This window comes from Pinus tabuliformis, chromosome J (genome assembly GCF_031772625.1).
Source record: "Pinus tabuliformis cultivar Carrire ecotype Pingquan chromosome J, CPIR1, whole genome shotgun sequence".
Lineage (NCBI taxonomy): Eukaryota > Viridiplantae > Streptophyta > Pinopsida > Pinales > Pinaceae > Pinus > Pinus tabuliformis.
Window position 1 is genome coordinate 324,731,849 of NC_142295.1, and position 72,089 is coordinate 324,803,937.

The 72,089-nt window shown below is 37.8% G+C and overlaps 3 protein-coding genes across 3 annotated transcripts; all 3 read left to right on the forward strand.

Annotated features, from left to right (window-relative positions):
* The first annotated feature begins 13,109 nt into the window (after positions 1–13,109).
* LOC149227064 (uncharacterized) lies at positions 13,110–13,991 on the forward strand. Its single transcript, XM_089380391.1, has 2 exons — positions 13,110–13,559; positions 13,694–13,991. Exons 1-2 carry the CDS (start codon positions 13,110–13,112, stop codon positions 13,727–13,729), a joined length of 486 nt encoding a protein of 161 aa, XP_089236517.1. The 3' UTR covers positions 13,730–13,991.
* A 7,937-nt stretch (positions 13,992–21,928) lies between these two features.
* On the forward strand, positions 21,929–22,810 carry LOC149227065 (uncharacterized). Its single transcript, XM_089380392.1, has 2 exons — positions 21,929–22,378; positions 22,513–22,810. Exons 1-2 carry the CDS (start codon positions 21,929–21,931, stop codon positions 22,546–22,548), a joined length of 486 nt encoding a protein of 161 aa, XP_089236518.1. The 3' UTR covers positions 22,549–22,810.
* Positions 22,811–30,765: 7,955 nt separating this feature from the next.
* On the forward strand, positions 30,766–31,605 carry LOC149227066 (uncharacterized). The gene is made up of 2 exons (XM_089375409.1): positions 30,766–31,201; positions 31,336–31,605. The coding sequence occupies exons 1-2, from the start codon at positions 30,815–30,817 to the stop codon at positions 31,369–31,371; spliced, it is 423 nt and encodes a 140-aa protein (XP_089231535.1). The 5' UTR covers positions 30,766–30,814; the 3' UTR covers positions 31,372–31,605.
* The last annotated feature ends 40,484 nt before the right edge of the window (positions 31,606–72,089 follow it).

The window sequence follows — 72,089 nt, forward strand, 5'->3', positions numbered from 1 at the left end:
TATACTTGGCCTCTAGAAAAGGATGTTAATGCCCTCACAAGGTTTTGAGGATTAGGTATGGGTCTCAAGTCCTTGATATAGTCAAGTGAGGGATTCAAAGGCTTAGCCAATATAAAAAGCATATGGAAATCCAAGGCCAAACATGACACCTCAAACCACCACACATGACCACTTAACGTTTTAGGTAGATTCTAGGCATGGAATATTGACTTAGTGAACATGTGGCATAATGCATTTGTTCATGGGACAATAAATATTTCCTCTAATTTCAATAGATATTAATAAATGAATCCATTTTTTTTTAACCCATCTTCCATTACATATTTCCAATAAAAAATCCCTATTTTTTACTAGATATTCCTTTTTATACCCCGTAATACATATAAATCTCACCTTACCCCACATCCCACACCCACCAATACCTACAATATATTGAATATTTTTTTTTTTTTAAAACACCCTATATGAATTAATGTGATAAGATATTGGTGAATAAGATGAAGCCCCTATGCTTCTAGGTCTTAGGGGTTATGAATGACACCTCAAGCCACCATATATGATCTATTGAGGAGATGCTTAGCCTTCAAGTAGGAATATTGTCATCATGAGGATATTTGAGCATTGACTATGTGATCCAAGTGGATATTGATGGCCACCCACCTATTCCACTTTGACTCCCACCACTATTTCTTTCAATTTCCTTAATTGTAGCATATTTGATTATTTTTGGCAGTTTTTCGGGTCCTGAACTTCTAGAGCTCTTTTGAGGTTCTAAATGATGTTTTTTGGAAAATGAGAAAACTAACTTACAATTTGGGTTTGTAGTCAAAAGTTTTATTCCTCATATGGATCTTTTTAACGAGGTATCGTACACATCAAATGAAGATCGTATGCCAAAGTTACGACCATGGGAATTTGATGTACCAATTTACCCCAACAGGGCCACAAAATTTTGGCTCTTCATTTCCTAAGGTTAGTTTTTTTGGATGTTTATGGTTTTCCATTGTTTCTTAATAATAAATAGGCCTTTGAGCATCATTTTAACATAGTTCAGAAGGCATGTATCCTCCACAACTCTTCTCAGAGATAAGTTACGATCACCTGAACTAGTTTATTTTCATTGTACATGTAACGATTTTTAGTACTTTGTTATTAATGAATTAAAGTTATGTTTACGCTGTAGCTCTGTATTTATGTTTATATATGTATTTCGTTTCATTCCTGCATAAATCCAGATCAGTGGTATTATAGTGGTCTACTCTTTCTTTGTTTTTCATTGCATGTCCCCAATGAGGTCAGGGCATAAGGAGTTGGGACTTGAATTGGTTGAAGCCTTGCAAGACTGTCCTACCTACACCGAAGATCGCCCATGGGGGATGAAAACAAAGATGAGGGAGTAGTAGATCCTATCAAATTGCTACTCAAAGAAGCCCTCGAGCGACAAAGGAACGTTATGATGGATAAATTTTCCCAGATCCTTCGACAGATGCTAATAGGCAATATATCTTCATCCAACAGTCACTCAGGAGGCGCCACCCCCATCAAGGTACAAGTTAACTTTGACATCCCTATATTTGAAGGTCAAATAGATAAAAATGTTGTAGATAAATGGTTGAATCTTATAGAAGGATATTTTTCGGTTTTGATAGGGAAAATATTACTTTTTCTCTCCTCAAATTTCCCCCCACGTCAAGGATTAGTGGGAAACCTACTATGAGCAGAAGGATGAGAGGGAACCCTCACTATTTTCATCCACACCCACTTGGAATTCATTCCGAGATGTTGTCAAGGAACAATATTACCTTGTCAGGAGCTATGGATATAAGTACATAAAATGGACCACACTGTGATAAGGAAAGGACCAAGACATGTCGAAGCTCACAAATATTTTTCATACCCTTCGTACAAAGTTGGCTATCAAGGATTTTGAACGACATCTAGTACTCAAGTACTGTGAGTGTCTACATAAATACATCCACGATGATATGGAGTTCCTTAAAATCTCCTCGCTTGACACAACATATAGATACACTGTCAATATTGAACATATATTTAAACAGAAGAAGTGAGACTTTAGATATGCAAATCCAAAGCAAGGGAAAGGTACCCTCAAACCACAAAACAAAGGACAAATCCAAGGTAGAGTGACCCGAGACAACCTGTTGAAGCCACAAGAAAAGAACAACACCACGAACATAAAGGACACAGGAAAGTGGTTTCATGAGTTCCATAAGAGCTCCACTCACAACACAAGTGAGTGTCGAGCCAAGTAGTTACTCATGGATGAGCTTAAGGCTTAAGAGTTAGATGCATGTTCCAACTCTGAGTCAAAACTCAACAAGGGGAATGAAAAGGGACACATATTATTGGTGCAGAGCCCAGTGCCATCATTGCCACCACCAAGGTCCAGAAGATTGAGCCCGAAGATCCAGAGGAGGAGGAGCATCTCTTCCACTCATAGATGAGTGTGAAGGGTTCTTCATTGTAGTTCATTGTCAACAGCGGGTGCCAAAATAACCTCATTTAAGTAGAGGTCATGAAGCGGTTGGGCCTACCGACCACACCACACCTGCAACCATACACCATTTGGTGGCTTCAACAAGGATGAGATCTCCACATTAGCCAATAGTGCCACCTTCCCTACAACATCAACGCCTTCACGGATGAGGTATTGTGTGATGTTGCTCCTCTTGAAGTTTATGATGTATTATTACAACAACCATACTTATGGAAGCATCATGCTACGTATGAGTCTATGCCTCACACTGTTATTATTAATTTAAGCAATAAGTTATACATGATACTGGAGGTATCCCCGCCTACTATCATCTCTTTGATCTATGCTAAGAAATGCAGTAAGATCATCTCCCAGACCGGGAAATTTGTTTTCTTTCTAATTCAAATTAAGGGGAAGATCATGGCCAAATCCATGGCCCTTGGGAAGGGTTCCTAAACACAAAAGGTGGATAAGTTCGTGGAAGAATACAGGGACATATTCTCCTCACCCATAGGGGAATACTTGCACTGTCAGGTCAAGAATTCGATTGAACTGACCCTTAGAGCACCTCTACCCAATGAGCTGATATACTACTGCTCCATTCTTGAAAATGAAGATATCAAGTGGTAGATCTAGGATTTGCTGCAAAAAGGGCACATCCGATCAAGTTCCTCACCTTATGGGAGCCCGATTACACTTGTAATGGGACTTGGAGCCTTTGCATTGATTATTAGGCACTAAATAAAATCACTGTTAGGAATAGGTATCCAATCCCACAGATTGATGAGCTTTTGGACTAGCTCAAGGGGGCTAAGTATTTCAGCAAGATCGATTTGGAGTCTGGTCATCACCAGGTTCCAATAGAGCCCACAAATGTATGGAATAATGCCTTTAAATCCAAGGAAGACAATTTTTAATGGATGGTCATGCTCTTTGGGTTGGCAAATTCCCATACTACTTTTATGAGATTGATGGATGACATCTTGTGTCCCTTCACTAACTCATTCGTGGTTGTTTATCTGGACAACATCCTCATATTCAAAAATAGTTAGGAGGAGCACTTGCAACATATTCGGCAGGTCCTTCAAACCCTACAACAACATAAGCTGTGTGCCAACTTGGAGAAATGCACCTTTGGCATAGGCCAGGTCTAGTATTTGGGTTACATCATAGATGAGCAAAGCGAGCATGTGGATCCGACTAAGATCCAATTCATTCGAGATTGGGCGGCCTCGACAAATCTAATAGAGCCTCGTAGCTTTTTGGGCCTTGCAAAGTTTTATCAGAGGTTCATGTTAGGATTCTCCCATATCACTTAGCCTTTGAGTTAGAGTACCAAGGGTGACACGAAAGTAAATTTTCCCTGGTCCAAGTCCGAATAGAAGGCATTCGTTGAACTAAAGCACTGCATCTTCTCTGTACCTATACTCACATTTCCAAACTTGCATCAACCATTTGAAATTGAGATAGATGCCTCCAACTATGTTATTGGTGCAATACTCACCCAAGATGCGCATGCAGTGGCCAATCATAATGAGACACTTTCTGTTACAATTCAGAAGTACCCCACCTATGATAAAGAGATGTATCCTATCGTGCAAGCATGGTGACAATGGAAACGTTACATTATGGGGAAGGAGATGGTCATCCACATCAATCACCAACCTATTTAGTTTATACAGACACAAGGGAAGTTGTAGAATGATCACCATTAGAAGTGGTCTACATATATGCAATAATTACACTTGAAAATTAAATACAAAAAGGATAACATCAATCATGTTGTCGATTTCCTGGCGACTCCCAATCGCAACACTGACCACTGTTCTCAACTCTTTTGGCCACGAGACCTTTGGATGGCAGCAACTATAAAAAATGATCTAGAATTCACCACCACATACTAGATGCTAGTGGATGGCATGCAAGTTCCTGATTTCCACCTCCAGGACCCATTATTATGCTACTTGAGCCACCTTCGTGTTCCTTCAAGTGAGCATGCCATGATGATTAGGGAGGCACACTATAGTCAAGTATTATGACACTTTGGTGTGGTGAAAGCTGTGGCCATACTCCAAAAGTACTTTTATTGGCCAAAAACCTGATAAGATTTTGGAAAATATACCAAATCCTACACTTCCTGTGCCATCGCCAAGCCAACCATTAAGAAACAAGGACTATACACTCCTCTTCCTACTCACATCGAGCCCTAGGAATCCATCTCCATGGAATATCTGTCTGGAATCCCTTCTAACAAGAATGGTAATGACTATGTATTTGTGGTCATGGATAAACTGCCTAAGATGGCTATATTGGTGGCATGCAAGAAGAGTATCACATCATAGGACACTTCCAAAATCTTCTTTGAATGAGTGCGGATACATTTTGGGATCCTACAAACCATTATATTAGATCAGGGTAACAGGTTCCTAAGCACATTCTGGTCGAGCCTCTAGACATTATGGATACCAAGCTCACCAAGTCAATTGCATTCCATCCCTAGACTGATGGTTAGACATAAGTCATCAACAAGATGATAGTGCACATTCTGTGCATGTACAACTCCAAGCATCCACGAATCTAGGATGAGATCCTTTTCTATGTTCAACACAACTATAATAGAGCTCTCCACAACTCGATTGGTCATTGTCCCTTTTAAGTGGGTTTGATATTTCAACCATTGTGTCCAATTGATGTTGCCATGCCTCATGCGACTACACAGACATAATCTACACATGTACATACTGAGGATGATAAAGAAACTAGGTTTATTAAACACATCAAACACATCTTCAAGCGGGTTCATGACATCTTAGAGAAGTCCAATGCCCAGTAAAAGTAATGATATGATCAACACGGGTGCCACACAAGTTTCAGGTGGGCGACAAAGTTTGGTTGAATTTGTAGAAATAATGCAATTTGCAGAAATAATGCCTTATCAGAGCCCATTGGAAGCTCAGATCAATCCAATATGGGCCTTACACCATCACCAAGGCTATGTGAGATAATGCTTTTGAGATTAACATTCCCCCATTCCTTGGTCTGCACCCAATGTTTAATATGGACCGCCTTCGACCATACTTTCCACCATTATGGACACATCGGATATTTAAAAATAGCTCACACCAATAGATCTAAACCCATACTGCATGGAATGGGCCACAACTGATTGGATCATTAACATATAGATCAATAACACTCACTAACAGAAGATCCAACTTTATCGGGTAGTCAAAGCTGACCAACTCCTACACCAAGGCAAGTGGCTCGCTAGGGACCAAATTTAGCATAAGTTTCCCCATATCATGGAGGCACTCAATGCAATAGGGACCATTGCTTCTTAAGGGGGGAGGAATAATCCAAGTGGATATTGGTGGCCACCCACCTATTCCAGTTAGACCTCCACCACAATTTCTTTAAGTTTCCTTAATTGTAGCACAATTTACTATTTTTGACATTTTTTCAGGTCCTGAACTTTCGGAGCTATTTTAAGGCCCTAAATGACATTTTTTTGGAATACAATTAAACCCATGGCTTGCAGTAGGGATTTGTAGTACTCAAATAGATCTTTCTAATGAGGTATCATATGCCAAAATTACGACCCTGGGAAGTTGATGTACCAATTTGGCCCAACAGGGCCCACAAACTTTTGGTGCTTCATTCATTAGGTTTAGGGTTTTGGATGTTTAGTGTTTTCTATTATTTCTAAATAATAAATAGGCCCACGAGCCTCATTGTAACATAGTTCATAAATGTAGCCACCATATCTCTTCTCAAAGATAAGCTACCATTGCCCGAACTAGTTTATTTACATTCTGCATGTAACAATTTTTAGTACTTTGTTATTAATGAATTAAAGTTCTGTTTACACTGTAGCTTTATGTTTCTATTTATGTCTATATTTCATTTCATTCCTACATAAATCCAAATCATTATGGGTCTTGGGTCCTTACACATGGTTGAGAGAGGAAACATAAGGCTCATATCCTAAAGGAAGCTTCTAGGCATTTAGGGTCAACTATAACATATTGAGCCACTACAAAGTTCTTTTCAAGGCTGTCCATGGTCTATGAATGGTGATATTCAACTTTATGTCACTTTTAATATTAATTATGAGTCTTTAGACCCTAGATACTGTTAGGGGATCAAACCTACGAACTAGTTCCTAAAGGAAGCTTCTACACTTATGTGGCTAAGAAATTATATTTGGAACCACCACAAATGATATTTCAAGTGCATCTTTGCCTCTAACTAGGTATATAAGAACTATTATAACTTTTAAGCACTAGGCACGGGTCTTGGTGCCATAAATATTATTAAAGGAACATGCACATGCTTTAGAATGTGTTTATGTTCCTACTTAGGAACCCATGTACATTTTAAATTCCATGTGCACTCCTACTCATGAACACACATTTGCATTCCTAGAAAATTTGAGTTGGCAAGCATGTGTGGTGGTTTAGGGAGTACCAAGGCTACAGGTTAGGAAGATACATGAATTTCCAAGATTGTGTGTGCATTCCTATACACTCCATTGCCATTTTTTAAGCCACCAACTTTGTGCAAGTGCCCATGTGTTCTCCATGGTTTTCTTATATTAATATTTTCCTTTCAGTTAATGGATAAATAGATTCATCTTCATAGGTGTCAGGTTGAGGAATAATTCAAAAATCCTTCTCCTTGTCATATTATATTTCTAAGTCTGACCTACCTACTCTAATATCTTGCTATACATGTTTCCAAAATTCACCCCACCAAACCTACCATCCACTTTTAACCTACATAACTTACAATGCATGCACACTTAACCTACTCCACTAACCTATCTAACTAACTTAATTAACCTTCCAAAACGATATAATGCACTAACCTAGCTAACCCACCTAACACCTAGCATACCTCACTAACCTACTGATGCAGGAGGATCCGAGCCAGAGGATGATGAGTTGTCAGATAACACGTGACTATAGATTTACTAGCAGAGGTGCAGCAGCTGCTAGCAAAGTTTTCTGACCTATGCCAGAGGATATCCCTCCTGGGTTACCACCTATGAGAGATATTCAACATCAGATAGACCTTATCCCAGGGGCGAGTCTACCTAATCAACCGGCATGCCGCCTCAGTCCTAAGGAATCTGAAGAGTTGCAACAACTGGTGGAAGAGTTGTTGGAGAGGGGCTACATTCATGGGAGTATGAACCCATGTGCAGTTCCTGCCTTATTAGTGCCAAAGAACGATGGCTTCTAGTGTATGTGTGTAGACAGTAGAGCCATCAACAAAATTACAGTGAAGTATAGGTTTCCAATTCCCCGCCCGGATGATATGTTAGACCAGTTGTCCGGTTCTAAGGTCTTCTCAAAAAATGACCTTAAGAGAAGATACCACCAAATCAGAATCAGACCTGGAGATGAGTGGAAGACAGCGTTCAAAATGCAGCATGGGTTGTACGAGTGGATGGTCATGCCTTTTGGACTGTCCAGTGTGCCCAGTACTTTTCTGAGGTTTATGTATTAGGTTATACGGCCTTTCAAGGGGAAATTCGTGGTTGTATTCTTCGACGACATCCTCATTTATAGCCAGACATGGGCGTCACACTTTGACCACCTCCGTGTAGTTTTTGATATGCTGAGGATGGAGCGCTTGTTTGTTAATTAGAAGAAGAGTTCCTTTTTCACTACTTCTGTCACTTTCCTTGGTTTTGTGGTGTCTACTGATGGTGTTCAGGCAGATCAATCGAAGATAGATGAGGTCTTGGAATGGCCCAAGCCAAAGACCTTGCATGATGTCAGAAGTTTCCATGGATTGGCATCCTTCTACCACAGGTTCATCAGAAATTTTAGCACTCTCATTGCTCCTATCACAGAGTGCCTCAAGGGTTGTGATTTCCAGTGGTATGAGGAGGTAGATGCTAGTTTTCAACTGGTCAAGTAGAAGATGACAGAGGCACCAGTTTTGGCACTTCCAAATTTTGAGAAGGTGTTTGAGGTAAACTGTGATGCATCTGGAATTGGTATTAGTGGTGTTCTGAGTCAAGAAGGGCGTCCCATAGCTTTATTCAGTGAAAAGCTATCTGGATCAAAGAAGAATTACTCCACCTATGATCTGGAGTTCTATGCCATAGTTCAGTCCCTGAAGCATTGGCGTCACTATCTAGTACAGAGGGAGTTCATTCTTATCACAGATCATGAGGCCCTGAAGTACATCAATGACCAACACAAGCTGAGTAGGCGGCATGCCAAGTGAGTGGCGTACTTACAGGAGTTCACATTTGCACTGAGACACCAAGTCAGGAGCCTGAACTGAGTCGCAAATGCCCTGAGCTGTCGCATGTTACTCCTCACCACCATGAGCACCAGAGTTGTAGGGTTTGAGACATTCACTGATATGTATGTAGCGGATCCTTCCTTTGAGAGGTTATTTTAGGAGGTAACATATGGTAAACGACAAGATTTTGTTGTGCATAATGGTTATCTGTTTTGAGGATTACAGTTATGCATTCCAGATTGCTCACTCAGGAAGCAGATTATCAGAGAACTTCATAGCGAGGGTCACTTTGGGTGAGATAAGACTTTGGCCTTGATATCTTCTAATTATTATTGGCCCAAGTTGACCAGTGATGTGGCCCATTATGTGGAGCGTTGTTATGTGTGTCAGCGGTCCAAGGGAGTTCTCACTAATGCGGGCCTGTACACTCCTTTACCTGTTCCTGAAGGCCCTTAGTTTGATGTCAGTATGGACTTTGTGCTGGGTTTTCCCCGTACATAATGGGCCTCAGATTCCATTTTGGTTTTGGTTGATAGGTTTTCCAAGATGGCCCATTTTGTAGCTTGCAGGAAGACAATGGATGCTGCCCAGATCACCCATGTTTACTTCAGGGAAATTGTGCGATTACATGGTGTTCCTTGATCAGTCACTTCAGATCATGACACCAAGTTTATTAGTCATTTCTAGAGGAGTTTATGGGGGAAGCTGGGGACACAGCTGAATTTCAGCAGTGCCTACCACCCCCAGATGGATGGTCAAACCGAGGTGGTGAACTGGAGTTTGGACAACCTTTTGAGGTGTTTGGCAGGAACTAAGCCCAAGAAATGGAATTTGGCATTACCTCAGGTAGAGTTCGCATATAACCGGTCAAAGAACAGAACCATGGGACTGAGCCCATTTGAGATTGTTTATGGTCAGAATCCATCCGGGGTGCTAGACTTAGCTCCTATTCCACGAGTAGATCGTCTGAACCCTAAGGCATATGAGATGGCTGAAAATCTTAGGAGCATACATGAGCAGGTGAAACTGGCCATTCACGAGAGCAATGCCAAGTACAAGGCTCGAGTAGACAATCATCGTCGTCAGGTACTTTTTGATGTTGGTGATTTTTTTTGGGTAGTATTAACTCGTGATCGATTTCCTATTGGGGAGTATAATAAGCTTAAGTAGCAGAAGATTGGACCCTGTGAGATACTGCAGAAGATCAATGATAATGACTACAGGTTTCACCTACCTAGTCATTTGAGGACTTTTGATGTATTTAATGTGAAGCACCTGAGTCCTTGTTTTGGGGATCCCGATGACACTGTTGTGAACTCGAGGATGAGTTCTTTCCAACTCGGGGTGACTGATGTAGGAGGATCTGAGTCATAGGATGATGAGCTGTCAAATAGCACGTTGATGGCCCTGAGACACCTTGAGCTGGCAGATCAGCGCAAATATGGAATTAAATGTTGATTTTTCCCTAATTGGGGGAATTTTGAGTGTGCTTCGGTATTTTGGCCATAACTTTGGCTACAAGTATCGGAATCGCGCATATGACCCCAATCCAGAAAGCTCTTTTCAGTGCGCATGTCATGGCCACCCAGCTACGCTCGGTGAGCATCATTTTCGACCTCAAATTCCACCGCTTTCCTTTCCAAATCCTCAATTTTAGTTTCTTTTCCTTTTATGGTAATTTTTCATTTATCGTTTAGGAAGTGATTTTTACCCGATTTGGGCCAGGTTTTTGGCATAGTATTTCTTTTGGTGTGTATTTAATTTTTGGTGTGATTATTGGGATTTTGCCAATTTTGGTTGGACGAATTTTAGCTATATAGCTCGGCTTGTGGGCTAGGGTTTACGCAATGCGAGGATAATTGATAATTCTCAGTGATATCAGAGATGTTTTCTCTGTATTTTGGGTGTTCTCTTGTTTCTTTCCTATAAATTGTTGGTAGAAACTCAGTTGCAGAATAATCTCTATTCTGTCGAGCGTCACCTACCCAACCTTCTACCACTAGCCCATTACCCCACTCACCTAGCTAACATATCTAACTCACATAATCGTCCTAACATGACTTACTTAGGACCACACTTAGGACACTGTTTATAAATTATCTAAACATTTTGAAGATGTTATATAAACATTCATAAGATGTTGGTTATATGTTAATGGTATTGTGGAGAAATTGATGAGACACTGTTAACTAATGGTACACTTGAAGAGGAGGATTTCAACATCTAAACACTCTCAAAATGCTTTATTATTCCAGTGAAACACCTTAAGAGTGCCACTGACATAGACAAAGAACATTATTAAAATGCAAAAAATAACATAAAGACGCCAAAAGTGATATAAGAGGATGCAAGAAAAGATGTTTATGTGAGACATAGAAAAGATCATCCTTGTGCATTTTTTTACTTAATAAAATCTCCAAAATTTGAATGCAAAATTGTCCAATTATCATAGAGAAATAACAAGACATTAATGTAAAATTAGTTAATTAACCAACTTATGACAAAACTATATCCAATTTCTCTAAATCTACCTCTATGTCTATAGTGAAATCCATTGGCACGGTGAAGTGAATGGTGCACTCATGAGCATGAACAATATAATCAAAATTGCCCCTTTCATTAGTGTCAATAAAGAATGCAAGTACAAAATATGGAAAGTTTTTCTCTTATTCCTTGTGGAGACCTTGTGAAGTTAGAGTGGGACTTATGATTAAGCACATGAGTTATAGACTTAACAATCCACATACACAAAAGGCATTGAAATAAAAGTGTGAAAGAGAGGGACAAGGTAATAAATAATGGAGAGTGTGTCACTAGTCAATCCTACTAAGAGAAGAGCTTGTGTTGATTTGGGCTTGGCTACATTCAATGTGAATGCAAATATCTTCAAGGAATAATTTGAGGCAAATGCAAGACAAAAAGGCTTATTGTGTAAGTTTTGCCTATAAAACAATTATTTAAATAGAAAAATTAAAACTAAACACAATCTTTATCAAAAATAAAAAAAAAATTGAAAATAAAACATTATAATAATGAAATAATATATACTTATGATATTATTAATAAAACTAGTTTACTCTTAATACTTTTTCCCGATTAAAAATTTCTAAGATTTCATATTTTAGTTTACTATTTTTTCTTTATTTGGTCAAGCATGCTTCATACATTATTTGAAAAAAAAACAAATATTTTAATAAAAATTTTCATATTTTAATCTACTATTCTTCCTTTATTTATTTGGTCAAAGCATGCTTGATCCATTATTTGAAAAAAAAAAATTAACAAATATTTTAATAAAATTTAATTATGAATATAGAACTAATATAACGTTAATGAAAAACCGAACGTCGCTGTTTAAGTTAACTTGGCTTGCAAGGCAACCCTTCGTGTCGAATAAAGCGATAAATTTCATTAGATAAACTCTGAAGATGATGCCTGAAGAGAACAACCCTAAATCCAGGACAAAGTGATTGGAGGAAACCAGACCAAATACGACGGTGACTTAGGGCTGAGATGCAGTCCCTCTAACAATAAAGTCGATGAACTTTGGATGCAGAGCAAAACATATAGTCCTCCGAGGACAAATAAATAGATATATAAATGATATAAAATAGTGAGCGAAAGCAGTTTGATATATTTGAATCAAAGGGTTATATATATATATATAGTTTGATATATTTGAATCAAAGGGTTATATATATATATATATATATATATATATATGGGGATTTAGAGCAAAGGGTTATAAGGTGTTTTATTGGTGTTTTAGAGCAGAGAGTGGCAAAGTGTTTTATTGGTGTAAAAATTATTAATTAGAAATTCTTTATATAAAAGTCTAACTATACTAAATATTAGTATAATATAGTCCAAAATATAATCTCTAAATACTTTAAACTTAAGTCACAAATTAAACTTACCAACAAATAAATAAAATATTTTATATATTTCACTCTAATCTCTAAAACCAACCCGTCAATCCACAGGTTATGCGCGCAAGAAGAGAAAGAAAACAAAGACAACCAAAAAAACAAAAAAACTTTCATATATTTTCCTAGTGCAGATTCTTCTAGGGAGTAGGCATCCCCTTTTTTTACTACAAAACAGACCGAATGTCATGTCATATGGTTTCAGGGTGGGGTCTTCGTGTTTTATTTTATCCCAATTTTATCGGAGACCAGCCGAGTCAATTCCAGACCTCGTCATTTTGTCCATATTTAATATTATTCAAACATTAAACCTAATACCAATGCTTATCTAAAGAAATACATACACCCAATTGGCTGATCGCTGCAATGTTGACCGTAGAAATCTAATCAATATAATTTCAAGGAGAACTCCAAACAGAAATAATATGAGCAATCGGTATGAAGATTCTACACAAAATCAGTATTCAGGGAATGGAATTGAGCATTTAATGTATAAAAATATGATGTCTCATAAGACTATGGCAGTCGCTGCAATGGCCACCGTTTTCGTGAGCATATGGGCGCAGTTCGCATATAATGTTCATCCTTCTTCAAATGATTGCACAGCAGTTTCGGGGTTCTTCGAATCGTGTTATATTTCTTTACAGTCTGGAACCTTTTTTTTGAACGCTGAGAGCCAGTGCTGCAAGAGCCTCGACAATCTGGACAACAGGACTCGATCACACGAGCTTACCAGATATGGCGTTTGTGAATGCTTCAAGGCCTCTGATAATGATAAACAGATTTTTGTTATCGAAAATCTACTAGAAGTTCAGACTTTGTGTGGCCCTCAAGTTTCCCACCTGATAACAAACTATTCGGACTGTTTGCAGTATGTAAGTATATGGGTCTTTATTTATTGCACTTTATATTATTTCCCTTGGATTGTTTGTTTCTCTAAGGACTCAATACTTTAGAGCAAATTTTGCATATTAAGACCGTTTGTTTAAATTTCATTTGCATATTGCAGGCCGATGAGGGCAGGAATGACACAGCAGCATTGTAAGGTCAAAGCATGAATGATTCTGTAATATACGACGGTATACAGTATGAGGATATCTAGCAAATAATAGGAGCTTAGCTACATGATTGAAAGAACGTGATTGTGTGGCAAAGGGATATTCTGTTTGAAATAGTGAATCCTATTGGATATAACGGGACCAGTTTCCAAATAAAATGCTATAGAATGGATGTAAAGTGCTTATAATAGCATTTAGATGATAAATGGAAGTGATTATAAACTGAAATACATGTATTAATCTATCTATTAAGTGGGGAATTCGCCTATATATGTGTTAAAGATGACAATTCTAGGATGTTCATAAATGAATTAATGTAGAAATGTTTTAGAAAAGATACTTATAATAAAAAATATAAAGAGGAATGGCTATCAATTTATAAACCAAACAGAAATACAACATTTTATGTAGAAGAAATACATATAATAAAAAATATAAAGAGGAATGACTATCAATTCATAAACAAAACAGAAATACAACATTTTATGTAGAAAAAATACATATAATAAAAAATATAAAGAGGAATGATTATCAATTCATAAAAAAACAAAAATACAACGATCAAAGTTTCTTATGTATATGATGTATATTACTATGCTTATGAAAGAAATAGTTCTGGCCTAGTCTTTCTCATTAAGATGGTTTCAAGAATACAAAAGTGCAAGCTCTCAAAGCCTTCTCTACAAAACTTCAAGACTTTGATCCCGTCATTCTATTAAGACAAGGTTGAAAGTACAAAAGGGCAAGCTTCCAAAGCCTTTTCCTATAAAATTTGGGGACCCTTTCTTTGTAGACATGAAAGGGTTTATATAGCAAAAATAAAATATAAAAATAGACAATAAATAAAAAGTGTTGAGGAGGTTGAAACAAATCTCCTTAAAATAAGAGACAATAGGACAAAACCTTGTTGGAATGACGAGCTCATGAATGTAAATGTGTCTATTATTTCATTGACTACTTGAGCTCATAAATATATAACATTACCTTAACTTCCGGGGGCAGACGTGTCCTCATGTGTAGTTGTCTAGTGTACATTGCATCTGAAAGGGAAAGAAGCATATGAGTGGATGAGTTAGCAAGGCACAGCTGAGCATTAGCCATTGACTGTGTGGCTTCACAAGATATTCCAGTACATATCCCAGTCAAGTTTTGTCAACTTTTTCTAGTACATCTCCCAGTCAAGTTTTGTCAACCTTTTAATTTCTTCTTCCTTTGTCGCTATTTCCTTTCGAGAACTTGAATATTACGAAGATTACCAGGTGGGCATTATTAAATCAGGTTGGCATTATGCATGTTATCATTGATAGTTTCAATGATGTTATTAGAAACGCAATTTTCCCAAGAGACTGCTCTTTCTGCTTGTTTCAACTAAATGTCCTAATCAGTAAAGAGGATTTCCTTGTGAGACTCTTCTATTCTCAGAAGGTCTGCTTCTTTTCCTTCTGATGTATCCTACCATGTTATAAATCCTGAGATTTTATCATCAATGTCATTAACATCACCCTCAGATCAGATGATTGATTCATCATTGAATCACTTTTGACACATAGTGGAGGTGTTTAGCTCCAATGCTTCCTTTATAAAGTCTTCCAAGTGAAAACTGGAGCTGTCAAATTTGAATATCCTTAGTACTAATCTTTGATCGATGTTGGAGCATTAATTGATCAAAGCTCTACTTGAGTTGAGACATTTGTGTCTTCACTTGTTGATCAATACTTTTTTCTTCCTCTACCAATTATTGTTCCAACTGTTGAATCCTTTCTTCCCTTTCCCTGATCAGTTGTCGAACTTCTACTACTTTATCAATCACAGTAAATGCATAAGCACCTGCAAACTGTGACAACTTTGTTAAATTCTTTGAAGGATCACTTTATGTATCCTTCCACACTATGTCCATTGATATCACTTGGAACGGTTGTTGATGATTTCTCCATTCTTTTCCTTTTTCTTTATCTTTTCACCATAGGTCGATGTTTGGGACTATAAAAGATGTCGAGAGGAGGGATTTCTTCCACTTTAAGGACGATTTAGGATGGAGGGAATGTTGGGATAATTTCAATTTCATTTTTAGTGTTTTCTCCAGCTCAGTATTATCTGCCCCTTGCAATCCTTTTAACTGCTGATCAAACTGTTTCCAGGCTACATCTAGTTCATTATTGAAGGGCGTTTTATCAATATGGATTTCTGTGGATTTATCTTTGACTTCAATATCTTTAGAAACTTGCTCTAAGTCCCATTCTGAATTCTACTCTGAATTCTGCTCTTCTTGGGAAATCAGTTGAGAAATCCTCAACAGATCTAGAGGGATGTTCTGCGGTCTTTTTTCCCTGTATTCTTTGAATTGTGATAGCTTTTATGGATTAATTTTCAATGTAGCCACATGTTGTATTTGTGAAAATATCTAGGCAGATTCAAATCAGTCATCATAGTCATCATCTTCATGACTAAATTGCCTAATTTTTACTTGAGCAGTAACATTTTGTGCTACTTTATTTGGATCAAACTATCTGCTAGGCACACCAATAAGATTTAAACATTTTATGTTATCAATTTCAAGAAAAGCACACTTGAAATCATGTAGAGCATCTACACCGCATTGGATAGGGAATGAAGGCCATGGAGATTTCTTGTCTTCTCAAAAAATGATCGTAAGAGCGGATACCACCAAATCAGAATCAAGCCTGGAAATGAGTGGAAGACAACGTTCAAAATGCAGCATGGGTTGTATGAGTGGATGGTCATGCCTTTTGGACTGTCCAATGTGCCCAATAATTTTATGAGGTTTATGCATTAGGTTCTACGGCCTTTCATGGGGAAATTCATGGTTATCTTCTTCGACGACATCCTCATTTATAGCCAGACATGGGCGTCACACTTTGACCACCTCCGTGTAGTTTTTGATATGTTGAGGATGAAGCGCTTGTTTGTTAATTAGAAGAAGAGTTCCTTTTTCACTACTTCTGTCACTTTCCTTGGTTTTATGGTGTCTACTGATGGTGTTTAGGCAGATCAATCAAAGATAGATGCGGTCTTGGAATGGCCCAAGCCAAAGACCTTGCATGATGTCAGAAGTTTCCATGGATTGGCATCCTTCTACCATAGGTTCATCAGAAATTTCAGCACTCTGATTGCTCCTATCATAGAGTGCCTCAAGGGTTGTGATTTCTAGAGGTCTGAGGAGACAGATGCTAGTTTTCAGCTAGTCAAGTAGAAGATGACAGAGGCACCAGTTTTGGCACTTCCAAATTTTGAGAAGCTGTTTGAGGTAAACTGTGATGCATCTAGAATTGGTATTAGTGGTGTTCTGAGTCAAGAAGGGTGTCCCATAGCTTTATTCAGTGAAAAACTATCTGGATCAAAGAAGAATTACTCCACCTATGATCTGGAGTTCTATGCCATAGTTCAGTCCCTGAAGCATTGGCGTCACTATCTAGTACAGAGGGAGTTCATTCTTATCACAGATCATGAGGCCCTGAAGTACATCAATGACCAACACAAGCTGAGTAGGCGGCATGCCAAGTGGGTGGCGTACTTACAGGAGTTCACATTTACATTGAGACACCAAGTCGGGAGCCTAAACTGAGTCGCAAATGCCCTGAGCCATCGCACGTTACTCCTCACCACCATGAGCACCAGAGTTTCAGGGTTTGAGACATTCACTGATATGTATGCAGCGGATCCTTCCTTCGAGAGGATATTTTAGGAGGTAACATATGGTAAACGACATGATTTTGTTGTGCATAATGGTTATCTGTTTTGAGGATTACAATTATGCATTCCAGATTGCTCACTCAGGAAGCAGATTATCAGAGAACTTCATAGCGAGGGTCACTTTGGGCGAGATAAGACTTTGGCCTTGATATCTTCTAATTATTATTGGCCTAAGTTGACCAGTGATGTGGCCCATTATGTGGAGCGTTGTTATGTGTGTTAGCGGTCCAAGGGAGTTCTCACTAATGCGGGCCTGTACACTCCTTTACATGTTCCTGAAGGCCCTTAGTTTGATGTCAGTATGGACTTTGTGCTGGGTTTGCCCCGTACATAATGGGCCTCAGATTCCATTTTCGTTGTGGTTGATAGGTTTTCCAAGATGGCCCATTTTGTAGCTTGCAGGAAGACAACGGATGCTGCCCAAATCACCCATCTTTACTTCAGGGAAATTGTGCGATTACATGTTGTTCCTTGATCAGTCACTTTAGATCGTGACACTAAGTTTATTAGTCATTTCTAGAGGAGTTTATGGGGGAAGCTGGGGACACAGATGAATTTCAGCGGTGCCTACCACCCCCAGATGGATGGTCAAACCGAGGTGGTGAACCGATGTTTGGACAACCTTTTGAGGTGTTTGGCAAGAACTAAGCCCAAGCAATGGGATTTGGCATTACCTCAGGTAGAGTTCGCATATAACTGGTCAAAGAACAGAACCATGGGACTGAGCCCATTTGAGATTGTTTATGGTCAGAATCCATCCGGGGTGCTAGACTTAGCTCCTATTCCACGAGTAGGTCGTCTGAACCCTAAGGCAGATGAGATGGCTAAAAATCTTAGGAGCATACATGAGCAGGTGAAACTGGCCATTCACGAGAGCAATGCCAAGTACAAGGCTCGAGTAGACAGTCATCGTTGTCAGGTATTTTTTGATGTTGGTGATTTTTTTTGGGCAGTATTAACTCGTGATCGATTTCCTATTAGGGAGTATAATAAGCTTAAGTAGCAGAAGATTAGACCCTGTGAGATACTGCAGAAGATCAATGATAATGCCTACAGGTTTCACCTGCCTAGTCATTTGAGGACTTTTGATGTATTTAATGTGAAGCACCTGAGTCCTTGTTTTGGGGATCCCAATGACACTGTTGTGAACTCGAGGATGAGTTCTTTCCTACTCGGGGCGACTGATGTAGGAGGATCCGAGCCAGAGGATGATGAGCTTTCAAATAGCACGTTGATGGCCCTGAGACACCTTGACCTGGAAGATCAGCGCAAAGATGGAATTAAATGTTGATTTTTCCCTAATTGAGGGAAGTTTGAGTGTGCTTCGGTATTTTGGCCATAACTTTGGCTACAAGTATTAGAATCATGCATATGACCCCAATTCGGAAAGCTCTTTTTAGCGCGCACGTCATGGCCACCCAGCTACTCTCGGTGAGCATCGTTTTCGACCTTAAATTCCACCGCTTTCCTTTCCGAATCCTCAATTTTAGTTTCTTTTCCTTTTATGGTAATTTTTCATTTATTGTTTAGGAAGCGATTTTGACCCGATTTGGGCCAGATTTTTGGCAGACTATTTCTTTTGGTGTGTATTTAATTTTTGGTGTGATTATTGGGATTTTGCCAATTTTGGTTGGACAAATTTTAGCTATATAGCTCGGCTTGTGGGCTAGGGTTTACACAATGCGGGGATAATTGATAATTCTCATTGATATCAGAGATGTTTTCTCTGTATTTTGGGCGTTCTCTTGTTTCTTTCCTGTAAATTATTGGTAGAAACTAGGTTGCAGAATAATCTCTATTCTGTCCAGCGTCACCTACCCAACCTTCTACCACTAGCCCATTACCCCACTCACCTACCTAACATATCTAACTCACATAATCCTCCTAACATGACTTACTTAGGACCACACTTAGGAGACTGTTTATAAATTATCTAAACATTTTGAAGATGTTATATAAACATTCATAAGATGTTGGTTATATGTTAATGGTATTGTGGAGAAATTGATGAGACACTGTTAACTAATGGTACACTTGAAGAGGAGGATTTCAACATCTAAACACTCTCAAAATGCTTTATTATTCGAGTGAAACACCTTAAGAGTGCTACTGACATAGACAAGAACATTATTAAAATGCAAAAAATAACATAAAGATGCCAAAAGTGATATAAGAGGATGCAAGAAAAGATGTTTATGTGAGACATAGAAAAGATCATCCTTGTGCATTTTTTTACTTAATAAAATCTCCAAAATTTGAATGCAAAATTGTCCAATTATCATAGAGAAATAACAAGATATTAATGTAAAATTAGTTAATTAGCCAACTTATGACAAAACTATATCCAATTTCTCTAAATGTACCTCTATGTCTATAGTGAAATCCATCGGCACGGTGAAGTGAATGGTGCACTCATAAGCATGAACAATATAATCAAAATTGCCCCTTTCATTAGTGTCAATAAAGAATGCAAGTACAAAATATGGAAAGTTTTTCTCTTATTCCTTGTGGAGACCTTGTGAAGTTAGAGTGGGACTTATGATTAAGCACATGAGTTATAGACTTAACAATCCACATACACAAAAGGCATTGAAATAAAAGTGTGAAAGAGAGGGACAAGGTAATAAATAGTGGAGAGTGTGTCACTAGTCAATCCTACTAAGAGAAGACCTTGTGTTGATTTGAGATTGGCTACATTCAATGTGAATGCAAATATCTTCAAGGAATAATTTGAGGCAAATGCAAGACAAAAGGCTTATTGTATAAGAATTGTCTATAAAACAATTATTTAAATAGAAAAATTAAAACTAAACACAATCTTTATAAAAAATAAGAAAAAAATTGAAAATAAAACATTATAATAATGAAATAACATATAGTTATGATATTATTAATAAAACTAGTTTACTCTTAATACTTTTTTGAGATTAAAAATTTCTAAAATTCCATATTTTAGTTTACTATTATTATTTATTTATTTGGTAGTTTACTATTATTTATTTATTTATTTGGTCAAAGCATGCCTGATACATTATTTGGAAAAAAAAATTAAATATTTTAATAAAATTTTTCATATTTTAATCTACTATTCTTCCTTTATTTATTTGGTCAAAGCATGCTTGATCCATTATTTGAAAAAAAAAAATAACAAATATTTTAATAAAATTTAATTATGAATATAGAACTAATATAACGTTAATGAAAAACCGAACGTCGCTGTTTAAGTTAACTTGGCATGCAAAGCAACCCTTTGTGACGAATAAAGCGATAAATTTCATTAGATAAACTCTGAAGATGATGCCCGAAGAGAACAACCCTAAATCCAGGACAAAGTGATTGGAGGAAACCAGACCAAATACGACGGTGACTTAGGGCTGAGATGCAGTCTCTCTAACAATAAAGTCGATGAACTTTGGATGGCAGAGCAAAACATATAGTCCTCATATAAATGATATAAAATAGTGAGCGAAAGAAGTTTTATATATTTGAATCAAGCGTGTATATCTATATTTATATTTATATTAATATTTATATTTATATTAATATATTAATATTAATATATTTATATTAATATTAATGATAATGATAATGAGGATTTAGAACAAACGGTTATAAGGTGTTTTATTGGTGTTTCAGAGCAAACGTAGGGCTGAGATGTAATCCCTCCCTTAACAATAAAGTCGATGAACTTTGGGCGGCAGAGCAAAACATCTAGTCCTCCATGGACAAATACATAGATATATAAATGATATAAAATAGTGAGCGAAAGCAGTTTTATATATTTGAATCAAACGGTTATATATATATATTTATTTATTTATTAATGGGGATTTAGAGCATAGGGTTATAAGGTGTTTTATTGGTATTTTAGAACAGAGAGTAGCAAAGTGTTTATTGGTGTAAAAATTATTAATTTGAAATTCTTTATATAAAAATCTAACTATACCATTCTTTATATAAAAATTTAACTATACTAAATATTAATATAATCCAAAATATAATCTCTAAATACTTTAAACTTAAGTCACAAATTAAACTTACCAACAAATAAATAAAATATTTTATATATTTCACTCTAATCTCTAAAACCAACCCGTCAATCCACAGGTTATGCGCGCAAGAAGAGAAAGAAAACAAAGACAACCAAAAAAACAAAAAAACTTTCATATATTTTCCTAGTGCAGATTCTTCTAGGGAGTAGGCATCCCCTTTTTTTACTACAAAACAGACCGAATGTCATGTCATATGGTTTCAGGGTGGGGTCTTCGTGTTTTATTTTATCCCAATTTTATCGGAGACCAGCCGAGTCAATTCCAGACCTCGTCATTTTGTCCATATTTAATATTATTCAAACATTAAACCTAATACCAATGCTTATCTAAAGAAATACATACACCCAATTGGCTGATCGCTGCAATGTTGACCGTAGAAATCTAATCAATATAATTTCAAGGAGAACTCCAAACAGACATAATATGAGCAATCGGTATGAAGATTCTACACAAAATCAGTATTCAGGGAATGGAATTGAGCATTTAATGTATAAAAATATGATGTCTCATAAGACTATGGCAGTCGCTGCAATGGCCACCGTTTTCGTGAGCATATGGGCGCAGTTCGCATATAATGTTCATCCTTCTTCAAATGATTGCACAGCAGTTTCGGGGTTCTTCGAATCGTGTTATATTTCTTTACAGTCTGGAACCTTTTTTTTGAACGCTGAGAGCCAGTGCTGCAAGAGCCTCGACAATCTGGACAACAGGACTCGATCACACGAGCTTACCAGATATGGCGTTTGTGAATGCTTCAAGGCCTCTGATAATGATAAACAGATTTTTGTTATCGAAAATCTACTAGAAGTTCAGACTTTGTGTGGCCCTCAAGTTTCCCACCTGATAACAAACTATTCGGACTGTTTGCAGTATGTAAGTATATGGGTCTTTATTTATTGCACTTTATATTATTTCCCTTGGATTGTTTGTTTCTCTAAGGACTCAATACTTTAGAGCAAATTTTGCATATTAAGACCGTTTGTTTAAATTTCATTTGCATATTGCAGGCCGATGAGGGCAGGAATGACACAGCAGCATTGTAAGGTCAAAGCATGAATGATTCTGTAATATACGACGGTATACAGTATGAGGATATCTAGCAAATAATAGGAGCTTAGCTACATGATTGAAAGAACGTGATTGTGTGGCAAAGGGATATTCTGTTTGAAATAGTGAATCCTATTGGATATAACGGGACCAGTTTCCAAATAAAATGCTATAGAATGGATGTAAAGTGCTTATAATAGCATTTAGATGATAAATGGAAGTGATTATAAACTGAAATACATGTATTAATCTATCTATTAAGTGGGGAATTCGCCTATATATGTGTTAAAGATGACAATTCTAGGATGTTCATAAATGAATTAATGTAGAAATGTTTTAGAAAAGATACTTATAATAAAAAATATAAAGAGGAATGGCTATCAATTTATAAACCAAACAGAAATACAACATTTTATGTAGAAGAAATACATATAATAAAAAATATAAAGAGGAATGACTATCAATTCATAAACAAAACAGAAATACAACATTTTATGTAGAAAAAATACATATAATAAAAAATATAAAGAGGAATGATTATCAATTCATAAAAAAACAAAAATACAACGATCAAAGTTTCTTATGTATATGATGTATATTACTATGCTTATGAAAGAAATAGTTCTGGCCTAGTCTTTCTCATTAAGATGGTTTCAAGAATACAAAAGTGCAAGCTCTCAAAGCCTTCTCTACAAAACTTCAAGACTTTGATCCCGTCATTCTATTAAGACAAGGTTGAAAGTACAAAAGGGCAAGCTTCCAAAGCCTTTTCCTATAAAATTTGGGGACCCTTTCTTTGTAGACATGAAAGGGTTTATATAGCAAAAATAAAATATAAAAATAGACAATAAATAAAAAGTGTTGAGGAGGTTGAAACAAATCTCCTTAAAATAAGAGACAATAGGACAAAACCCTGTTGGAATGACGAGCTCATGAATGTAAATGTGTCTATTATTTCATTGACTACTTGAGCTCATAAATATATAACATTACCTTAACTTCCGGGGGCAGACGTGTCCTCATGTGTAGTTGTCTAGTGTACATTGCATCTGAAAGGGAAAGAAGCATATGAGTGGATGAGTTAGCAAGGCACAGCTGAGCATTAGCCATTGACTGTGTGGCTTCACAAGATATTCCAGTACATATCCCAGTCAAGTTTTGTCAACTTTTTCTAATACATCTCCCAGTCAAGTTTTGTCAACCTTTTAATTTCTTCTTCCTTTGTCGCTATTTCCTTTCGAGAACTTGAATATTACGAAGATTACCAGGTGGGCATTATTAAATCAGGTTGGCATTATGCATGTTATCATTGATAGTTTCAATGATGTTATTAGAAACGCAATTTTCCCAAGAGACTGCTCTTTCTGCTTGTTTCAACTAAATGTCCTAATCAGTAAAGAGGATTTCCTTGTGAGACTCTTCTATTCTCAGAAGGTCTGCTTCTTTTCCTTCTGATGTATCCTACCATGTTATAAATCCTGAGATTTTATCATCAATGTCATTAACATCACCCTCAGATCAGATGATTGATTCATCATTGAATCACTTTTGACACATAGTGGAGGTGTTTAGCTCCAATGCTTCCTTTATAAAGTCTTCCAAGTGAAAACTGGAGCTGTCAAATTTGAATATCCTTAGTACTAATCTTTGATCGATGTTGGAGCATTAATTGATCAAAGCTCTACTTGAGTTGAGACATTTGTGTCTTCACTTGTTGATCAATACTTTTTTCTTCCTCTACCAATTATTGTTCCAACTGTTGAATCCTTTCTTCCCTTTCCCTGATCAGTTGTCGAACTTCTACTACTTTATCAATCACAGTAAATGCATAAGCACCTGCAAACTGTGACAACTTTGTTAAATTCTTTGAAGGATCACTTTATGTATCCTTCCACACTATGTCCATTGATATCACTTGGAACGGTTGTTGATGATTTCTCCATTCTTTTCCTTTTTCTTTATCTTTTCACCATAGGTCGATGTTTGGGACTATAAAAGATGTCGAGAGGAGGGATTTCTTCCACTTTAAGGACGATTTAGGATGGAGGGAATGTTGGGATAATTTCAATTTCATTTTTAGTGTTTTCTCCAGCTCAGTATTATCTGCCCCTTGCAATCCTTTTAACTGCTGATCAAACTGTTTCCAGGCTACATCTAGTTCATTATTGAAGGGCGTTTTATCAATATGGATTTCTGTGGATTTATCTTTGACTTCAATATCTTTAGAAACTTGCTCTAAGTCCCATTCTGAATTCTACTCTGAATTCTGCTCTTCTTGGGAAATCAGTTGAGAAATCCTCAACAGATCTAGAGGGATGTTCTGCGGTCTTTTTTCCCTGTATTCTTTGAATTGTGATAGCTTTTATGGATTAATTTTCAATGTAGCCACATGTTGTATTTGTGAAAATATCTAGGCAGATTCAAATCAGTCATCATAGTCATCATCTTCATGACTAAATTGCCTAATTTTTACTTGAGCAGTAACATTTTGTGCTACTTTATTTGGATCAAACTATCTGCTAGGCACACCAATAAGATTTAAACATTTTATGTTATCAATTTCAAGAAAAGAACACTTGAAATCATGTAGAGCATCTACACCGCATTGGATAGGGAATGAAGGCCATGGAGATTTCTTGTCTTCTCAAAAAATGATCGTAAGAGCGGATACCACCAAATCAGAATCAGGCCTGGAAATGAGTGGAAGACAACGTTCAAAATGCAGCATGGGTTGTATGAGTGGATGGTCATGCCTTTTGGACTGTCCAATGTGCCCAATAATTTTATGAGGTTTATGCATTAGGTTCTACGGCCTTTCATGGGGAAATTCATGGTTATCTTCTTCGACGACATCCTCATTTATAGCCAGACATGGGCGTCACACTTTGACCACCTCCGTGTAGTTTTTGATATGTTGAGGATGAAGCGCTTGTTTGTTAATTAGAAGAAGAGTTCCTTTTTCACTACTTCTGTCACTTTCCTTGGTTTTATGGTGTCTACTGATGGTGTTCAGGCAGATCAATCAAAGATAGATGCGGTCTTGGAATGGCCCAAGCCAAAGACCTTGCATGATGTCAGAAGTTTCCATGGATTGGCATCCTTCTACCATAGGTTCATCAGAAATTTCAGCACTCTGATTGCTCCTATCATAGAGTGCCTCAAGGGTTGTGATTTCTAGAGGTCTGAGGAGACAGATGCTAGTTTTCAGCTAGTCAAGTAGAAGATGACAGAGGCACCAGTTTTGGCACTTCCAAATTTTGAGAAGCTGTTTGAGGTAAACTGTGATGCATCTAGAATTGGTATTAGTGGTGTTCTGAGTCAAGAAGGGTGTCCCATAGCTTTATTCAGTGAAAAACTATCTGGATCAAAGAAGAATTACTCCACCTATGATCTGGAGTTCTATGCCATAGTTCAGTCCCTGAAGCATTGGCGTCACTATCTAGTACAGAGGGAGTTCATTCTTATCACAGATCATGAGGCCCTGAAGTACATCAATGACCAACACAAGCTGAGTAGGCGGCATGCCAAGTGGGTGGCGTACTTACAGGAGTTCACATTTACATTGAGACACCAAGTCGGGAGCCTAAACTGAGTCGCAAATGCCCTGAGCCGTCGCACGTTACTCCTCACCACCATGAGCACCAGAGTTTCAGGGTTTGAGACATTCACTGATATGTATGCAGCGGATCCTTCCTTCGAGAGGATATTTTAGGAGGTAACATATGGTAAACGACATGATTTTGTTGTGCATAATGGTTATCTGTTTTGAGGATTACAATTATGCATTCCAGATTGCTCACTCAGGAAGCAGATTATCAGAGAACTTCATAGCGAGGGTCACTTTGGGCGAGATAAGACTTTGGCCTTGATATCTTCTAATTATTATTGGCCTAAGTTGACCAGTGATGTGGCCCATTATGTGGAGCGTTGTTATGTGTGTCAGCGGTCCAAGGGAGTTCTCACTAATGCGGGCCTGTACACTCCTTTACATGTTCCTGAAGGCCCTTAGTTTGATGTCAGTATGGACTTTGTGCTGGGTTTGCCCCGTACATAATGGGCCTCAGATTCCATTTTCGTTGTGGTTGATAGGTTTTCCAAGATGGCCCATTTTGTAGCTTGCAGGAAGACAACGGATGCTGCCCAAATCACCCATCTTTACTTCAGGGAAATTGTGCGATTACATGTTGTTCCTTGATCAGTCACTTTAGATCGTGACACTAAGTTTATTAGTCATTTCTAGAGGAGTTTATGGGGGAAGCTGGGGACACAGATGAATTTCAGCGGTGCCTACCACCCCCAGATGGATGGTCAAACCGAGGTGGTGAACCCGAGTTTGGACAACCTTTTGAGGTGTTTGGCAAGAACTAAGCCCAAGCAATGGGATTTGGCATTACCTCAGGTAGAGTTCGCATATAACTGGTCAAAGAACAGAACCATGGGACTGAGCCCATTTGAGATTGTTTATGGTCAGAATCCATCCGGGGTGCTAGACTTAGCTCCTATTCCACGAGTAGGTCGTCTGAACCCTAAGGCAGATGAGATGGCTAAAAATCTTAGGAGCATACATGAGCAGGTGAAACTGGCCATTCACGAGAGCAATGCCAAGTACAAGGCTCGAGTAGACAGTCATCGTTGTCAGGTATTTTTTGATGTTGGTGATTTTTTTTGGGCAGTATTAACTCGTGATCGATTTCCTATTAGGGAGTATAATAAGCTTAAGTAGCAGAAGATTAGACCCTGTGAGATACTGCAGAAGATCAATGATAATGCCTACAGGTTTCACCTGCCTAGTCATTTGAGGACTTTTGATGTATTTAATGTGAAGCACCTGAGTCCTTGTTTTGGGGATCCCAATGACACTGTTGTGAACTCGAGGATGAGTTCTTTCCTACTCGGGGCAACTGATGTAGGAGGATCCGAGCCAGAGGATGATGAGCTGTCAAATAGCACGTTGATGGCCCTAAGACACCTTGACCTGGCAGATCAGCGCAAAGATGGAATTAAATGTTGATTTTTCCCTAATTGAGGGAAGTTTGAGTGTGCTTCGGTATTTTGGCCATAACTTTGGCTACAAGTATTAGAATCATGCATATGACCCCAATTCGGAAAGCTCTTTTTAGCGCGCACGTCATGGCCACCCAGCTACTCTCGGTGAGCATCGTTTTCGACCTTAAATTCCACCGCTTTCCTTTCCGAATCCTCAATTTTAGTTTCTTTTCCTTTTATGGTAATTTTTCATTTATTGTTTAGGAAGCGATTTTGACCCGATTTGGGCCAGATTTTTGGCAGACTATTTCTTTTGGTGTGTATTTAATTTTTGGTGTGATTATTGGGATTTTGCCAATTTTGGTTGGACAAATTTTAGCTATATAGCTCGGCTTGTGGGCTAGGGTTTACACAATGCGGGGATAATTGATAATTCTCATTGATATCAGAGATGTTTTCTCTGTATTTTGGGCGTTCTCTTGTTTCTTTCCTGTAAATTATTGGTAGAAACTAGGTTGCAGAATAATCTCTATTCTGTCCAGCGTCACCTACCCAACCTTCTACCACTAGCCCATTACCCCACTCACCTACCTAACATATCTAACTCACATAATCCTCCTAACATGACTTACTTAGGACCACACTTAGGAGACTGTTTATAAATTATCTAAACATTTTGAAGATGTTATATAAACATTCATAAGATGTTGGTTATATGTTAATGGTATTGTGGAGAAATTGATGAGACACTGTTAACTAATGGTACACTTGAAGAGGAGGATTTCAACATCTAAACACTCTCAAAATGCTTTATTATTCGAGTGAAACACCTTAAGAGTGCTACTGACATAGACAAGAACATTATTAAAATGCAAAAAATAACATAAAGATGCCAAAAGTGATATAAGAGGATGCAAGAAAAGATGTTTATGTGAGACATAGAAAAGATCATCCTTGTGCATTTTTTTACTTAATAAAATCTCCAAAATTTGAATGCAAAATTGTACAATTATCATAGAGAAATAACAAGATATTAATGTAAAATTAGTTAATTAGCCAACTTATGACAAAACTATATCCAATTTCTCTAAATGTACCTCTATGTCTATAGTGAAATCCATCGGCACGGTGAAGTGAATGGTGCACTCATAAGCATGAACAATATAATCAAAATTGCCCCTTTCATTAGTGTCAATAAAGAATGCAAGTACAAAATATGGAAAGTTTTTCTCTTATTCCTTGTGGAGACCTTGTGAAGTTAGAGTGGGACTTATGATTAAGCACATGAGTTATAGACTTAACAATCCACATACACAAAAGGCATTGAAATAAAAGTGTGAAAGAGAGGGACAAGGTAATAAATAGTGGAGAGTGTGTCACTAGTCAATCCTACTAAGAGAAGACCTTGTGTTGATTTGAGATTGGCTACATTCAATGTGAATGCAAATATCTTCAAGGAATAATTTGAGGCAAATGCAAGACAAAAGGCTTATTGTATAAGAATTGTCTATAAAACAATTATTTAAATAGAAAAATTAAAACTAAACACAATCTTTATAAAAAATAAGAAAAAAATTGAAAATAAAACATTATAATAATGAAATAACATATAGTTATGATATTATTAATAAAACTAGTTTACTCTTAATACTTTTTTGAGATTAAAAATTTCTAAAATTCCATATTTTAGTTTACTATTATTATTTATTTATTTGGTAGTTTACTATTATTTATTTATTTATTTGGTCAAAGCATGTCTGATACATTATTTGGAAAAAAAAATTAAATATTTTAATAAAATTTTTCATATTTTAATCTACTATTCTTCCTTTATTTATATTTGGTCAAAGCATGCTTGATCCATTATTTGAAAAAAAAAAATAACAAATATTTTAATAAAATTTAATTATGAATATAGAAATAATATAACGTTAATGAAAAACCGAACGTCGCTGTTTAAGTTAACTTGGCATGCAAAGCAACCCTTTGTGACGAATAAAGCGATAAATTTCATTAGATAAACTCTGAAGATGATGCCCGAAGAGAACAACCCTAAATCCAGGACAAAGTGATTGGAGGAAACCAGACCAAATACGACGGTGACTTAGGGCTGAGATGCAGTCTCTCTAACAATAAAGTCGATGAACTTTGGATGGCAGAGCAAAACATATAGTCCTCATATAAATGATATAAAATAGTGAGCGAAAGAAGTTTTATATATTTGAATCAAGCGTGTATATCTATATTTATATTTATATTAATATTTATATTTATATTAATATTAATATTAATATATTAATATTAATATATTTATATTAATATTAATGATAATGATAATGAGGATTTAGAACAAACGGTTATAAGGTGTTTTATTGGTGTTTCAGAGCAAACGTAGGGCTGAGATGTAATCCCTCCCTTAACAATAAAGTCGATGAACTTTGGGCGGCAGAGCAAAACATCTAGTCCTCCATGGACAAATACATAGATATATAAATGATATAAAATAGTGAGCGAAAGCAGTTTTATATATTTGAATCAAACGGTTATATATATATATTTATTTATTTATTAATGGGGATTTAGAGCATAGGGTTATAAGGTGTTTTATTGGTATTTTAGAACAAAGTGTTTATTGGTGTAAAAATTATTAATTTGAAATTCTTTATATAAAAATCTAACTATACCATTCTTTATATAAAAATTTAACTATACTAAATATTAATATAATCCAAAATATAATCTCTAAATACTTTAAACTTAAGTCACAAATTAAACTTACCAACAAATAAATAAAATATTTTATATATTTCACTCTAATCTCTAAAACCAACCCGTCAATCCACAGGTTATGCGCGCAAGAAGAGAAAGAAAACAAAGACAACCAAAAAAACAAAAAAACTTTCATATATTTTCCTAGTGCAGATTCTTCTAGGGAGTAGGCATCCCCTTTTTTTACTACAAAACAGACCGAATGTCATGTCATATGGTTTCAGGGTGGGGTCTTCGTGTTTTATTTTATCCCAATTTTATCGGAGACCAGCCGAGTCAATTCCAGACCTCGTCATTTTGTCCATATTTAATATTATTCAAACATTAAACCTAATACCAATGCTTATCTAAAGAAATACATACACCCAATTGGCTGATCGCTGCAATGTTGACCGTAGAAATCTAATCAATATAATTTCAAGGAGAACTCCAAACAGACATAATATGAGCAATCGGTATGAAGATTCTACACAAAATCAGTATTCAGGGAATGGAATTGAGCATTTAATGTATAAAAATATGATGTCTCATAAGACTATGGCAGTCGCTGCAATGGCCACCGTTTTCGTGAGCATATGGGCGCAGTTCGCATATAATGTTCATCCTTCTTCAAATGATTGCACAGCGGTTTCGGGGTTCTTCGAATCGTGTTATATTTCTTTACAGTCAGGAACCTTTTTTTTGAACGCTGAGAGCCTGTGCTGCACGAGCCTCGACAATCTGGAAAACAGGACTCGATCACACGAGCTTACCAGATATGGCGTTTGTGAATGCTTCAAGGCCTCTGATAATGATAAACAGATTTTTGTTATCGAAAATCTACTAGAAGTTCAGACTTTGTGTGGCCCTCAAGTTTCCCACGTGATAACAAACTATTCGGACTGTTTGCAGTATGTAAGTATATGGGTCTGTATTTATTGCACTTTATATTATTTCCCTTGGATTGTTTATTTCTGTAAGGACTCAATACTTTAGAGCAAATTTTGCATATTAAGATCGTTTGTTTAAATTTCATTTGCATATTGCAGGCCGATGAGGGCAGGAATGACACAGCAGCATTGTAAGGTCAACGCATGAATGATTCTGTAATATACGACGGTATACAGTATGAGGATATCTAGCAAATAATAGGAGCTTAGCTACATGATTGAAAGAACGTGATTATATTCCGTTTGGAATAGTGAATCCTATTGGACATAATGGGACCATAATGGGACCAGTTTCCAAATAAAATGCTATAGAATGGATGTAAAGTGGTTATAATCGGCTTTAGATGATAAATGGAAGTGATTATAAACTGAAATACATGTATTAATCTATCTATTAAGTGGGGAATTCGCTTATATATGTGTTAAAGATAACAATTCTAGGACGTTCATAAATGAATTAATGTAGAAATGTTTTAGAAAAAGATACTTATAATAAAAAATATAAAGAGGAATGATTATCAATTCATAAACAAAACAGAAATACAACATTTTATGTAGAAAAAATACATATAATAAAAAATATAAAGAGGAATGACTATCAATTCATAAACAAAACATAATTACAACATTTTATGTAGAAAAAATATATATAATAAAAAATATAAAGAGGAATGGCTATCAATTCATAAACAAAACAGAAATACAACGATCAAAGTATCTTATGTATATGATGTATATTACTATGCTTATGAAAGAAATAGTTCTGGCCTAGTCTTTGTCATTAAGATGGTTTCAAGAATACAAAAGTGCAAGCTCTCAAAGCCTTCTCTACAAAACTTCTTCTAAGACTTTGATCCCGTCATTCTATTAAGACAAGGTTGAAAGTACAAAAGCCCAAGCTTCCAAAGCCTTTTCCTATAAAATTTGGGGACCCTTTCTTTGTAGACATGAAAGGGTTTATATAGCAAAAATAAAATATAAAAATAGAAAATAAATAAAAAATGTTGAGGAGGTTGAAACAAATCTCCTTAAAATAAGAGACAATAGGACAAAAATCTGTTGGAATGACAAGCTCATGAATGTAAATGTGTCTATTATTTCATTGGCTACTTGAGCTCGTAAATATATAACATTACCTTAACTTCGGGGGCAGACCTGTCCTCATATGTAGTTGTCTAGTGTACACTGCATCTGAAAGCGAAAGTAGCATATGAGTGGATGAGTTAGCAAGACACAACAAAGCATTAGCCATTGACTGTGTGGCTTCACAAGATATTCCAGTACATCTCCCAGTCAAGTTTTGTCAACTTTTTCTAGTACATCTCCTAGTCAAGTTTTGTCAACTTTTTAATTTCTTCTTCCTTTGTCGCCATTTCCTTTCGAGAACTTGAATATTAGGAAGATTACCAGGTGGGCATTATTAAATCAAGTTGGCATTATGCACGTTATCATTGATAGTTTCAATGATGTTATTAGAAACACAGTTTTCCCAAGAGACTGCTCTTTCTGCTTGTTTCAACCATGTCCCAATCAGTAAAGGGGATTTCCTTGTGAGACTCCTCTATTCTTAGAAGGTCTGCTTCTTTTCCTTCTGATGTATCCTACCATGTTATAAATCCTGAGATTTTATCATCAATGTCATTAACGTCACCCTCAGATCGGATGATTGATTCATCATTGAATCACTTTTGACCCATAGTGGAGGTGTTTAGCTCCAATGCTTCCTTTATAAAGTCTTCCACTTTAGGATTGTCCTTCACATGATCAAGTGAAAACTGGAGCTGTTGGATTTGAGTATCCTTAGTACTGATCTTTGATTGATGTTGGAGCATTAATTGATCAAAGCTCTACTTGAGTTGAGACATCTGTGTCTTGACTTGTTGATCAATACTTTTTTCTTCCTCTACCAACTATTGTTCCAACTGTTGAATCCTTTCTTCCTTTTCCTTGATCAGTTGTCGAACTTCTACTACTTTATCAATCACAGCAAATCCATAAGCACCTGCAAACTGTGACAACTTTGTTAAATTATTTGAAGGATCAATTTGTGTATCCTTCCACACTATTTCCATTGATATCACTTGGAATGGTTGTTGATGATTTCTCCATTCTTTTCCTTTTTCTTTATCTTTTCACCATAGGTCAATGTTTGGGACTGTAAAAGATGTCGAGAGGAGGGATTTCTTCCACTTTAAGGACATTTTAGGATGAAGGGAATGTCGAGATGATTTCAATTTCATTTGTAGTGATAACCTTGTTAGAAGCCCTATTAGTAAACTAGCTCTATCAAGTGTTCTAGGGTGTGCTCACTGTTTTCTCTAGCTAAGTATTATCTGCCCCTTACAGTCCTTTTAACTGCTGATCAAACAGTTTCTAGGCTAAATCCAGTTCATTATTGAAGGGTGTTTTATCAGTATGGATTTCTGTGAATTTATATTTGACTTCAATATCTTTAGAAACTTGCTCTAAGTCCCGTTCTGAATTCTACTCTGAATTTTGCTCTTCTTGAGAAATCGGTTGAGAAATCCTCAATAGATCTAGAGGAATGTTCTGCGGTCTTTTTTCCCTATATTCTTTGAATTGTGCTAGCTTTTATGGACTAATTTTCAATGTAGCGAGGTGCTGTATTTGTGAAAATATCTAGGAAAATTCAAATCAGTCATCATAGACATCATCTTCATGACTAAATTGCCTAATTTTTACTTGAGCAGTAACATTTTGTGCTACTTTGTTTGGATCAAACTATCTGCTAGGCACAACAACAAGATTTAAACATTTTATGTTATCAATTTCAAGCGAAGCACACTTGAAATCATGTAGAGCATGTACACCGCATTGGATAGGGAATGAAGGCCATGGAGATTTCTTGTCTTCCTTTAGGGTTTTTGTCAATCCATCCCTTACAATTTGTTAGGCAATCTCCATGGACAATAGTTGATCAAGGACATATAATGGGAAAACATGAGGAGTTGCCAGATCTTTTTGAATTACCTTGGGTCCTTCACCTTCAAGAAATTAATACATATATTCCCATGAGGATGTTCCACTGTCTATCGTGCATGTAGTGTCTAAGAAAAGTGGGGGAATTTATGTTACTTCGGAAACATGAGCTGTGGGTTCCGAAGCTTCCATGGATTTTTTTCCTTTCTTTGATTTGGTCATTCTATTACACTCCTGCTTTTTGGGATTATATTGCAATTGGAAAGACATAGGAATGAAGAAAAACAGGTTTGAAATGCGGGAGCGTTGAACATACAAGGTTTTAAATGATGGAAAATATAGTTTAAATGTGAAAAAGTATGAAATATCTACATACAGACCATCAAATCACCTCGGGGCTTTAAATCATAAATACCATTACAAGTCCTTAATAACTAAAATCATGGCTTTACGTGATAATTTATTATTCCATCAATAGATCATATCACAAAAAACCTTTCAAATGGTAATCATAAACATGTCTCAATGTGTTTTCTTGATATACGATTGCGATACCATTATATCGACGATTCAGGTGTCGAAAGTCAACGATGAGATGATTGTGATATCACAATTGGTGGTTTCGAGTGGAGGGCAATGGAAATGAACAAAAGCCTTTTGTGATTGCAAAATCGTGAGGAATGATGTGGCAGTGGAGAGGGCCTTACCAATGACTTACTATTATCTTTTAACATGCTTTTCCTTTGTTTTATTCATTCTTATTAAAGTCACGTTTTAATAAAGAGCTTTATCGCAGTTGGAAGATCGAATGTGAATAGAGTGGCCTACCTTTTGCCAATTTGTGATTCATCTAGACATGACATATTTATAAGGTTGCATTAACTATTATATCGGGCCTAGAAGGTTTATTTCATATCACAATCTGAGTGGTCGTCGTGTATTTTTTAAACTGTGCCTGTTTTAAGTTTTGCAATATGGGTAAGCTTTGATATAGAGCGACTATGCTAACAATAATTAAGGTTTCTAAAGTTTAAGTATGTTTTTTTTCTCAGGGGCTACTTTATCACATTAGATCATTTCAAAAGGATAAAATGAGGAGCTGCTCATTAGGACTTGTGAAGTGAAATAATGTCAGGGTTTCTTGAAGGCCAACTCATTTTAGTTGTTTGGGCCAATGAAATTTACATTTTTTATTCAAATAAACTCAAATTTGTCCTTTTAAAACACTAAAATGTTTTATTTTTCTATTATTTAAAAATTTAAAGGGTCCCCATTATTTATATAATATTTTCCTAAGACATTTATATATAAATAGATGGGGGGTTGTTGAATAGAACAACAATTGGCGATTCACTGCAAGAACCAATTATCTTTGATTTATAATATTGAAATTTCTAAAAATTTACTAAGTAAAAATAATTTAGCAAATGAAAACTATTTTCAAAATATTTAGATAAGAAAACTTACTCTGAATAAAAAACCCACTTAACCATAATTCCTTTTAAATCCTCTTATAAATGAAAATAATTTTGTCTATATTAGTCCTTAATTGGTTGTAAATATAAAGTAGGGGGCTTCTACAACTTAGCCTTTTAGTATACTCATTTGTCATAGGTAGAGCCACTGCTTCCAGCAAGCATTCATAGCCTCGACAGGGTTACCTTTTAACCATCAATGATTCAAAATCCCATCCATTTAAGAGTGTAGTCTTTAGAGATAATTTCAAAAGTATATGTATATTTCATTTTTTATTTGTTTACTTTTCTTTTGATAATTTTTTAGCAATACCTAAAATCCATTGTCCTGGTTTGGTGACCAGAAAGTGACAATGCCATTCACTGGTTGTAATTGAACTGAACAAGCTGGCTCGTGATGAGATCCCTTGTCTTATAATTAAAATAATCATAAGCCATTACCCTAGTTTGATATTCAATATTGGTAATGCCAATCTATCATTTCCCTATGATCATGGTAATCAGGCTCGTGATGAGACCCCATATATTTTCAGTTTAATATATTTTTGAATTTCACTCTAAAAAAAGTAAAGTTAATGGATGTGGAGAATCATTGCCTCCTTAAGAGTTTTGGATGACAATCTTAGAGTTAGAGATGCTTAGCTATAAATAGTATTTACTTTGTTAAATATAACCTTTCTTGACTGATAATAGAATAAAAGGATTTTATAAAGTTTGAGGCTTCAAACAATTTACAACTTCAATGGAAAAAGAAAATTTCAGAGTTTTATGATACTTATCTAATTTTCAAAGTTGTAATCACCTCCTTAAGAATGTTGGGTTGTGTTATATTATTTCCACGACTAGCCCATGTAGTTAACCAGGGGGTTAGAGGGGGCACAGATCCCCCCCTTCATTGCGCCGATTGTGTAGCGGGGGGGTCACAAGGGGTTTGAGGGGTGCAGGTAACTCCACTCTATGGGGTTCGGGGCAATTCCCTAGAAAATTTTGGTTTTGGACCCTATGTTAGGTTGGGCGGACCCACCTATGGTTTTGTGCATGATTTTCGCACGTGGTTTTTGATATAATGGTTTTCGGTCCATGGTTTTGGATGCGATGGTTTTTGGTCCATGGTATTGGATGCTTCGACATGTATAAATATGCATTATAACATTGAAAGGAACATAATGAAAAATCAAGTTGGTAGTCCTGGTTTTGGGATCCAGGGGAAAATCTCTCTGTATATGTGTTTTAAGTGTTATTCTCTTGCATTGTTTATTTTCTATGTTTTAGAATTCATATGCAGGTAATTTTTGTATGGGGTTAAACCCTACATTTGGTATCAGAGCTGTTTTGGCTTCAAGGGGACGCATTTGTTGCTAAGGGGTTTCTCTAGGGCATGTGGTAGACGCTATTTAGTGGGAGATCCACGGGATGGTGGTGAAAGAAGATGGCGAGCAGTGGAAAGATAGAGATCGAGAAATTTAATGGTCAAAGTTTTGGGTTGTGGAAACTCAAGATGGAGGATCTGTTGGTGGATAAAGATCAGTGGATCACGGTAGATCCATGTACTAAACCAACGAGAGTGTCCGATGAAGAATGAAAGTAGCTGGATCGGAAGGCATAAAACACAATACAATTGTGTGTCTCAGATTCAGTATTACTGAATGTATCAGGGGAAGCTATGACGAAGGCTTTGTGGGACAAGTTAGGGACTTTGTACCAATCTAAGTCTCTAGTGAATAAACTATTCCTGCGGAAAAAGTTGTATAACCTGAGGATGAAAGATGGAGACTCAGTGACAGAGCATCTGAATGCATTTAATACTGTGGTAAGTCAGTTATTATCTATTGATATTAAAATTTCAGATGAAGATAAGTGCATCAGTTTGTTGTGTTCTCTACCAAATTCGTGGGATAGTTTGGTTATTGCAATAGGTAGCAATGCAACTGCCTTGCAGTTTGATGAAATAGTCTCATCCTTGCTGACAGAGGAGATGAGATGAAAAAATATGGAGAGCCAGAATGGTGATGCCTTATCTATACAAGGACAATCCCCGAACAGAAAAAAAAAGTCATCGAGTGGGAGATCTAAATCTAGAGGGAGATCTAAATCTCTAGGAAAATCTGTAAAGGTGGTGTGGTGGAAATGTGGAAAGGAAGGGCACTACAAAAGGGACTGTAAAGCTAAAGCTCCTGATAAAGGAAAGGTATTTGATGATGCTCCTTCTACAGAGGCAAAAATCACCTCAGATGAAGGTGGGGATGTGTACTTGGCTTCTTCAAGTACACATGTAGATCATGAGGCATGGTTGATTGACTCAGGTGCATCCTTTCACTTCACTCGCCATAGAGAGTGGTTATGAGAGTATGAGAAATATGATGGTGGTGATGTCTTCTTGGGGGATGACAGGAAGGCTAGAATCGTTGGTCACAGAAAAGTAAAGTTGAAGCTGCAAGGTGGAAGGGTTAGAGCACTTCCAAGTGTTCTTCATATTCCTGTATTGTCCAGAAATCTAATTTCCATAAGCAAGCTGGATAATGCAGGTGTAAAAATAGTGTTCAAGAAGGATACCTACAAAATGGTTCGGGGAGCACTGGTATCGGTGCCCAGAAAGTGACAATCCCATTCACTGGTTGTAATTGAATTGAACAAGATGGCTCGTGATGAGACCCCTTGTCTTATAATTAAAATAATCAGAAGCCATTACCCTGGTTTGATATACAATACTGGTAATGTCAATCTATCAGTTCCCTATGATCATGGTAATTAGGCTCATGATGAAACCCCATATGTTTTCAGTTTAATATATTTTTGAATTACACTCTAGAAAAAGTAAAGTTAATGGATGTGGAGAATCGTTGACTTCTTAAGAGTTTTGGATGACAATCTTAGAGTTAGAGATGCTTAACTATAGATAGTCTTTAGTTTGTTAAAGATAACCTTTCTTGACTGATAATAGAATAAAAGGATTTTATAAAGTTTGAGGCTTCAAATAATTTACAACTTCAATGGAAAAAGAAAATTTTAGAGTTTTATGATACCTATCTAATTTTCAAAATTGTAATCACCTCCTTAAGAATTCCTACTTTCAAAGAGAAAGATCATAAAATGTTTTAAGAGATTCTAATGTAAATCCAAAAGTATGCTATTTAACATTATTTTCTAACACAACTAAAAATGTAAATGTGATAATGTTACAATAGAAGATATTATCTTCTAATAAAAAGATTTTTTTCAAAATAAGCCCATTCATAGGAAGAGAATCTCTCTTTCCTGATCAATCTTGCAATATGAACGTTGCTTGGCCTATTTTTTCATCAATTTGAAATGGTCCAAGCCACATTTTCTGGAATTTAGTATGCTTTCCTTTTTCCTCATGTGTGGTGGTCTGGGTGCATGTGTTAATGACAAACGCTCAAAACTAGAAACTATTTGTTCAAGTTTAGGTGGAACTTCTTCTGGGATTTCCTCTGGAATATCAATCATCTGCCTCTAAATTTAGTGTTTCTACTAAATCAGCGGAATTGTTTAACTTTCCTAAAATATGGTAGAAACTCAAACAACCACGGAACCAAAAGGAAACAAAACTTCAGTTTATAACCTTATTGCGTTTGCCATTTCCCAAACCTTTATCACGTTAATTCTCCATCGTTGATCTCAATCTCCAATCCAATAGTTGTCACTTTCCCCACTCGCAAACTAGCCGGTTGATCTCCCATCGTTGATCAAGCCCGCTTGATCCAACGGTTGAAGTGTAATATCACGTGGAATTCTTGTCGATGTCTAACAAGCTGAGAGCATGTGAGAAAAGCAGTTTCACCGTGCTACGTGTCGGCAACTAAATGGAATCGCGTGAATTTTCGAAATACAACTTACTACTTTAAGACCACGCGAAAAACAACTTTCACCTTCAAAGACCGCTTTTCTCCTCTGTTAATGCCTACGGTTGTTTGTACGTGATGGATGTTAGATCTATTGATCTATTGATTAGACGGTTCCCTTTCTCTTCTAGGTTTCTCACAACTTTTGTCGTGGTTTTCTCTATTTCGCCAAGTTTTTGTGTTTCCTCCAAGTTTAGACTAGTTCTAAGTTATATTCTTAAAACATATCCAGACTTTACCGATACACAGAGAATGATGATATTAAATGCGATAGCACATGAATTATGCATAATCTAACTCAATAGGCCAACTTGGAAATAAAAAAAACATAGAGATATTTTGAAGGGAATTAAACCTCCGGGATTGACCATTCATGCACAAATACATAGAGATACAAAGATTTCAAATTTTACAATCAAGTCATCTTTCTCCAAATCCAACCAAATTATTTTACATTAATTCAAAACTTACATAAATACCTTACATTCAACAATCAGATCCTCAATCAATGGATCGAATCTGCCTAATCCTAGATAAATACCAAATCTGCATGATATTCTCCTCATGAATCTCAACTAAGCCTAAATACTTAAATTAATTATAAAATAACTCAAATCCATGAATTCTAGCTCAATTCCTATCTAGAAAGCTTTGTTAAGTGACAACTAAAGGATCCCACTCCTTTGCTTGTAAACATTTTTTGGATTTTTGGAATAAAATTGAAGCCTTTTGACTTCAAGCCTCATGCTCCTGCATCAGAATCCTGAGGACAAAATTCTTCATGGGCTCCTATCCATGAGCTCTTCTACAGAACTAGCCAACTTATATAGCATGGCCTCTATCATCCAAGTAGCTTCAGCGATTGGTTGATCCTTCCATTTTACCAAATACTGAAAATACTCCTGTCCCCTTGTCTTCTTAAAAGATCTCTTGTCCAAAATCTGTTCTGGCTGCAATGCCTGTGCTGTAGGTAACTGTTTTACCCAATCAACCTCTGGTTCTTCTTTATCCTTTGTTGTATCATCTACATTTCCCTTTTCATACCTGCACAAATCAGCAACATTGAAAAGTGGAGATATTCCAATATCAGGGGGTAATTCAATTTCATATGCATTAGTAGAAAATTTCCTCAAGACTCTGCATGGTCCCATTTTCTTAAAATTTAAGTTGTTATACTCCCTTTTTGGAAATCTTTCCTTCCTAAGATGAGCTAAAACCAAGTATCCAACCTCAAAATTAACTTCCCTCTTCTGCAAATCTGCTCTGCCCTTATACTTTATGTTGCTATCCTGTAACTGTTGTTTTACCTGTTCATGTATTGCTTGAATCTCTGAAGAAAAATCTTCTCCTTTAGCACTTCTCATTTCCCTTTTTCCCAAGTCTCTCAAGTTAGACACTCCTCTTGGGTGCATTCCATAAACTATATGGAATGGACTTTGCCCTGTACTCCTGTTAGGAAAATCATTATAAGCATACTCTTCCTGTGCCAAAACTTGATCCTACTACTTTGGATGTTCACTTGGAATGGTTCTCAGAAGATTACCCAAAATTCTGTTTACTACTTTAGTCTATCCATCAGTCTAAGGATGATAAGCTAAACTAAAACTCAGTTTAGTACCAAGTTTCTTCCACAAGGTCCTCCAGAAATGACCAACAAATCTGGTGTCTTTGTCTGAAATAATGCTCTTAGGTAATCTGTGCAACCTTACAATCTCTTAAAAACAAGTTAGCAACATGAGTAGCATCACTTGTTTTATAACATGGAATAAAATGTGCCATTTTAGAAAATCTGTTAAGTACAACATAAATCGAATCATGTCTTCTTTGAGTTTTTGGTAAACCCAAAACAAAATCCATACCTACCATATCCAAAGGTCTATCTAGAATAGGTAATGGAACACACAAACCCGTGTTTTGACTCCTTCCCTTTACATAGTGATAGACTTTACAATTCTTCACATGCTTCTCCACTTCAGATCTCATTTCTGGCCAGAAATAAAACCGGTTCAACTACTCATAAGTCTTGTCTACACTAGAATGTCCTCCAAGTCCACCACTATGTTTCTCCTTGATTGAATTCTCCCTCATAGAAAAATTTGGTATGCACCACTGATTTCTTTTAAACAACAATCCTTCTTGCAAGAAAACATCCAACCACTTACTTCTGTCTAACAAAACATGATTTTTACAAGCTTCAAATGCCTCTTTAAAATCTAAATCTTTCTCATATAATTCCTTAAGAAAATCAAAGCCTAACACTTGAATTTGACTTTCTTGAACTAAAATGCTTTTCCTTTTTAAGGCATTTGCTACTTTGTTTTATTGGCTAGTTATATGCTTCAATACAAAATTAAAACCTTGAAGATATTCTACCCATTTTGCATGCTTCTGACTAAGATTTGACTATTGCATAATGTACTGAAATGCATGATTGTCTGAATAAAGTATGAACTCCTTAGACATCAAGTAATGTCCCCACTTCTTCAATGATTGCACAACTGCATAAAACTCCTTATCATAAGAAGAATATTTCTTCTTTGATTCATTCGGCTTTTCACTAAAATAAGCTACAGGTCTCTCCTCCAGACTTAAAATAGCTTCAATAGCTTCTCCACTGGAATCACATTTCACTTGAAAAGGTTTATTAAAATCAAGTAAAATTAAAATAGGCTTCTCAGTGATCTTTCTTTTCAACAGCTAGAAGTTCTTCTTTGTCTCAATAGTCCATTTAAATGGCTATTTTTCCTTCTTTATTGTGTCAATAATAGAAGCATTGATCTTACTAAAATTCCTTATGAATTTTCTATAAAAACTGGCAAGACCATGAAAACTCTTTACCTCAAAAACAATTTTTGGTGAAGGCCACTCAATGATTACCTTGACCTTCTCTAGATCCATCTTTAACCCCTCAGTAGAAACAAAAAAGCCCAAATACACCAACTCTTCCTTAAAGAATGAACATTTCTTTAAATTTAATAGTAATTTTTCTTGTTTTAGCCTCTGTAAGACATAATTCAGAGGTCTCACACATTCCTCTTTAGATTTGCTGTAAACTAATATATCATCCAGATATACTATTACAAATTTACCAATAAATGCCTTTAGAACTTCATTCATAAGCCTCATAAATGTACTAGGAGAATTTGATAACCCAAAAGGTATTACCATCCATTCATACAATCCTTCATTTGTTTTAAAAGTAGTTTTCCATTCATCCCCTTCTCTAATTCTTATTTGATGATAACCACTTTCTAAATCCAACTTTGTAAAAGATCTAGCTCCACTTAAACAATCCATCAAATCTTCAATTCTAGGGAAAGGAAATCTGTACCTGATTGTTATTTTGTTGATTTCTCTTGAATTAGTGCACATTCTCTAGCCTCCATCTTTCTTTGGAATAAACACTGTTGGCACTACACAAGGACTCAAACTCTCTCTAATCAGTCCTTTATCTAACAGTTCCTGAACCCGTTTCTTGATTTCTTCATTCTCTAAGGGAGTCATCCTGTAAGTTGCTTTATTTGGTAGATTTTCCCCTGGAATCAAATCTATATGATGACTGATTTTTCTAATGGGTGGTAACTCATTAGATAAATCATCTACATTGATATCAAAATAATTTTCCAGCATCTCTTGAATTTCAATTGGAAAATCAAAAATCTTAGTGGAAGTAATTATTACCTTGGGTTTGCAAATCAATGCAAAATTTACCTCATCCTCTTTAATCTACTGCAGGTATTCTTTTCCACTTAGCAATAGAGTCTTTGGATCAGACTTCTTTGATGTATCCTCTTCTTCCATAGGAAACAATGTATGATTGACACCATCTTTACTAAATTTGTATGTGTTCCTTTTCCCATCATGCATAGCTCCTATTTCATACTTCCAAGGTCTTCTCAACAATATGTGACACACATCCATAGGCATCACATCAGACACAATCTTATCTTTGTACCCACCCAACTGCAACTCCACTTCACACTGTTCCTTCACTATCAACTGATGTCCTTTTTGAAGCCATGACACCTTATAAGGTGTTGGATGTTTCTTTGTATTCAATTTCAATTTCTCCACCACTTCTGTAGAGACTGGATTATTGGTACTGCCACTATCAATTACCATTTGACAACATTTTCCTTAAACCTTGCACATTGTCTTGAACAAAGTCTTTCTCTGTGCTGGTTCAACAACTTCCTTTGCTGGTGTTAACAATACTTTGTTGACTACCAAATATTCCCCTTTCTCTGGTACAATTTCTTCTTCTATCACCTTTGCTACTTGCTCTTCAGTCTTAGAAAAAATTGCATTTCTCTCATTTGTTCCTATGTTTTTTGGGCACTCACAGGGTCTGTCTCCCAGCTTGTTACATTTTTACATCTAACTTCTCTTCCTCTACCTCTGCCTCCTCTTCCTCTAGAAAACTTCCTCTACCACTTGCATCACCTCCTGCGGGTGTATACTAACTTGAGCTACTGCTAGATCCATCTCTAGGTGTTGTAGATCTTCCTCTACCACCTTGACTTCCCCTTCCTTGGAAAGTACCTCTATTTCTGGCAGATTGCTTCCTCATGATTTTTTCTTCAGCCTTCAATACCATCTGATAGGCCTCTTCTATTGTTTTAGGAGACAACACACTTATCTCATCTTGGATCTCCATTCTCAGTCCATTCACATATCTTGCAACCTTCTCATATGTATCTTGAATTTGTCCAGCTCTTATGGTCACTTTGTAAAATTCCTCTGTGTATTCTTTCACTGTCATAAACCTTTGTCTAAGGTTCTGCATCTATCTAAATAATGTTTGTTGATAATCACTTGGCAAAAACTTACCTCTAAACTTTGCCACCATCTTGTTCCAGATTTTAATTGGCTACTTACCAAGTCTCCTTTTTTCTGCTTGCACTCCATCCCACCAAAGTGTTGCATGTCCTTTTAATTTTGTGACACTAGATTTCACTTTCTTTCCTTCTTCTATTTCTTCATAATCAAAGAACTTATCCATGTCATTAATCTAGTCTATTAACTCATCAGGGTTTAAACCTCCTGTATAAACTGAAACCTCAAGTCTAGGTTTAGATGTGGATCTCAACACTGATCAAAAGAACTGATCCGGATTTAAGCAGGAACGCAATAGATTACAGAGATAACCATAAATACAGAGATGCGATAACCATAAAAACAGAGATGCAACAGAAATAATAATATGCGATAACCATAAAAACAGAGATGCCGCGGAAATAATACTTCATTTCATTAATGGAGAATACTGAAATATGCTTACAAATAGAAATAACCCAGCTAGGGCGATGGTAGCTTATCTCTGAGAAGAGATGTGTCGGCTACATGCCTCTGAATTGTTTTTTTGAACTGTGTTACAATGAGGCTCGAGGGCCTATTTATTGTTGAGAAACAATGGAAAACCATTCACATTCCAAAACCTAACCCTAGAAGATGAAACGCCAAATTGTGGGCCCCGTTTTTTGGGTAAGTTGGTACATCAACTTCCCGGGGTCGCGAATTGGTCATACTATCTCCGTTTGACGTGCATGATAGCCCGTTGGAAAGATCTCTCCGAGGACTACGACGGAAAAGACGATTTTTATCGAAAAGATCGCTGGCGTTGGATTTCCCAAAAAACGTCGTTTAGGGCCTCAAAACAGCTCCGGAAGTTTAGGACCCGAAAAACTGCTAAAAATAGTAAACTGTGCTATAATTAAGGAAACTGATAAAAACTGTAAGAAGCACTAGAGGGGATCCAAGTGGAATTAGCGGGTGGCCACCAATATCCACCTGGATCAAGAACCTCATTTCATGAGTAGGTTTTGCAGGTTCCTCTTCTTCTGCAGCTTCAGCTTCAAGCTCACTGACATTTGCATCTCTTTGATGTCCCATTTCCACTGCTTCTAGTCTAGCTTGCATCTATTCCATAGCTTCCAACACTTCAGCATTTGCAACTGGTCTTCCTCTTCTACCACATCTTCCTTCAACTCTGTAAGCCACGTTGGATTTCGTTTTCTGATCTCTGAGATCCTGTTCAGTGTCACTAGGCTGCTTTGATACCACTAATGGTGGTCTAGGTGTAGGTGTTAATGACAAACGCTCAAAACTAGAAACTATTTGTTCAAGTTCAGGTGGAATTTCTTTTGGGATTTCCTTTGGAATATCAGTCATCCGCCTCTGAATTTAGTGTTTCTACTAAAACAACATAATTTTTTAACTTTCCTGAAATATGGAAAAAACTCAAACAACCACGTAATTGAAAGGAAACAAAACTTCAGTTTATAACCTTATCGCGTCCGCCATATCCCAAACCTTTATCACGTTAATTCTTCGCCGTTGATCTCAATCTCCAATCTGACAGTTTTCGCTTTCCCTGCTCGCAAACTAGCCTGTTGATCTCCCACCATTGACCAAGCCTGCTTGATCCAACGGTTGACGCGTAATATCATGTGGAATTCTTGCCAATGTTTAACAAGCCGAGAGCATGGGAGAAAAGTAGTTTCATCGTGCTACGTGTCGGCTGCTAAATGGAATTGCATGAATTTTCGAAATACAACTTACTGCTTTGAGACCACACGAAAAATAGCTTTCACCTTCAAAGACTGATTTTCTCCTCTGTTAACACCTGTGCTTGTTTGTACGTGATGGACGTTAGATCTATTAATCTATTGATTGGATGGTTCCCTTTCTCTTCTGGGTTTCTCACAACTTTTGTTGGGGTTTTCTCTGCTTCTCCAAGTTTTTGCATTTCTGCCAAGTTTAGAATAGTTCTAAGTTATATTCTTAAAACATATCTAGACTCTCCTAATACATAGAAAATGATGATTTTAAACAGGATAGCATAAGAATTATGAATAATCTAACTCAAAAGGCCAAATTGGAAATCAACAAAACATAGAGATATTTCGAAGGCAATTAAACCTCCGGGATTGACCATTCATACACAGATACAGAGATACAGAGATTTCAAATTTTACAATCAAGTCCTCTTTTTCCAAATCCAGCCAAATCCTTTTACATTAATTCAAAACTTACATAAATACCTTACATTCAATAATCAGATCCTCAATCAATGGATCAAGTCTGCCTAATCCTAGATAAATACCTAATCTGCATGATATTCTCCTTGAGAATCTCAACTAAGCCTGAATACTTAAATTAATTACAAAATAACTCAAATCCCTAAATTCTAGCTGTTACACTAAAAAATGTCACCATGACTATTTGCAGTTAGTATGGCTCCATCCACTGTCATACTATCCTCCTTGGCAAGTCTCATGCCTCTGCTTTCCATGTCAAACTTCAAGAAAGAGAGAAAATTCATTTAAAAGTCTATTATCTCTGGTACGCAGTTTCTCTTAGCCTCACCTGCGGGTATGCAACCCAAGTTCACAACACCTGCGTACTTGTACGCTCTGTATGTAAAGGGATGGGTGCGTACTCCTATAAAGGTCAAAGGGCGCAAGTTTCACTCCAAAAAAGTTACTTGTGGTCATTTCTAGAGTCTTCTAGAAGTATGTTTGACGTGTATGAAGCGCCTCCAGATGGTTCATGTACCCCTACCAAAGAGGAACTTATCCCATCAATAGGGGAGCTATCCCATCCAAAGAGGGACTTATCCCATTGATGGTGGACCTGAATAAATTCCTCTAGAGTACTATAAATACAAGCATTGGGCCAAAGGGAGGGGAGGTTGAAAGCTGAACATTCCTAAGGGTAGATGCTGCTGGAATTAGGACTTCCTTGTAGAAGCTTGTGAGGAGAGATTACCATCTTTACTTGTTTCCATTGGGAGGTGGGTGAGCTGATCAGAGTAAGGGAGAACTCTTGTGGACCCTGGGAGGAGCTTGCACGACACCAATGCTCAGGTTGTAATGGTTCCTTTTGTTACCTTTTAATACAAATTAGTCCATTCTTCTCAACAATTTGTTATTAATGAGTTGTTTCATGTACTCCTTGGTCTACATGTTAAATATGTTTTATTTTATGTGATATTCAGGTGCTATTTAATCGTTTGATTGTTGGTGAATGCAGGTTTCGAAGGGAAGGAGGAGCTCATCCGGATCAACGAAGCTGGACTACTACAACAACGTTGGATTACAGGTAGGATCTAAACACTTGATTTCTCATATTGTAAAAGCATATTTAGGGAAGGATTGCTCTTATTTGTCTTGTTTGTCATTAGAGAGTCTTAGGCTTTCTAGGAAGGTCGGTTGTGTCCGCACTAACGACTCTTTCCGCATGACAAAATGGCGACTCCACTGGGGAATCCATTAATGTGTTTGAGTTCTTTTTGATTTGATATTTTGATCTGAGAAAAATTGCTTGTTTTTCTGATTTTTGGTTGTCTAGTTGTGTATTTGCGTGGGTTAGCTTAGAGTCAATTTAGTTTTTTATTTTTCTTAGTCTTGCCAGCAGTACGCAGTCTCTGGGTTTAACACAGTGCGTACTTGTACACACTGCGTCTTTGTGCACAGTGCGTACCCGCGCCTGTGTAAACAGATGACCTGCGTACCCCTGTCAATTTTAAGAAAATTTCAATTTTTGCTTTTTGCTCTTTGAGATTTTGCTTTTACTTTGTTTTTACTGCCCAGATCCATCAGTTTACTATCAAAGATCTTCACCTGAACTTGTCCCGTTAGTGTCGAGGGTTTTGGTGGAATTCATAGGGATTTTGCCTTAGGGTTTGATTTTTAACTGGTCCTGTAGTGACTTTGGCGTTAGGGGTTGTCAAACTTTGGATCTCCCTGGTTTTGATCAGTCCTCTTAGGAGTCAGGCCTGTCATAGAAGTCACCTTAGTGAGAGACCTACCTTTGTGTCTTCTCTTTGCGAATCTCGAAAAGTTTGTTTGTTAAAGCCTTGAATTCCATTCTTGAGAAAAAAGAACAAAAAGATTTCGATTTTGTTTTTTGGTTAGTTTATGATTCTGCATGAACTGATCCTTAGTTGCGTTTTGACTAAGTAAATCATCCGGGAATCATCCTTGTAGGCTTTTGTCCTCATTATTTTTACTTTTAGGTAAATTTGCTTTTGATTTGCTTTTGAATGAATTTGATTTGATTGCCTTAGATTTGTTAAATTCGATTTGATAAAATAGTTTTATATGCTTTATTAACATAGAGAAAACACAAAAATTCTTTTGGAAAAAGTTTGCTTTGGTAGCATTTGTAGACTTTTGGGAGAAAAAGGAAATTTCGTAGAATAATCAGTGGTCATGAGTTGTGTGTTTTGAAAAGATAAAGAGAATAGTTTCTTTGATTGTCTTTACTAAGAAAGTGTTATCTATAAAATTTGCATTTTCCAACTCTCTTAGTTAGGAGATTCATTGAAAAGGAAAAGTAGTGTAAATCATCTTAGGTGCATCTTTGTAGTGGTTGCGAGTCGAGTCTACACACCACCAGTTTCATCTCCACTACCTTTTGTCCTTAAGAAAAACCATAAAATTAACGCTTAAAGTAAAATCAACGTAGTAACTTTTATTTACTAGGGCTCTGAAACACCAATTTAGATCAGGCTAGTGTCTTGGAGTAGGAGAGTAATTAACTCTCCAAGACAACAAAACCAAACAAGTAGCTTATCTTGTGATAGAATAAATCCAATTGTCTCATTTGTACTCTGGGAAAGCTCCTCTTAAAGGAGAAGCACGAGCTCGTGTCCGAACCAGTGAGGGGATCAATCCTCCTTCGTTGGGAACGACGCCAGACACGCACGTATTACAAACGGTAAACCTTGGATTAACCATTGTCGAGGAGCCAGGGGTCACTTGTCGGTAAACCTTGGATTATTGTCAAGCAACTGGCAAGGGGATTGAGCTTGATACTCTGCCCTTGCGTGCTGTCGGAGTGACGGTGGAGGGAAGATCCCACTGTACCTGGAGCAGATGTCGGCTAGACTCACTTGGATTTTCCGGGGGGTTCACTTCACTCGAGACGGTTAAAGTGGAGGAACTTGTGCCGGTCTATTCATTAAGCAGGTTGCCGGGGTAACTGTTCCACTCGCCACTTCTGTACTGAATCCAGCGATGTTGGGTTTCATCTCCAACTAGCGTTTTCGGTCTGGAAGGCTACTGTTTGTGCTTGGTTTGACGCCCTAGATTCTTTAGGCGTATGATTCAAATTTGTTTGGTTCTTTAGAGACTTTAGGTGATTTGTTTTGAGATTTTACTTTGTTTGCGTGTGCAGTAGTTAAAAGTTTTTAACTGTGGCGGAATTACCGAGACAGTCCCGTAGACTTCGGGGCAAGTCACCTGAGATTGTCACCGGAACCGATTTGTTGAGGAAACTCCGTAGATCACGGGGTGGACCTCCTGAAGACGTCCCGGGTCATTACGAAGGTTTAAAGGTCCTTGTAACTCCTCCTAGCGACAGTAGAGTAGGTTCACCAGAAGAAGGAGAGTCTTCGTTGGTAGTCCATCAAGATTACCAAAGTCTAGAGACAGGTTATAATCCTGAAGCAGTTGAAGTTTCTGAGCTTGCTGGTAGTTTTTCATCTACGAGTGATATAGGCGAAGAACCTGAAATATCTGAACCTATTACTCCAACTTCTAGTGTACCAGATTCACCTAGGGTAGAAAGAGTCATCACTGAAAATCTTCCTACTGGTTTGATAGCTATTGAAGAACTTGCTCCAGAGGAAGAATTAGGCGTATCTACCCTTGAAGATCAACCTACTATTGATCTCAGAGAGCGTGAATCTATCTTTTACAGTCCTCCTAGAAGTACTACTTGGTACCTTTCGTTAACCAATTATTTAGACAACTCAGGGGTAGGTTTTTCTCCACCTCGTACTCCTTTTCCACCTGGAGGTATTTATACTCCTGTAAATATGTCTGGTCAGTCGTCCGTGTTTACTCAATCTCCTGAATCTTTCTTGCACGGCGGTCCTTCTGTTCCCACCGGGTATCAATCACTTTCTGGTACCTTTGCGGGGGCATCTCCTCAACCCATTGATCATGGGTTATTAGCTGGAAACAATGGTAACAAACCATTGGGTGTAGGAGACATTTACATGATGTCAGGTTCAGTTCCCATTTCTCAACCTCAAGGTGGTCAATTACTGCCTGGGGGGCAGCCTCAATTAACGCCTGGGGGGCAACCTCAAGGTACACAAATTGTGTCTGGGGGGCAGCTTCAAGGTCAGTATGTACCCGTGGTACAATACATGCCTCAAGGTCAACCCCAGCCTCAATATGTACCCCAGGGTCAACCTCAGTATCAATATTTACCTCAAGGGTATCAACCCCAAGGGTATCAACCTCAAGGGTATCAACCTCAAGGTCAAGGTCAACCCCAGTATCAGTATTTACCCCAAGGTTATCAAGCTCAAGGTCAATACTCGAGTCAAAGTTATCAACCACCTCAAGGTCAGTCATATGTTCAAGGTATGGGAACTATGCCTTTCAGTTATCAATCCTATCCTCAATCCGGTTATGGATCTCAGTATCCTCAACCTGTTACGGGTCAATACCCCGGAATGATCGTGTGGGATCCATCACAAGGTCAACAGGTGTTGCAGCCAAGTATACAGTTAGTACCTCAAACTGGACAACCCGTAGTTTCTGGTCCACCCCAGCAACCGCAACCTGTCCAGTCAAATTTTCAAACTTCTGTAACTTTGGTAGTTACTCAGCCGCTAATTGCACCTAGTACTCCATCTCAAACGGCTGCTGCAACTACCGCAACATCTACCGCACTTACTTCTGGAGTATCGACAGCTCCGATTTCTACTGTCTCTGCAACCACTCCTCAGACATCTTTACCGTTGTCCGGATCTACGATTCAAACCACGGTCCAGATGCCTGTAGGGCAGCCTGGTTTAAGTACTGTTGTAACAACTCAACCTCAATTTACCCACCAACAGTACCAGGGACAGTACCAATTCGGTCCTGCTGTCCAACAACCGGTTTACCAGTATCAACTGTATCCTGGGTACACTTATCAACAACCTCAACAACCCCAGTACGGTCCGGTTAATCTTGGTTTTCCAGGAGGATATAATATCCCTAATGCGATTCCTGTTCCTAGTTATCCTGGATATCCTCCTCCTGGGACTGGTCTTGTGACCCAGAGTTTTAGAGATCCTAACCGACAGTTACCGTTTATCGCAACTTTGGATTTACCAGACTTGACGCGCCTAACGAACGATCCAATTCAATATCTTCCGTTCTGGCCGCCAATGCAAAATAAGTTGCCCAGTGATATACCCAAGTTCGAAGGTAAGTCTGGAGAGGATCCGTCCAATCACGTGATGACTTACCACCTCTGGTGTGCTTCAAATTCTATCTCGGATGATTCGATCCGCTTACGTCTTTTCCAGCGTACGCTCATTGGTCTCGCGGCCAAGTGGTACATTGAGTTACCACGGGCATCTTTTTACAATTTTAGCCAGTTAGCTACCTCGTTCCTAACTCATTTTCAGTTGCCGGTCAGATACGATAACGGCACGGAGTTATTAACTTCATTAAAACAGTCGACCTCCACTTATATTTCCGATCATATTCATGAATGGAGACGTCGAAGACGTTTAGTGAAAGTTTTTATCCTGGACCAAATCTTAGCTGAATGGTTTGTAAAATCATTATTACCGAAGATTACTGAAGATGTAGCTAAGGACGGAGTGGTTACTGAGGACCAAGTCATTGCTCAAGCCGAGTACCTTGACTTAGTTTACACTCAGTTGGGTACGTTGCACGAGAAAATCCCAGATCTTCCTAAGTCAAATCAAATTGCTGCTGCTCCTTCAGGGTCTCATGCTGCTGATGGCATGATTGGTATGGTGAATACTAAAAGTAAGAAGAAATCCTCAAAGAATTCTTCTCCAATAATAACCTTACCGGACTCCCCGACAGGAGAATCTTCTCCTGAAATTACTGCCGATATTCATGCTGTAGAGCCATCTACAGCTAAATCAAAAAACGGTGGTAAGAAGAAAGGCAAGAAGAAGGACAAAGCAGACAAGGCTCCAAAGGAGAAAAAAGAGAAGTCGGAATCTAACCACGAAAAGCACAAACCTCGCTATCCTTGTTTAATTTGTGAAGAAGATCATTTCACAAGGGATTGCCCTCATCGGGCAGAGGTTGTGAAAATCGTCAAGGGTTCCCCAACTCCTGCTGTTTTGAAAGATCCATTTCCAAAGTAGGAGAGTAAGATGATAGGTTCTTCCTCAAGTGCCAGTGAAGAACCCATATTGATGATGTCTCATGTACGGATTGCGACTCGATCGCAAGATTATGGTAGTAAGAATCCTGTTGATGGCAAAGAAGCAGAATATTCTCATTCTAATCCATCAACCTCAGCTCCCGGTTCCGATCCACTACAGATCAAGAAACCTAACCCGGACTTGATAATTAAACCGCCCGCTAAGGGTATACTTCGAAAGTCTGCTTTCAATCCACATGCGAGAGTAGCTCAGAATTATAACATTGTTGAGGATTTAGCTGTTTCACCCTCAGCAATGTCGGCTTTGGAAGTGCTGCAATCATGCCCAGCACAACGAAAATTACTCTTGTCGGCTATAGGAGCTGTTGATATTCAGGACCCGAACTTGATAATCTTTGATCTAGAAAATAGTACACCGCGTCTCCCTCATCAAATGGCTTTCCAGATTCGAGTGATAGTCAAAAACAGGCCTATTCATCGGACTGTAATTGATGAAGGAGCTTCTACGTGTATTATGTCGATTCAGTGTTGGAGATCGCTTGGTTCTCCTTCACTGAACCAATCCCCGACGATTCTTAAGGCCTTTGATGGTCGTGGGTTCCATCCGTTTGGCATTCTACAGGATTTTCCTATAGGGGTTGAAGGAAAAACCGTTAGTCTGGATGTGGAGGTGGTTGATGCCCCTCTAGACTACAACCTTCTTTTGGGTCGCAGTTGGTCTTATGCTATGACAGCGGTTGTGTCATCGGTCTTTAGAGTTATAAAGTTCCCACATAATGGCAAGATCGTGACAATAGACCAGCTGGCTTTCTTTTCATCCGACCCAGCCTCTTCAGAGAGTATCCAGCATGTCGGTAAAACGACTATCCCTTACAGGGATGTTGGTGTAGGATTGGTTAAACATTCTGGTTTACTGGGAACTTTTCCCTTTCCTTCCATCAATGCAGACCCTTCATTCGCATCCATTCATATGATTACTTCAGACGCTATTATTTACGATGATCCTTGGATTGTCCCATCTGAATTTGAAATAGACTCCTTCGGTAATGCAATGCCTTTGAGTCCATATGAAATTGCTTATGAAGCCGTGCAGTCTTTTTCCGACTCTAGTTCAACCCAATTCGACCAAATGAATGTGGTCCGTGAGGAATCATTTTTCACGTCAACCTCGGAACGGATAACATTTTCCGAAGTTGTGTCATCTGACGAACAACTTCGCGAAATCCTAAGTGTAGACGATCTACCATGGGAAGATCTTCATCATAGATCTTTGTTTTTACCTGAGGCTGATGACTTTGGAAATGATTTTTCATCAATTTTTACAGCTGAATATGTCAAGGACGCTCAGAATCCCATGAAACATCCTGATTCAGAGTTGAATTTGGGCAGCATTTCCCAAACTATTGCCATTGACATTTCAGTCAAAACCGGAGTTATTGAAAACATTCATATAGGTGCCTCGTGTATAGATAACGAAATTCAAACATACAAGGTCCTATTTCAAGAATTCCGCGACGTGTTTGCCTGGTCCTATGAGGAAATGCCAGGAATTGATCCCTCCATTGTTGTTCATGAAATCAAGACCTACCCGGACGCTAAACCCATTCAGCAACGTCTGCGTCAGATACACCCTAGGAAAGCGGCTGCGATTAAAGCAGAAGTCGAGCAGCTGTTGAAAGCAGGTTTCATTTATCCAATCCCATTAACGGATTGGGTATCAAATATTGTTCCGGTTAACAAGAAACAAGGAACAATAAGAATATGTATCGACTATAGAGATATAAATCGTTCTTGTCCAAAAGACAACTATCCTACACCCTATATCGATCAAATAATTGATGATTGTGCCGACAGTGAAATATTTTCCTTTATGGACGGTTTTTCCGGTTACAACCAAATCAATATTCTACCTGCCGATCAACCAAAAACGACTTTCATTTGTCCTTGGGGGACATTTGCTTATTGCAAATTACCTTTCGGACTTAAGAATGACGGAGCCACTTTCCAACGGGAAATGTCTTACGCGTTTCACGACATCAAGCACATTGTGCAACCGTATCTCGATGATTTGCCTACTCATTCTTTACATCGAGCTGACCACCTTGTCCACTTACGCGCTATTTTTATGAGGTGTCGGCATTATCGAATTCGGTTGAACCCACACAAATGTGTCTTCTGCATAGAAGTGGGACGATTGCTAGGATTTGTCGTTTCAAAAGCCGCTATCCGCGTCGATCCCTCGAAGGTCGAAGCTATCATCAAATTGCCTCCTCCTTCGAGTTTGCACCAACTCCAAAGTTTGCAGGGGAAAGCAAACTTTTTACGTCGATTCATTCCTAACTACGCCGAGGTTACAAAGGGTTTTACTAGGTTGTTGAAACAAAACGCTCAATTTTCTTGGGATGAGATAGCTCAGAAATCTTTTGATGCACTTAAGCACGCGTTGACCCATGCACCATTGCTGCATCCTCCCAACTACAACCAGGATTACTTTTTGTACCTCGCCGCCTCCCACTCCACCATTGGAATGGTCTTAGTTCAGGAAGATGAATTCGGAACAGAACATGTAATATATTATCTTAGTAGGACGTTAAATCCCACTGAGCTCAAATATTCGCATGTGGAGAAATTGGCCCTGGCAGCTGTTCAGGCTGTCCAGCGTTTTCGTCATTACATTCTTCTCCGTAAAACCACAGTGATTTCGGATTGCAACCCTATGATCTATATTTTGACAAAAAATTGCTAGGGGGCAAGTACTCCAAATGGATTGTTATCCTGCAGGAGTTCGATTTGGAGTTTGAGAAGTCCAAATCTAAGAAATCCTTAGTTTTTGCGGAATTGATGTGTGACTTTCCGCGTGCTGACACGGAAACTGTGGCAGAGGAACCCATTGCGGACGAATCTCTTTTTCTTATCAGCTCTTTAGATCCGTGGTATGGGGATATAATCGTCTATCTCCAAACCCAATCCTTTCGGCCCGAAGCTTCAAAGTCAGAACGCTAGAAAATTCGATTCCAATCCCAACAATACAAGATTATTGGAGATACTCTTTATCGTCGTGGGGCGGACATGGTTTTTCGTTGTTGCTTAACTCATGAAGAGGCAGAAAGGGTTTTGAATGACTGTCATTCTGGAGCATGTGGCGGTCATATGTCTGGATATGCCACAGCTCAGAAGGTGTTGCGTGCTGGCTATTTCTGGCCGTCCATGTTTAAAAATTGCATCATTGCGGTCCGAAAATGCCACAACTGCCAAGTGTTTGATCGCAAGATGCGCGCACCACCTGCTCCTCTCCACCCTATAATTGCCGTTGGTCCTTTTGCTAAATGGGGTATCGATTTTATTACTTGTAACCCTCACTCGGCCGGGGGGCATGCGTATATCATCCTTGCGGTTGATTATTTTACTAAATGGGCCGAGGTGATGCCTACATTCGAGGCAAGCGGCAAAACAGCAGCGATTTTCGTATTCAATCATATTATTGCTAGGTTTGGTGTCCCACAAGCGATAATCACTGACCATGGGCGCCATTTTCGAAACATTATGATGACAGAACTTACAAGCCAGCTTGGTTTACGCCATGATAGTTCTACTCCTTATTATCCTCAAGCAAACGGTTTGGTTGAATCCATCAACAAAGTTCTCGTTATCATGATCCGACGAATCATTGGTATTCATCGGTCGAATTGGCATAACATGTTATTCTCAGCGCTTTGGGCGTATCGAACCTCAGTAAAAACATCAACAGGGTTCACTCCTTTCCAACTAGTTTATGGTTTGGAAGCAGTGTTGCCCATTGAATGCGAAATCCCATGACTTCAAATGGCTATCGAATTACTCCCAACTACTTCCGAAGAGGAGAAGCGTCTGTTATACTTAGCTAAATTAGATGAGACTCGACGTGACGCTGCTTTGGCAATCGAGACTCACGCAAAAAGGATGAAAGCTCAGTATGACCGTAACGTGACACCTCGGAATTTTTCGGAAGGAGACCTAGTGCTATTATATGATCAAGCTAACGATAAATTAGGTGCTGGAAAATTCGTTCCCATGTGGCATGGGCCCTACATTGTCAAGCAAAAGCTGGCAAAAGGGGCCTATGAGCTGGTAGATTTTGATGGGGACTCTTTGGGTAAGCCCAGAAGTGGACTTTACCTAAAGAGGTATTATGATTAAATGGTGGGTATGGAGATTTAGTTAGTCCTAGTTAGGTTAATTTTCTTTTTAACTGGTATGTTTGCTTAGTTTAGGCTGTGTGCTTAGTTTAAAGAGTGTGTTTTCGTCGTTATTCTGGCTTATCTTGGTTTTACTCTTGATATTGCAGATGTCGACGCCTCTCCAAACATACATTGGATTTGCTGATGGTGCTTGTCGTAGTACACGGAATATCTCTTCCGCAGCTTGGGTTATCTATTCGCCCTCTGACGAGTTAGTTTCTATGCATGGGGTGAGCCTCGGTCAAACAACAAACAACATTGCAGAATACAGTGCAGTGATTGAGTTATTATCTGAATCTATTTCATTTGGGATTCGGAGTTTGATAGTGAGGTTAGATTCTGAACTCGTTGTATTACAGCTTAACAGAGTCTATGCCATTAGAAATCCAGTGTTATTAAGATTGTTTTTGAGGGTGCGTCTCTTGGAACGTGAATTTGATTACATTGAATATCAGCATATTCCAAGGTCTTTAAATACATTAGCAGATGCAATGGCGTCTCGAATGTTAAATAGACATTTGTAACAATCATAAATGTAAATTTATAAACATTTCATCACACATGTTTAACAAAATAAGCCAGTAATAATGATATATATAGATAGGAGTGTGTCAAAAATATACATCGTCTTCGATCATAGGTTGAAAAACACCTTATGATCGAAAAAAATGATAAGTACAAAAAACCAAAAATGTCATATGTGTCTACAAAAGTGACTAGCCAATCACTGGTGGTGCTCTCTATACGAGACCACTGCCCGCGCTACCCTACACAGGAACCTCCTGAAAGGTCCTAGGACTGCGACCACGTAGCGCTGAAGTCGGATAGGAATGTCATCTATAGTGGTCTCTGGTATATCCGCCGTCAGACGCTCTAGATCCTGTTCCAGCTCGGCTAAGGTCTCTGCGGCCGCATCCTGTGGGGCTGGTGCTGGTACAGCTGGTACTCTCCTATCAAAAGCTCGGAGGTTGGCCGGACGCCGTGGACCTACATCTGCATTTTGAAAATTTGTGCTGTCAGTTTTGAGGCGATATATAAAAAACAAAAAAATACATAATTTAAAAAACTTGTGAAAAATGAAATACCTCTGTCGTCCCATTGTTCTCCCTGTGGAAGAAACATGTCCAGATCATTGCAAAAATCCATTCTGGCATACGGAAAATCCTGAATAGCAAAGACCTGGCCCTCCAGCCAGTGAAAGTAACCATCAGGAAATCGAACAACTGCTGCTCCCTCGTCAGGATGCCGGGCCATTACCGCGACCCATCTCGTCAACTTAGGCTCCCGAGGAGCCCCAAATGGAACTGTAAGATGCTGGGGGATCAGCATTGGAACTCTCTCTAGGACAAAGCTCACGACTAAAGGCCCATATCCAAAGGTCTTCAGTTGTCCTCTCTTTGCCCTGGTTAGTTGGCCCTTCATATTGACCAACACAGCATCGCACCAGTTGAAAATAGTGCCTTGGAAGCAATCTATAGCCATCCGCATTTGGGACCCGGTGGCATGGTGCAAAGCGGCCGCGCCGCAAAGTCTGGTAACAGTAAAGGCTATCACCATAAGTTCAGGTTGGGATATATATTTGATTTCTATCCCCTTCTCTTGGTTTTGATTGTTACACCACTCTAGCCGGAGACTAGCAAGGGATTGGCCACCCGGCCTAGTCCTGAATAGAGAGAGTTGCTCGCCCCTGTTAGGCAAGCCAGTGAGAAAATATATGTCGGAGGGCTCTATCTCGAGTTGGTGCTCTCCGATGTAGAAACACTGATCCTGAATGTTCCACCTTTCAACCAGCCACTCAAGGAATGGCACCTGGGCCCTCATGCCAGGTATGGCCCAGTACTTGTAGAGACCGCATGCCTTTAATGCATCAATAGAAGGTTGATGACCTATTGCGGCCAAATCAACGTCTTCGTGCTCTCTTTCACGCCAATCAAGCATGGTGTGCACCCTGCACATCATAAAACATCTGTTAGAATCCATAAAATTTTAAAATTTTGGTCCATTTTAGAGAAATGAGGGTTTCAAAATGCATTTTGCGGGGTACGCACCCCGGCTTTTAGGAACAGAGCGTCCGGACGCAGCTTCCCTTAAGGCCGAGTGCGTACGCCCGGTATTTTCCCCTTTGAGGAAATATTGGGGTACGCAGGTCAGCAGTGCATGACCTGCGTACCCCGAAGGGCGCATCTTGAAACCCCAAGACCTCCAAAAAATCAAATAAAAACCTAAAAATGAATTTTAAACGGATGGAAAGCAAGAGAAGGATGTTGTAGAATACCTGATGAGACGGCGTTCGTTTCTGGCGGTCGGATTCTCCGCAAAGTCCACGGGAAGTTTTCTTGTCAAAAGCCCTTTTCTCAACCTCAACAGTAAAATGGTAAAAATGACATGGTAAAAGGTCTTTTTATAGGTTTTTTGGATGAATGAATGCTAAGTTTGTTTATTTTTCACCATGAAAGGACATTTTTCAATGTATTTTTACCCATCTTAAACAGGTATGAGTAATGTGTTGTTTTTGCGCAGGACAAAAGGACTTCAGAGCAAAATCATCATTTTTCACGAACCAAAACATCAGAGTCATCTTTTAAGCTCTTTTCTGACTCTTAAAACATGAAAAGATCGCCGAGTGTTTCTTTTACACTCGTTAAAACGGAACTAAAAGACGGTCCCCTTATAGCTCTTTTCTGACCGTAAAATCAGGAAAAGATTGCCGGGTTTTTGTCGTTTCAAACTCGATATGGAAATAAAACGACGTGTCCTTGATCGCTTTTTACTTTTTAGGTCAGAGACACTAATCATGAAAGTACTCCTTGGTCGCGAGATCAAGCGGTTCTCTCAGGTATTATTTTATACTTTTTCGGGCTTGGGAGACACAAATTTACGAAAAAGTTCACCGTGGAGTCTTCTTTAGTTTTTTCAGACTCTCTAAAAATGAAAAACGCCGAGTTTCTCCTATACTGGACTCGTTAAAATTTCACAGTAAAGGACCTGTTCGATTACAAACAGGAACGGACCACTCCTTCTTAGGGTCCGAATCTAAACTAAGTTGGACTCATCCGAAGGATGAGCTTATAATCAAGCATATGTTATCCTCCTCAAGCTTGTAAAAAATAAAGAGGTACTTGCCAGAAATGGTGGGGGAAAAGAGAGAAGAATGAACCAATTTGTCATCCTTTGTTACAGAAGAACCTTATCACCGCTCTTGAACACGACACTTTTCATTCACCTGGGTTGGGAAATCCTTTGCCTTAAAAGTTGATCAAACCACTTTGAAAGTGTTCATCCGTTTCCGGGTATTAACTTTGGGTCAATTGTCACCAAACCATCTTTCGTGTCGTTATGTGTTCAAGAGGTCTCTGCAAATAAACCATTCATATGCAAAATACTTGTCATCCACTTGACCATCCCTGAGTCAGTCCTTACAGCAACATTTCTTCAACTTGAACAATGATTTCGTGTTGTGGGCTTGCCTGCAATGGGTCGCTTTCTATCGACATCAGCACATTATCTAGAAAGATGACTTAGAAATCGTCAGTACCTTGAAGGCTGCATGCATCAATGGCAGGTTTCTCGCCTTTGACGACAGTTTACATCATTGACTTTCGATCAGAGGATTCCTTGACGTGTTCGACATCAACTCATTCATTCACATTTCATGGATTGTACTGGGTACTTTGAGAACCATTGACATCACTGGTGGTCTCTCTCACACTTGTTAACAGTTTACATCATTGACTAGTAATCAAGTGGTTTCTACCATGCTCGACATCAACTCAATTATTCGCATGGATATAATCATACCAATTCGGGAAGTAGAAATGAAGACCCTGGATCTAATTTCCACCATCCAGGCTGCGAGGAGTTTTGTATTCATTATACAGTAGAATAATCATAAACAGATGGCTGCGTCCATACTGTGTCTACAAAAGTCTATGATTGTGATGTACTGCAAAATCATTCTTGTATCAGAGCAGTAGTTAGATTGTTAGTTAAAGTTTTCAATCTGAGTATGGGAATGCCTACCTCAGCGATGATATCATCTTATATATGTATTTTGTGTTGAATATTTGCAGGTTCTGACCGGGTCCTCCACAAGATACTCCTTGAAATGATAAAGTACTTCACCCTTCCTAGATCATAAAAACCCTAATCTACTACAGGCTTCGCACTTTAGGGGGCAATCTGTTACACTAAAAAATGTCACCATGACTATTTGCAGTTAGTATGGCTCCATCCACTGTCATACTATCCTCCTTGGCAAGTCTCATGCCTCTGCTTTCCATGTCAAACTTCAAGAAAGAGAGAAAAGTCATTTAAAAGTCAATTATCTCTGGTACGCAGTTTCTCTTAGCCTCACCTGTGGGTACGCAACCCAAGTTCACAACACCTGCGTACTTGTACGCTCTGTATGTAAAGGGATGGGTGCGTACTCCTGTAAAGGTCAAAAGGCGCAAGTTTCACTCCAAAAAAGTTACTTGTGGTCATTTCTAGAGTCTTCTAGAAGTATGTTTGACGTGTATGAAGCGCCTCCAGATGGTTCATGTACCCCTACCAAAGAGGAACTTATCCCATCAATAGGGGAGCTATCCCATCCAAAGAGGGACTTATCCCATTGATGGTGGACCTGAATAACTTCCTCTAGAGTACTATAAATACAGGCATTGGGCCAAAGGGAGGGGAGGTTGAAAGCTGAACATTCCTAAGGGTAGATGCTGCTGGAATTAGGACTTCCTTGTAGAAGCTTGTGAGGAGAGATTACCATCTTTACTTGTTTCCATTGGGAGGTGGGTGAGCTGATCAGAGTAAGGGAGAACTCTTGTGGACCCTGGGAGGAGCTTGCACAACACCAAGGCTCAGGTTGTAATGGTTCCTTTTGTTACCTTTTAATACAAATTAGTCCATTCTTCTCAACAATTTGTTATTAATGAGTTGTTTCATGTACTCCTTGGTCTACATGTTAAATATGTTTTATTTTATGTGATATTCAGGTGCTATTTAATCGTTTGATTGTTGGTAAATGCAGGTTTCGAAGGGAAGGAGGAGCTCATCCGGATCAACGAAGCTGGACTACTACAACAGCATTGGATTACAGGTAGGATATAAACACTTGATTTCTCATATTGTAAAAGCATATTTAGGGAAGGATTGCTCTTATTTGTCTTGTTTGTCATTAGAGAGTCTTAGGCTTTCTAGGAAGGTCGGTTGTGTCCGCACTAACGACTCTTTCCGCGTGACACTAGCTCAATTCCTATCTAGAAAGCTTTGTAAAGTGACAGCTAAAGGATCCCACTCCTTTGCTTGTAATTTTTTTTTGGATTTTTGGAATAAAATTGAATCCTTTTGTCTTCAATCCTCATGCTCATGAATCAATGTGTCTTGTCCTATTTAAGGATGAGATCTCTAATTTGAAAATATTTTGGGGTAACATAACTTGCATTGAAAGAAGATTTGGCTATCTGCTGATGGCGAGCATGAGTAAGCTTGGATTTTTATCTTTTTTCTTCTAATTTAAGGATTTGAGATAGTCTTAACTGTAAAGAAGAATAAGGTGTTTCTTCTATAAATTTGAGTAGGGCTAATGAGGGAAGGGCTAAGTTTGAAGGAATGATAACCTATTTCCCATATACTATATTGAAGGGCGAAGTTCCTATTGAGGCCTTCTAGGTTATTTGAACTACCCCTAGAGAAAATGTCAAAGATTCATGCCATTTCTTTTGGCTCTGATCAATAGTTCTTTGAAATAATTCTTATGAGGTATTTATTGGTTTATTTTGCTAGACCATTTCCTTGGGGGTAGTAGTTAGCAAAGTATTTAAGTTTAAAACCTCTCTTAAGAGAAAATTCAATCATATTATTTCCTGAAAAGTAAGATGCATTATAAAACATAAGTGCAGTTGGTGAGCCAAACCTATTAATAATGTTCTGATCAATGAATTCAATGATGGCATTGAAATTGGATACCTATAGTGGAATTTCTTCCACCCACATAGTAAAATAGTCTATAGATGTAAGGATATACTTATGCTGCTTGGAAGAGTGAGGAACAATCTCACCTATGATGTCCAGTCCCCATCATTCAAAATGTTGTTCAATGTTGTCCGATTGTAGAGGTAAGGATGGTTTTCGTTGTCTTCCAGTAATAGTATGGCATATTTTGCATTTCCTTACATATTCATGGGTATCTTTGAAGAAAGTTGGACAATAGTACCCAACATGCAGGATTTTATGTGCAGTAGTATCTCCTCCAAAATGTCCACCACCTGGTCTGTCGTGGAGTTCCTACAAAACTTTCTGTGCTTCAGAATTTTCTAGGCATATTAATAATAAAAAATCATACTTTCTTTTGAATTATAACACATCACCAATGATCTCATATTGATTGGATTTTAATATTAAATCCCTTTTCCTTTTGTGATTGATTTCAGGGGGAGCATATCCATTTTTTAAATAGAAAATGAGATCAACATATTGGGACTCAGAGTTGTTTAGGTTTACCTAAGATATGTGTACAATATTACATGATTCCTCATCTACTAGTAGATTGGAAGATCCTATAAGAAATTTGCAAAAACCTTTCCCTTTGAAAATTTTAGCTAGTTTAATGTCAATATCATATTCTTGTAGGGATTTTACCCAATTTTCTCTCTTTTCTCCTAATTCCCTTTGCATAAGTAAATGTCTCACTCTTGAGAATGGGAATATTACTTTAGTGTGTGTTTTTTGGAGAAAAGGCCTGAAGTTCTTTACAGATTAAAAAGAAAAAAAAACTTACTTCTCCACCTTTGAATAATTTATTTCAACACCTCAAAAATTAGAACTAAAGAGAGAGATGGACGATTCAATTTGTTGATCATTAAGTTGTGTTAGAATAGTAGCATAAGATGTTTGAGAAGCAAAAGTGTACACAATGAAATGATTAGAAAAATTTGGAGTAGTTAAAGAGGGAGAGTTCATAATGTCTTGTTTGATTAAATAAAAAGCTTCCTTTTTGTTATGTCCCCACTTAAAGACTGATTTTTTCTTAATCATGGTTTGTAATGGTAAAACAATTTGGGAAAAGTCAGGGACAAATCTCTTAACAAAATTTATCTGACCTAGAAAGGAATGCATAGATTTTTTATCGTGGGGAAAAGGAATTTCAAAAATTTCTTTTATTCTATGAGGATCAATACAAATGCCTTTTTTGGATATAATAAACCTTAAAAGCTTACCTTCATTTAGAGCAAAATAAGATTTCTTTGGATTTAATGAAATTCCATACTTCTTCAACGTTCAAAGATATGTTTCAAGTCATGGAAATGTTTGCTTCTCTTCTTGGAGTAAAAGGTTATGTCATCGAAGTAAACAACAAAAGTTTTGTTTATCAGACCCTTGAAAGCTATGTCCATGGTTCTTTGGAAGGTTTCCCTTATGTTTATTAAACCAAAAGGCATTTTCTGATAGGCATAGGTTCCCAATTTAGTCCTGAATGTAGTGTTTAACCTATCATCTGGGTGGACCAAGATTTGGTTTTACACTTTGAAAACCATCAAGGAAAGACATTAGTTCGGAACCAGCTACTGATTGCAATATTTGTTCTATGGTTAGTAATGGGAAATTGTCTTTCTGACAAGCTTTATTGAGATTGCTAAAATCTATGCAAATACAAATATCACCATTTTTCTTTCTGACAGGTACTAAGTTTGAAACCCATTTTTAATGCCTAATATGAAAGATAATCTTGGCTTTAAGGAGTTTATTCAGCTCCAACTTGATTTGGCTTTCTAGATTGAGGTGAATTTTCCTTAATTTTTGTTGTACTCGTTGCCATTAGATATCATTGGAATAGTGTGTTGTATGATGGAGGTATCATATTTTTTAAGATCGTCATAGCTCCAAGCAAAGATACCCTTATACTTTTTTAATAAATGAATGAAGGCTAATATCCCATCAGGTGAGAGACCAAGTCCTAAATCAATGTTTTGGGGTTTGAGATCAGTTGCAAGGTTTACTAGTTCAAATCTTAAGGTTGAACTTTGGAGTTTAGAATTAGTAACCTTTTTAAATCTGTCTTTTAGATCATAAAGGTATTCAAGCTTAACCACAAATTTAGGTATGGGATTTTCATTAGATTTTTGTTTCAACTGATCATCATGTTCGTTTTCATCAATTATCTAATCATCGTATGATCCTTCAGATGTTAAAAAGCTTAGGATATATTCATTAAACACTTGCCAATTTGTGATATTATCAAGAATCGATGATCAAAAAATAAATTCTATAGAAAACCTATCTAGACTGTAGTCTTCTGATGGTATAAGATTGGATGCTATATTAGCCAGAAGGTCAACACTTGCATTTTGAAGTCTAGGAATAGGAGAAATGTTGAATGCTAGAAATGTGAAGTAAGGTCCTGATCCAATGATTGATAATTATTTCATGTCCAGAGAGACAATGAATGGTGTTTCTCACTTGTTTGATAACAATTTCATAATCTCCAAATACTTTAAGATATTTGATATCAAGACCTATTACTTTATACAAACCCTAGATCAGTGCCTCATATTCAACAGTATTGTTTGTGCATTCAAACTCCAACCTACATGCTAGCATTGCTTTTCCTCCTTCGAGACTAATTAATATACAACTGGCTCCTGCACCATCATTGGATTTGGATCCATCAAAATATAATGCCCAAAATAAAGATTTAAGTAATGATTTATCTACAAGATTTATACATTTGGAAGAATCTATTTGTGAAAAGTTCTCAATCTGAGAAGTAACAGAGTTATCAAAAAAAGGTGACTTTTGTGCATTGAAATTTCCTAAAAATGACTCAGCAGAGTAGTTTCCAATGATGTTATTGTTAAAAGATACTCGTTCATTTTCATCTTCAAAATCAATTATTGAATACTTCAAATGTTTTTCTCGGTCAATCTTGATTTGATTTGGCTTTCCATTGTAAGGGAGCCACATATGAGACCAATTTGTTGCAAAATAACCATGAAGTTTCTTAGACCAATCTCAGCTATGAATTAAACCATAAAATTCATGAATATCAACATCTAGTGTGTCAATTACTTGAAAAACTTTTGGATTAGAAGAAAGTATAATGATGACTGAAATCATTTCCCCTAAAACCTCGACTTTTGTTTTATCAAGTTGGACAATGTGAACTATATACTTTTGGGGTGAGATATTTAATTTCGTGTAGACTGATCTCGACATTATGTTTGAAGAGGCTCCTCAGTCTATTAAGAAGTTGTGTGTTAGATCTATCACCAACTACAATAACATTAATGGAATCAGCCTTATTTGATGAATCATTAGGAGGCTTACCCATCCCTTTAGAATCCTTGGATAAAACAACAATAGGAATAGGAGAAGCAGAAACTACATTCAATTATTTTAGTAAAAACGTTTGCTATTGTTTAAGCTTACTGAGCTCATGCAGAGATATTTGCTCTGGATTTCTTCATGTCCTCCACTATTTTATATTCCATAGTATCTACAACTACCAAGGTTTTTGATGAGGATGGAGGATTAGATGAGGGTGGGGTTGGTTGAGGAGATGTGGAAGAATGGTTTTTATTAACCACTTTATCCTTTGTAGAAATGTCTTTCAGATTAATCACATTATCCTTAGAAACAGAGGTTGAAGGATTTTGCTTTTGGGTTAATTGTACATAATGAACATGGCCTATACTCCTATTGCTAACATGTAAAGCTTCTTGCTCATCTTAATTATTAGAAGTAGGTAGGATAAAATCCCACATCCCATGCACTTAAACCAATTATTCATCTTTAGATTCATCAACAGAAAATGATGTTTCTTCACCATGTTCATCCAAATTAGACTCATTGTTAGATATTGTATTTGGAGGTTGAGGATTAGATGTATGATTTCTCTTGAAGGATTTAAAAGGTTTTTTAGAAGAGGACTCAACTACATATTTTTTAATTTCTACCATCTCATTTGTTTTATAGAAATATTTGGGCACTGCAACCCCAATCAAATATGTCCATAAACCAAGGGCTTCTAGACCCATAAAAGTGTTGTTTCATACCCTAAAGGAACAAGGTCAGCTGATTACATCATTTCCCAGAAGTTCTCCATAAAAAACTACTCAGAATTGCTCAAAATAGGACCATACAGACTGCTCCATGCATAGGGTGCGATGAATCTCACCTATTACACACGGGGTGGTTGATGCATATTGGAAAGCCCTTCTGTAGGGTGTGATGAGCAAGAGCAGACAAATGACAGAAGTAGTTTTCTAGGTGGAAACCCAGATAATCTTCTAGAAACTGCTCATGTGACACTTGCCTCTCTGAATTCGCCCAGAGATGAGTAAGAGATATGGAATCTCCAAGTGGAACCAATAAATATCAGTGAAATGACAATAATCAAAATCCCAGAAGTTGACTCACTCTCCTGTAAACATCTATATATGGATCCCTCATTCTAGAGATCCAGAGGCTGGAATTTTGTAATTTGCAAGGAAGTGTTGTTGGTTTCTCTTTGAAGACATTGTTGGGTGATCTTGCTTTGTATGAAGTGAAAAGGGCTTTCATGCTGGGAGGATGATGCTGGATCAGATAGCCTAGTTGTAATCCTCTCTTCTACTACTTCTATCAATAAATCTATTTGAGTTTTCCTCCATATGCTTGTATATTTCTAAATCTTGTATTTGTATATGAATTTATATGGTTAATGTACATATGATCCTACATTATTTATGGTTATAGATCTCTATGCTTTGATGGTATTTTGCTGCCTTGACTCTACAAGTGTTCTTCGAAGTAGGACAAGCGAGAAAGGAGTGGCAAAAGCTCTATCAAGGGAGAGAGGAAACAAGAAAGGAGACTAGTGAAAGACTAAGGTTGGTACTCTCTGCTTCTCTCTCATCTATCTCTCATAAAGGAAAACACAAGTAACTTCAGTTTGCTTTTTTCTAAGATAGATACCCATCTTAATGGGACTAGCAGCTCTAAATGGACACTAGTTTTCCCAATAACAAAATGGCGACTCCACTGGGGAGTGAATAGTTTGTTTGTTTTGTTACTGTTGTTTGCTTTATAAACCATAGACGGAGCCTGAAGTTAAGCCAGCTAGCCTTCGAACTGCTTTTTCTATGCAATTGCAAAGTATATCAATGCTGCTTCAGTCAATCTCCAGGTTGGTTTATGAACTAAACATCTAGCTTACAAACATCCTAAATGCCCTGGTGGTATCTCAAATAACCTCATTAGATCAACCCCTATACTTTGTGTTTACTGACAATCATTATCTCAACCTAAATCCCTGAACTTAGCTGCAAAATGTGAATGAAAACCAAGCACAGTCTCGTCCCTGGACCATCGCGCTGTCTCTTCTTGGCAACCTGGATGCATCGCACCTCCTGTGTGTTGCAAGTGAGATGCATCCCTGTTTCCCTGTGTTACAGGTGTGGTGATTGACTAAGATTGTTTCTGCCTCTAGATTTTGGTTTTTTCTTCGTTGTCTTCAGCTTTATTCAGTAGTTTTGCTATCTATGATTAGTATATCTCCGTTGAAACCATCTTCCTTTGCATTATTTAGCCTCGATCAGAAGGAATTGTGAATGTTTTTTATGCATTTTTCATCATTTACAGTTCTCCTTTGCAAATAGTAGCTTAATCAAATTGTCGTCTTCTGATTTTAAAGTGTCGCAAGTGTCATTTTCAGTCAAGAAAAAGAGTGTCACAAAGCATTCCTATTTTAGACAGTCGAGTACACTTTTGCCATTTTATTTGATTTGAATCATTAGTATTTCAAGTGTCAAAAGCAATTTTAAATTCGAAATCGCAAATTGTCATCTTGGCTTTACTTTTGTTTTTTGAAAATAAAATTGTTAGAATTGTCGCTTTGAAAGAAGATAGTTCAGATCTATACTTTGTTTTCTTTTTGTCATTCTCACATTAAGGAAACTAAAAAACAATACATGCATGTGCATTTTCATTAAGACTGCATGTTGAAATTGATTTAGGAAAAGTGCATCTAGCATGTGCTCTCTGCTCTATGTTGAAAGAATTTCATTTGTGTTTCCTTAGTAGCTAGGATTTTCATTGCAAAAAGAAAATAAACGACTTTTTATCATCTTAGTTTGCACATTTAGGAATTGTATATCTACATCACACGGTGAACCTTAAAGGAAAAATCCTTAAGAAAGATAAACTGTAAAATAAACTTTAATGAACATAAAAACGCTTTGGAACTTAACGCACAATATTTAGAAGTCTAGGCTAGAGACGTATTCTGGTGTTGTAAAGCCTGGTAACTATCACTTTCATCGTAGGTTGGGTGATTTCTCCTCTTTGAGACGAGAAGTGCCAGTCCAGACTTGTGCTCCCTCGTACCGTCGAGTATATATTTGGAGACCACAATAGGCTACATCCTTTATCCTTAGGAAGCCATGTCTACCGCCCTATCGATCGCAATGCACTGAACAAAGCATTCAAGAAGATTGACTACTGTACTGTAAAAAGTATTCTGTAGTTTTATGATTGGTTTGGTAATCCCTATGTCTAGATTTCCAGAGTAGTCACTTTCGTTCCTTTTCAGACTCCTTAAAATAAAAGGTCCATCTGAGCACTTATCACTTCAGGCCCATTAAAAATCGAAGGCAACTAGAGTCATATTTAGCTTTTTCTTGCCTCTTAAAAGTTGAAAAAGAAAGTTGTGTCAAAGCATCATAAAATTTATTTTAATCGGAATAACATCACTGTTCCCTCGTTGGTCTTTAGGTTAAGAAATGGAGTCTACCAATCAAGGATTTCCCCTTGGAGGAAATCCTAGTCCCTTCTCTTCTTGGGGAGATGTTGGTGCTCCACATATGGGTACATTGTCCCTTCCAGACTCACAATTGGCCTGCCAGTTTGGATTTTCTCGACCTCTGTCGTTCAAAACACTGCAATTCCTCAGCAATCTAATGATCAACTAGATGAATTTTCTCCCCAACCTTCTAATTCATTTGTTTCTCCCTCTCCTTCTTCCTCTTCGCTTGGTGAAGCTAGCAATGCTAAAAAACAAGTAATTGAGAAGAAGAAGAAAGGGAAGGAGAAGAAGAATAAGAATCCAACAGCGAAAGGGGACAACCGTGCATCATCTGGCGAAAATCTGCACACTGCACCTTCCAAACCTAAATCTCCATGTGTCATTTGTAAGGGAGACCACTATCATCGAGATTGCCCCTGCATCCCAATGATCTTGAGGGACTGGTCTCCCCACTTGCAGAATCTAGTGTCTTCAACTAGTGAAAACGAAGTCAATGGACAAAAAGGAAGATCCAAATTTCCTTGTAGACTGTGTGAAGGCGATCATGCCCTCCACCATTGTCCCTTCCTAGACGAAGCTATAAGAGTCTTGGATAACCGTCCTGCATCACCATAGCGACTTCCTCCTGGATACAAGAAACTCTTGTTGACTCCATCACTAGTTGAAAATCCGACTGATACACCGTTATTGTCAGTTAAAGCACCTATCATTGAAGATAAAACCTATGAGTCCACACCAGACCAAAGTCAACAGGTCGAGATGGCAGTCGACCCAATCTTGTCTTCAAAAGGTCCACCTTTAGATGATATTGTCACCAAAGAGAATGAGAACGACACCATTCAAATTATCTTTGTAAACAAAAACTCCGATGAACATAGGGGCAATCTACCCATTCCTTTACCATAGGAAGGAAGTTTGTCAGAGATTTATCTAACCATTTATTTGGTCCCACCTCCAAGCAATCTAGTCGTTTCCTTCGATTGGAATCTACTAGGAAGACCCTGCCTACCATCTAATGTACCATTTCGAATCATAGTACAAGCTTACAGAATGATCATGGTTGGTACTGTTATAGATGAAGGGGCCTATATGAGTATCTTTTCCTCAACTGCTTGAAAAGCGCTTGGTTCGCCATCGCTTCTGCCTGAGATTCGAAATCTGACAGGCTTCAACAAAGGACCTAGTCGATCGTTAGGGATCCTTCCAAGTTTGCCTATAACTTTGAGAAGGAAAACCGTTCATCTAAACGTGATGGTAGTCCAAGGGCCTCTAGATTACAATCTACTCCTTGGGCGTGACTACATTTATAGCATGGGAGCTATTGTTTCATCACTCTTTCGAGTGATGTGTTTTCCACATGAAGGCAGAGTGGTCCACTTAGTTGACTAGCTTTCATTCCCTGGCTCAAACACATCTATTAGTCAAATGCCATCCCTAACTGGTCTTTTTTGCACAAGGAATGTCTCATCAATCTCCAGTCCATCCACCTGATGAGCGCGAGTGATTCAGTGATTGTGACTGAAACCTAGGAGGCATGCGCCCTGGTCTGCTTCAGTAGGGAAACCCTAGATATAAGGTAGGTTTCCACATAGGAACATGACTAGTGTGACAATCCTGTCCATTTAGGAAAATGGATCAGACTGGAAAAGGATTCCCTCATCAAAGGTTATGTGATTGGCACTGACAAAAGTCACCTTTTTCCATTTTGATTGACATCGCCAAGGAAGTGTTTTGTCTACGATGTGGATGGAACAATCTTGCTAATGCGAGAACTTCCATATGGTGACCTGGAAACTCTACTTTATACCTGGGGGCATGTAAACCTTTTGGCATGCAAGTGAAAAGCGACCATTTATTTTCTTAGTTTGTAGACTCTTAACCCTTTAAACTCGTAGGTTGTTCATTCCTAGCTTGCATAACGAAAAGCTCTAGGAGCAAAGTTGCGCATGGGACAAGCTCCCTAAAAAATGAACCTACTGATGAGACATCCTTATTATACGACTGGCACGAGCAGTTTTACGCAAAGTTCAAGCTTGTTAAAAAATAAACCTCGCCATGAGCAGTTTTACGCGAAGTTCAAGCTCGTTAAAAAATAAACCTAGTAATGAGAAAGTGTTCCCATAGATTTTAAGCTCATTAAAAAATGAACCCCACCTTTCGTAAATAACCATTGCAATCGCGTAATTATTAGCTTTTGAACCTTGGTCATGTTCTTAGCATCACCTCCACTCTTTTTTAGCTGATCATATGGCTCCATTTGATTGTTTACCCTTATGAGGAACAACTCCGACGAGTGATTCTATTAGCCACCTTTTTTACACTGCCATGATTGAAATGTTCCAAACCTTACCTGGAACTAGTTGCTATCCAAAAACATCACTCGTTCCTCAAAAAACGAGTCTCCTTTAAGCTCTTTTCATTTGACTCG

Excerpts from the sequence above, each read along its gene's own strand:
- LOC149227064 (XM_089380391.1), top strand. The coding sequence starts at position 13,110 with ATGAGCAATCGGTATGAAGATTCTACACAAAATCAGTATTCAGGGAAT. Across the intron at positions 13,560-13,693 it reads ATTCGGACTGTTTGCAGTAT|GCCGATGAGGGCAGGAATGA; the intron begins GTAAGTATATGG and ends TGCATATTGCAG.
- LOC149227065 (XM_089380392.1), top strand. The coding sequence starts at position 21,929 with ATGAGCAATCGGTATGAAGATTCTACACAAAATCAGTATTCAGGGAAT. Across the intron at positions 22,379-22,512 it reads ATTCGGACTGTTTGCAGTAT|GCCGATGAGGGCAGGAATGA; the intron begins GTAAGTATATGG and ends TGCATATTGCAG.
- LOC149227066 (XM_089375409.1), top strand. The coding sequence starts at position 30,815 with ATGTATAAAAATATGATGTCTCATAAGACTATGGCAGTCGCTGCAATG. Across the intron at positions 31,202-31,335 it reads ATTCGGACTGTTTGCAGTAT|GCCGATGAGGGCAGGAATGA; the intron begins GTAAGTATATGG and ends TGCATATTGCAG.